Here is a 61,161-nt window from a genome sequence, read left to right as displayed (position 1 = left end):
CAATACATGAATAAATATATGGTGTGTGTGCATATATATATATATGCACACACATGCACACTATTAAGATATATATAACAAATACACAAGGGGTCAGATGCTGCTTAAAAATTACTATAAATAAATAAATAATAAATGGCATATACACAGACACACACATACATACATACATACATACATACACACACACTATTAAGATACATATAACAAATACACAAAGGGTCCGATGTTGCTTAAAAATTGCAATAAATAAATATATGGCACACACACACTATTAAGATACATACAGGGTTAGTCAAAATGAATAGGCCAGGTTAAGATAAAGATCAATGGGTTATTGGCCTATTCTTTGTATAACAAATACACAAGGGGTCAAACGCTGCTTAAGAAATCACTATATATATATATATATATATGTATATGTATATGTATATGTATGGGTATATGTATATATGTAAAACATGTTATATATTTTTTTGCACAGAGGGGGTCTTTCTCTGCCCACAAAGGGGCCCCGTGGCCCCAAGCGGGAAGGTCCCACCATGATGAACAACCTCCCTTTCGAGGAAGCCTCTCTGGACGGGCTGGACCCCTCCTTGACGCTCCACGGATCCAGTGACATCGACACCGCGCTCCTCAGCGACATTGACGGTGGGTCTCCCTTTTTGTACCCTTGGGCTTCCTTTCCATGTGCATTGTGTCATGTGCTGAATCTGAGCTTTAAGTGCTTGCCCAATGTGGTGATTTATTATGGGGATGGATTATAAATAAGAGGAGTGGATGATGGTTTTTGGGTCAGGGCAGAAGCGCCCCAACAATTCCCAAAGTTGGAGAGGAAAAGGCGTGTTGGGGCAACCTTTGGTGTGTTTTTTGCTCTTGCAAAGGAGCCCTTCTTGCATGGAAAACATACTTTGAGCCTCCTTTAAAGAAAGAGAAGAAAGTGAGGATGGTGATGACTTAATCCACTCTCTTCGTGCTATTTAAGAAAGTAGTCCTATGATTAATATTAATATTATAATTACCATTGTCATTAGAAACCTCCCTGCTGGGAAGAAAGGGAGATATATATCATTGTTATTATTAAGAGTGTATATCATTATTATCATCATTATTAGTCCACCACTTCCATGCTGTTTATGAGAAGTAAGTGAGCTATTCTATAATAATAATAATAATAATAATAGAAGATGTGGGCAAAACGTCAGGAGAGAATGCTTCTGGAACATGGCCACACAGCCTGAAAACTTACAGCAACCCAATAATAATAATAATAACAATAATAATAATAATGGGATGCTGTGAGTTTTCTGGGCTGTATGGCCATGTTCCGGAAGCATTCTCTCCTGACATTTTGCCCACATCTCTGAGGATGCCTGCCATAGATGTGGGCAAAACATCAGGAGGGAATGCTTCCGGAACAAGGCCATACAGCCCAGAAAACTCATAGCATCCCATTATTATTATTATTATTATTATTATTATTATTATTACATTTGGGTTGCTGTGAGTTTTCCAGGCTGTCTGGGCCATGTTCCAGAAGCATTCTCTCCTAACGTTTTGCCCACATCTATTATTATTATTGTTGTTATTATTATTATTATTGGGTTGCTGTAAGTTTTTCAGGCTGTGCGGCCATGTTCCAGAAGCATTCTCCCCTGACATTTCTCCTACATCTATTATTATTATTATTATTATTATTATTATTATTATTATTATTGGGTTGCTGTGAGTTTTCCAGACTGTATGGGCCATGTTCCAGAAGCAATCTCTCCTGATGTTTTGCCCACATCTATTATAAGTATTGTTATTATTATTGTTATTATTATTGAGTTGCTGTAAGTTTTTCAGGCTGTGTGGCCATGTTCCAGAAGCACTCTCTCCTGACATTTCTCCTACATTTATTATTATTATTATTATTATTTGGTTGCTGTAATTTTTTTGGGCTGTTATGGCCATGTTCCAGAAGCATTCTCTCCTGATGTTTCAACTGCATCAATGGCAGAGATTGTGAGGTCTGATGTAATATAACAGCTCACTTACTTCTCACAACCTCTGAGGATGCCTGCCATAGATGTGGGCGAAATGTCAGGAGAGAATGCTTCTGGAACATGGCCATACAGCCTGAAAAATTTGCAGCAACCCAGTGATTCCAGCTATGAAATCCTTCGACAACACATTATTTTATTGTGGAGAAGCAGCAGCTTGAAAACTTGCTGGTGGCAAGGAGTGTTTCTCTGCCCCCACTCCACACACACACACACATGCACAGACACACACACACACATATTGTGATTGGTTGCCAGCCTCTTGCACCCGCCTCTTCTTCCTGGTGTGTTTGTGGGAAGGGGCTGACGTCACACGGTCGGGTTACTATCGGTCATTCCTTTCTCCGGTGACAAATGTTCCAGTGCTTTTTGCTGAAGCAGACGGCAGGGGCAATGTTTCATCATGGGGTTACGCCATGCGCTGCAATGGGACTGCTAATGGCTAATAATAATAGCTTGGGTATGCCTCGTCTTGAATCCCCAAATCCTCCAAAACCATCCTCAAGAGGAGCACCTTTGCCTTCCAATGGTTCAGTGTGCACAAAATTATGCTACTACTACTACTAGTGCAGCTTGCCGTACGCCTCACCCTGAATTCCGAAATGATGTGTGGCTGAGACAGTGATGCTTTTGCTTTCCAATGGCTCCACATGCACAAAATTATACTAGTACTACTACTACTACTAGTAGTAGTAGTACTACTACTAATAATAGTGCAGCTTGCCGTATGCCTCATCCTGAAATCCGAAATAATGGGTGGCCGAGACAGTGATGCTTTTGCTTTCCAATGGTTCCATATGCGCCAAATTATACTACTACTACTACTACTACTAGTAGTAGTAATAATAATAATAGTGCAGCTAGCTGTATGCGTCACCCTGAAATCCGAAATAATGGGTGGCTGAGACAGTGGTGCTTTTGCTTTCCAATGGTTCCATGTGCACAAAATTGTACTGCTATTACTAGTATTACTACTACTAATAACAATAGTGCAGCTTGCCATATTCCTCATCCTGAAATCCGAAATAATGGGTGGCTAAGATAATGATGCTTTTGCTTTCCAATGGTTCCATGTGCACAAAATTATACTACTACTACTACTACTACTAATAATAATAATAATAATAATAATAATGCTGCTTGCCATATGCCTCATCCTGAAATCCAAAATAATGGGGGGCTGAGGCAGTGATGCTTTTGCTTTCCAGTGGTTCCAAGTGCACAAAATTATACTAGTACTACTACTACTAATAATAATAATAGGGCAGCATGCCGTATGCCTCATCCTGAAATCCGAAATTATGGGTGGCTGAGACAGTGATGCTTTTACTTTCTGATGGTTCCATGTGCACAAAATACTACTACTACTAGTAGTACTACTACTAATAATAATAATAGTGCAGCTAGCTGTATGTATAATCCTGAAATCCAAAATAATGGGTGGCTGAGACAGTGATGCTTTTGCTTTCCAATGGTTCCACATGCACAAAATTATACTATTACTACTAGTAGTACTGCTATTAATAATAGTGCAGCTTGCCATATGCCTCATCCTGAAATCCAAAATAATGGGTGGCTGAGACAGTGGTGCTTTTGCTTTCCAATGGTTCCATGTGCACAAAATTATATTATTACTACTGCTACTAATACTACTACTAATACTACCACTACTAATAATACTACTAATAATAATAATAGTGCAGCTTGCCTAATGCCTCATCCTGAAATCCAAAATAATGGGTGGCTGAGACAGTGACGCTTTTGCTTTCTAATTGTTCGACGTGCACAAAATTATACTATTACTACTAGTAGTACTGCTATTGATAATAGTGCAGCTTGCCATATGCCTCATCCTGACATATGGAAGGGACATTGATAAATGGAACAGAAGGTAGATGGATAGAACATGATAGGTAGGTAGGTAGGTAGATGCATGGATGGCCAGACAGACACACACCTTTAAGGGGCCAAAGGGGGTTGGACTGGATGGCCTTTGGGGCTCCCTTCCAACTGGTTGGCCATCTGTCAGGTAGGCTTTGATGGTATCTTCCTTTACTGCCCAATGAGGTTGGACTGGATGGCATTTGGGGCTCCTTTCCAACTGGATGGCCATCTTTCGGGAGGGCTTTGATGGTGTATTCCTTTACTGCAAATAGTGGTAGGGCTGGATGGCCTATGGAGCCCTTTTAACTACCATGTGGAATAATTTCACGGTGTAGACCAGGTAGGGGCAGACTCCTGGGGTTTTGGACTCCAACTCCCACAATTCCTAACAGTCTTTTGGAATTGGAGTTGTTTTTGTCACTGTGTTTTTCAGTGTTTTCATGAGTGATGGTCACTTGTTGGCCTGATAGATATATTGTGTCCAAATTTGGCATCAATTCGTCCAGTGGTTTTTGAGTTCCGTTAATCCCACAAACGAACATTACATTTTTATTGATATAGACTAGCTATACTCGCCACACGTTGCTGTGGCAAACGTTCCCTCCCTTTTCCCCCTCCTTCTTTCTTTCACTCCTTCCTTCCCTCCTTCTTTTCTTCCTCTTTTTTCCCTTCTTCTTTCTTCATTCTCTACCTGTTTCTTTTCTCGCTTCCTATGCTCTTTGGTTCCATCCTTCCTTGTCCCCTTCCTTCCTTCCTTCCTTCCTTCCTTCCTTCCTTCCTTCCTTCCTTCTCCCTTTTGTTCCTTCCCTCCTTCCTTCCCTCTTTCACTTTTTTATTTCCTTCTCTCCTTCCTTCCTTCTCTACCTTTCTTTCTTTCCTTCTCTCCTTCCCTCCTTCTTTCCCTATTTCTCTCCCTCCTTCTCTCTTTCCTTCCTTCTCCATCTTTTTTCTCTCCTTTTCCCCCTCTTTCTCTCCCTCCTTCTCTCTTTGACTCCCTTTCCCTTTCTCTCCTACCTTCTCTCCTTCCTTCTCTATCCTTTCTTTCCTTCTTTCTCTTCTTCCCTCCTTCTTTCCCTCTTTCTCTCCCACCTTCTCTCTTTCCTTCCTTCTCCATCTTTTTTCTCTCCTTTTTCCCCTCTTTCTCTCCCTCCTTCTCTCTTTGACTCCCTTTCCCTTTCTCTCCTACCTTCTCTCCTTCCTTCTCTATCCTTTCTTTCCTTCTTTCTCTTCTTCCCTCCTTCTTTCCCTCTTTCTCTCCCTCCTTCTCTCTTTCCTTCCTTCTCCATCTTTTTTCTCTCCTTTTTCCCCTCTTTCTCTCCCTCCTTCTCTCTTTGACTCCCTTTCCCTTTCTCTCCTACCTTCTCTCCTTCCTTTTCTATCCTTTCTTTCCTTCTTTCTCTTCTTCCCTCCTTCTTTCCCTCTTTCTCTCCCTCCTTCTCTCCTTATTTCCCTTTCTCTCCCACCTTCTCTCCTTCCTTCCTTCTCTATCTTTCTTACTTTCCTTCTTTCTCTCCTTCCCTCCTTCTTTCCTCTTTCTCTCCCTCGTCTCCCACCTTCTCTCCTTCCTTCCTTCTCGTATCTTTCTTTCTTTCCTTCTTTCTCTCCTTCCCTCCTTCTTTCCCTCTTTCTCTCCTTCCTTCTCTCCTTCTTTCCTTCTTTCCCTTTCTCTCCCACCTTCTCTCCTTCCTTCCTTCTCTAGCTTTCTTTCCTTCTTTCTCTCCTTACCTTCTTCTTTCCCTCTTTCTCGCCCTCCTCTCCCACGTTCTCTCCTTCCTTCTCTACCCTTCTTTCTTTCCTTCTCTCCTTCCCTCCTTCCTTCCTTCCCTATCTTTCTTTCTTTCCTCCTTTCTCTCCTTCCCTCTTTCTTTCCCTCTTTCTCTCCCTCCTTCTCTCCTTCTTTCCCTTTCTTTCCCACCTTCCTTCCTTCTCTATTTTTCTTTCTTTCCTTCTTCCTTTCCTTCTTTCTCTCCCGCCCTCCTTCTCTCCTTCCTTCCTTCCTTCCTTCCTTCCCTCCTTCCCTATCTTTCTTTCTTTCCTCCTTTCTCTCATTCCCTCTTTCTTTCCCTCTTTCTCTCCCTCCTTCTTTCCTTCTCTCCTTCTTTCCCTTCCTCTCCCACCTTCCTTCCTTCTCTATTTTCTTTTCTTTCTTTCCTTCTTTCTTTCCTTCTTTCTCTCCTTACATCCTTCTTTCCCTCTTTCTCTCCCTCCTCTCCCATGTTCTCTCCTTCCTTCCTTCTCTACCCTTCTTTCTCTCCCACCTTCTCTCCTTCCTTCCTTCTCTATCTTTCTTTCTTTCCTTTTTTCTCCCCTCCTTTCCCTCTTTCTCTCCCTCCTTCTCTCCTTCTTTCCCTTTCTCTCCCACCTTCTCTCTTTCCTTCTTTCTCTCTTTACCTCCTTCGTTCCCTCTTTCTCTCCCTCCTCTCCCACGTTGTCTCCTTCCTTCCTTCTCTACCCTTCTTTCTTTCCTTCCTTCTCTCCTTCTTTCCTTCCCCCTTTCTGTGTATGTGTTTTGTGTGTGTGTGTATGCATATATGTGTATATATGTGTGCGTTTGTGTATATATATGTGATTTTGTACATGCGTTGTAATTTTTTGGGGTTTTGGGGGGTTTTAAGTCCCTTCTGTTGTGTTTTTCTGTGTTTGTATGAGTGATGGTCACTCGCTGGCCTGAGAGGTGCATTGTATCCAAATTTGGTGTCAATTCATTCAGTGGTTTTTAAGTTATGTTAATCCCACAAACGAACATTACATTTTTATTTACATAGATAATGATAGTTAATAATAATTGCCTGGCTATGCTTACGACTGGAGGCAGAGCGCAGCAGGATTACAACAGAGACCAAATGCAAAACACTGTTAAAATGCATAGAACAAATGCACACGGGCGAAAATGCAGATTTAAATTATGCAAATACTAATATTAATAATGCTAATTATATACTGCTGGACCTGTATCTGAGACACGCCAAAATGGGTTCCATCTCTGCTTTCCATTGATGTAACGCACACACAAAAAGTGTGCAAAATCATTCCAAATAGGGAGTGTGCTCCACGCATCCCTTTGCTTTCTGGGTGGACTCCCACCCAATTCCCAACCAAGGCCGACCCTGCTTAGCACCGGAGATCAAGAGTCAGCCGTATGGCCTTGATTTGTCACCCAAGGGAAGGCTGCCCAAAGTTGTCATCTGAAAGACAAACACACCTTTGAATATATTTACCTTCTGGGGTAACTTGGAGTCATACTCCTGGCGGAGACGTTGACCCAGGGCAAAGAGCCAATCCTGATTTGGAAAATGGGGCAGAGGAGAAAGGGACATAGGGCAGACACTCTGCGACTGGCAGATGCCATGTTTGGGTGCCGTTGCGTCTCTTTTGTGTCTGAGTTAGTCCAGGGTTGTATTTTTATCCCCTTTCATTTGGGTCATTATTTTCCAGTTCCTTCAAATTATTATTATTATTATTATTATTATTATTATTATTATTATATACAACAAGATCACTATGCTGGTTTTTGTATTCGATCTCACCTCAGACCCTTCCTGAGTGTCTACGACTGTATGATACATGTGTGAACAAGTAGGGTGGCCTTTTGCAGCTGTCAGATGGCAATTTGTCAGTGCCGATTGTTTTTAAGTCCAGGCCAAGGTCTTTAGGCACTGCACCCAGTGTGCCAATCACCATTGGGACCCCCTTGACTGGCTTGTGCGAGAGTCTTTGCAGTTCAATCTTTAAAACCTCATATCATGCTTCTTGTCAATTTTGCTGTCGCCTGGAATTGCAACATCAACAATCCATACTTTGTGTTGTTGTTGTTGTTGTTGTTCTGTTTCTACCCTGCGTCCATCTCTTAATCAATATCTGAGAATTAGCGTTCATTGACACTGTAGCTTCGATGCAGTTTGGCACCGCTTGAACGGCACTGACTCCCTATTATGGGATCCTGGGTGTTGTAGTTTGCCCTACAGAGAAGGCTGCAGACCTTGCAAAACTACAACTCCCAGGATATGATCGCATTAAGCTATGGCAATTTGAAGTGGTGTCAAATTGCATTCTTTCTACAATATAAATGAACCAAAGATGTCATAAAAGGTTAATAAGGAATCCAAGTAGGGTGGCCTTTTGCAGCTGACAGATGGCAATTTGTCAGCGCCGATTGTTTTTAAGTCCAGGCCAAGGTCTTTCGGCACTGCGCCCAGTGTGCCAATCACCATTGGCTTGTCACAGAGTCTTTGCAGTTCGATCTTTAAATCCTCGTATCATGTAAGCTTTTTGAGTTGCTTCTCGTCAATTCTGCTGTCGCCTGGGAATGCAACATCAACAATCCATACTTTGTGTTGTTGTTGTTGTTATTCTGTTTCTACCCTGCATCCATCTCTTAATCAATATCTGAGAATTAGAGTCCATTGACACTTTAGCATTGATGCAGTTTCATTTGGGTCATTTTATTCCAGTTCCTTCAAATTATTATTATTATTATTATTATTATTATTATATACAACAAGATCACTATGTTGGTTTTTGTATTGGATCACACTTCAGAGCCTTCCCAAGTGTCTACGACTGTATGATATATGTGCGAACAATGCGTGCAGATACAATTAGGGTAGACTTTTGCAGATGACAGATGGCAATTTGTCAGTGCCGATTGTTTTTAAGTCCAGGCCAAGGTCTTTAGGCACTGCGCCCAGTGTGCCAATCACCATTGGCTTGTCACAGAGTCTTTGCAGTTCGATCTTTAAATCCTCGTATCATGTAAGCTTTTCGAGTTGCTTCTTGTCAATTCTGCTGGGATTGCAACATCAACAATCCATACTTTGTGTTATTGTTGTTGTTGTTATTCTGTTTCTACCCTGCGTCCATCTCTTAATCAATATCTGAGAATTAGAGTCCATTGACACTTTAGCATTGATGCAGTTTCATTTGGGTCATTTTATTCCAGTTCCTTCAAATTATTATTATTATTATTATTATTATTATAATTATTATTATTATTATATACAACAAGATCACTATGCTGGTTTTTGTATTCGATCTCACCTCAGACCCTTCCTGAGTGTCTACGACTGTATGATATATGTGTGAACAAGTAGGGTGGCCTTTTGCAGCGGTCAGATGGCAATTTGTCAGTCCCAATTGTTTTTAAGTCCAGGCCAAGGTCTTTAGGCACTGCGCCCAGTGTGCCAATAACCATTGGGACCCCCTTGACTGGCTTGTGTCAGTGTCTTTGCAGTTCAATCTTTAAACCCTCATATCATGTTTCTTGTCAATTTTGCTGTCACCTGGGATTGCAACATCAATGATCCATACTTTGTGTTGTTATTATTCTGTTTCTACCCTGCGTCCATCTCTTAATCAATATCTGAGAATTAGAGTGCATCGACACTGTAGCATCAATGCAGTTTGGCACCAATTGAACGGCCCTGGCTCCCTATTATGGGATCCTGGGTGTTGTAGTTTGCCCTACAGAGAAGGCTGCAGACCTTGCAAAACTACAACTCCCAGGATGCGATCGCGTTAAGCCATGGCAGTTCGAAGTGGTGTCAAATTGCATGCTTTCTACAATGTAAATGAACCAAAGATGTCATAAAAGGTTAATAAGGAATCCAAGTAGGGTGGCCTTTTGCAGCTGACAGATGGCAATTTGTCAGTGCCGATTGTTTTTAAGTCCAGGCCAAGGTCTTTAGGCACTGCGCCCAGTGTGCCAATCACCATTGGCTTGTCACAGAGTCTTTGCAGTTCGATCTTTAAATCCTCATATCATGTAAGCTTTTTGAGTTGCTTCTCGTCAATTCTGCTGTCGCCTGGGAATGCAACATCAACAATCCATACTTTGTGTTGTTGTTGTTGTTATTCTGTTTCTACCCTGCATCCATCTCTTAATCAATATCTGAGAATTAGAGTCCATTGACACTTTAGCATTGATGCAGTTTCATTTGGGTCATTTTATTCCAGTTCCTTCAAACTATTATTATTATTATTATTATTATTATTATTATTATTATTATATACAACAAGATCACTATGCTGGCTTTTTTATTCGATCACACCTCGGACCCTTCCCAAGTGTCTACGACTGTATGATATATGTGTGAACAAGTAGGGTGGCCTTTTGCAGCTGTCAGATGGCAATTTGTCAGTGCCGATTGTTTTTAAGTCCAGGCCAAGGTCTTTAGGCACTGCGCTCAGTGTGCCAATCACCATTGGGACCCCCTTGACTGGCTTGTGCCAGTGTCTTTGCAGTTCAATCTTTAAACCCTCATATCATGTTTCTTGACAATTTTGCTGTCGCCTATGATTGCAACATCGACAATCCATACTTTGTGTTGTTGTTGTTATTCTGTTTCTACCCTGTGTCCATCTCTTAATCAATATCTGAGAATTAGAGTGCATCGACACTGTAGCTTCGATGCAGTTTGGCACCGCTTGAACGGCCCTGGCTCCCTATTATGGGATCCTGGGTGTTGTAGTTTGCCCTACAGAGAAGGCTGCAGACCTTGCAAAACTACAACTCTCAGGATGCGATTGGTTTAAGCCATGGCAATTCGAAGTGGTGTCAAACTGCATGCTTTCTACAATGTAAATGAACCAAAGATGTCATAAAAGGTTAATAAGGAATCCAAGTAGGGTGGCCTTTTGCAGCTGACAGATGGCAATTTGTCAGTGCTGATTGTTTTTAAGTCCAGGCCAAGGTCTTTAGGCACTTCGCCCAGTGTGCCAATCACCATTGACTTGTCACAGAGTCTTTGCAGTTCGATCTTTAAATCCTCGTATCATGTCAGCTTTTCGAGTTGCTTCTTGTCAATTCTGCTGGGATTGCAACATCAACAATCCATACTTTGTGTTGTTGTTGTTGTTGTTATTCTGTTTCTACCCTGCGTCCATCTCTTAATCAATATCTGAGAATTAGAGTGCATCGACACTGTAGCATCAATGCAGTTTGGCACCGCTTGAACGGCCCTGGTTCCCTATTATGGGATCCTGGGTGTTGTAGTTTGCCCTACAGAGAAGGCTGCAGACCTTATTATTATTATTATTATTATTATTATTATTATTATTATATACAACAAGATCACTATGCTGGTTTCTGTATTCGATCACACCTCGGATCCTTCCCAAGTGTCTACGACTGTATGATATATGTGTGAACAATGTGTACAGATCCAAGTAGGGTGGCCTTTTGCAGCTGACAATTTGTCAATGCCTATTGTTTTTAAGTCCAGGCCAAGGTCTTTAGGCACTGCGCCCAGTGTGCCAATCACCATTGACTTGTCACAGAGTCTTTGCAGTTCGATCTTTAAATCCTCGTATCATGTCAGCTTTTCGAGTTGCTTCTTGTCAATTCTGCTGGGATTGCAACATCAACAATCCATACTTTGTGTTGTTGTTGTTGTTGTTATTCTGTTTCTACCCTGCGTCCATCTCTTAATCAATATCTGAGAATTAGAGTGCATCGACACTGTAGCATCAATGCAGTTTGGCACCGCTTGAACGGCCCTGGTTCCCTATTATGGGATCCTGGGTGTTGTAGTTTGCCCTACAGAGAAGGCTGCAGACCTTATTATTATTATTATTATTATTATTATTATTATTATTATATACAACAAGATCACTATGCTGGTTTCTGTATTCGATCACACCTCGGATCCTTCCCAAGTGTCTACGACTGTATGATATATGTGTGAACAATGTGTACAGATCCAAGTAGGGTGGCCTTTTGCAGCTGACAATTTGTCAATGCCTATTGTTTTTAAGTCCAGGCCAAGGTCTTTAGGCACTGCGCCCAGTGTGCCAATCACCATTGGGACCCCCTTGACTGGCTTGTGCCAGTGTCTTTGCAGTTCAATCTTTAAACCCTCATATCATGCTTCTTGTCAATTTTGCTGTCGCCTGGGATTGCAGCATCGACAATCCATACTTTGTGTTGTTGTTGTTGTTCTGTTTCTACCCTGCGTCCATCTCTTAATCAATATCTGAGAATTAGAGTCCATTGACACTTTAGCATTGATGCAGTTTGGCACCGCTTGAACGGCCCTGGCTCCCTATTATGGGATCCTGGGTATTGTAGTTTGTCCTACAGAGAAGGCTGCAGACCTTGCAAAACTACAACTCCCAGGATATGATCGCATTAAGCTATGGCAGTTTGAAGTGGTGTCAAATTGCATTCTTTCTACAATGTAAATGAACCAAAGATGTCATAAAAGGTTAAGAAGGAAGAGGTTAGAGGAGGCTGTTTGATTTTGCCTAATCCAACTGGGAAGTGAAATAGTAATAATAATAATAATAATAACAACAACAACAACAACAATATCCTTCCCCATCTGCAGCCTGCAAGACCAGGATAGATTTAGTGTAATGTGTGTGACATTTTGTGTATTTCCAATTGCTTTTAATGTTTTTAATTGTCAGTTTTCAAACAGTGCTAGCTTTAGTACTATTTTAATATTCACAGTCAAAAACTTTTAAGTTGTATATTCTGTTGCTTTTTCACCTGTTCACTGTTTTGAGTCTGCTTTGGAGGAAAAAGCAATATATTATATACTATATATTATATAATATTATTATCAATATTATATTGTAATACATATAATATTGATAATAACATTATAGTGCAATGCAATATAATACTAATAATACAATATAATAATATATAATAATATTTTAATATGGTAATACTAATATATTAAATATGTTTACCGATAATATGTAATACTATATAAATATTATATTGTAATACATATAATATTGATAATAACATTATAGTGTAATACAATATAATACTAATAATACAATACAGGGTTAGTCAAAATGAATAGGCCAATAAGAAAATTAATTTTACCCGAATTGGCCTATTCATTTTGACTAACCCTGTATAATAATATACAATAATATTGTAATATGGTAATACTAATATATTGCATATGTTTACCGATAATATATAATAATATATAATAATAATATAATTGTATTTTATATATTACATGTAATATTACCAATAATAGTGCAGTATAGTGGCACAATACAATATAGTAATATATTATACTAATCTTGTGCTAGGCTAATAATATAATATATTGTATATACATAGATTAGGAGCCCCCAGTGGTGCAGTGGGTTAAACCACTGAGCTGGTGAGGTTGCTGATCGAAAGGTCACAGGTTCGAATCCAGGGAGCGGGGTGAGCTCCTGCTGCTAGCCCCAGCTTCTGCCAATGTAGCAGTTCGAAAACATGCAAATGTGAGTAGATGAATAGGTACTGCTCCAATGGGAAGGTAAGGCGCTCCATGCAATCATGCTGGCCACATGACCTTGGAGGCGTCTATGGACAACGCCGGCTCTTTGGCTTAGAAATGGAGATGAGCACCAACCCCCAGAGTTGGACACGATTAGATTTAATGTCAAGGGGAAACCTTTACCTTAGAATATAATAATATAATAATTGTATATTGTATATTACATGCAATATTGCTAATAATATTGCAGTATAGTGGCATAGTACAATATAGTAATATATAATCCTAATATACTAATCCTAATATTGTAATACATATAATGTTGATAATAATATTATAGTCTAATACAATATAATACTAATAATACAATATAATAATATATAATAATATTGCAATATGGTAATACTAATATATTAAATATGTTTACTGATGGTATATAATACTATATAACGATGTACTGTTTTGTTATTGTATATTTACATATCATATATCATAATATTTAACAATATACTGTTTTATTATTGTATATTTGCATAACATAGATAATAATATTTAACGATATACTGTCGAAGGCTTTCATGGCTGGAATCACTAGGTTCTTGTGGGTTTTTTCGGGCTATATGGCCATGTTCTAGAGGCATTTTCTCCTGATGTTTCGCCTGCATCTATGGCAAGCATGCTCAGAGGAAGTAAGGTCTGTTGGAAATAGGACAATGGGTTTATATATCTGTGGAATGACTGGGGTGGGGCAAAGAGCTCTTCTCTGCAGGAGCTAGGTGTGAATGTTTTAACTGACCACATTCATTAGCATTGAAAGGCCTGGCTGAGCCTGGGGGAATCTTTTGTTGAGAGGTGTTAAGATGTGCCTGGTTGTTTCCTCTCTGCTGTTTTGCTGTTGTAATTTTAATGATATACTGTTTAACGATATACTGTAATTTTAACGATATACTGTTTATTATTGTATTTGTCATATCATATATAATAATATTTAGCATTATACTGTTTTATTATTGTATATTTTCATATTATATATAATAATAAACGATATAATGTTTTATTTTTTTATATTTGCATATTTTAAGTTGTAATGTTTTTGATGCTGTTTTATTATTGTATATTTGAAGTTGTAATATTTTTGGTGGTAAGCTGCTTTGAGTCTCCATATGGTGTGATAAAGTGGGATATAAATACATAAATAAATAATAATAATTATTATTATTAATAATAATAATGATAATAATAATAAGATCATGATGATGGTGATAATGATGATGATGAAAATGTCCTTCCCCATCTACAGTCTGCCAGGCCTGAATAGATTAGAACAGTGAAACTGTCTATATGGAGAGATAAAGTGGGATATAAATCAATAAATCAATAAATAATGATAATAATAAGCCAATGGGATTTTGGCCTGCATCAATAGGATTATAGTGTCTAGATCCAGGGAAGTCATGCTACCCCTCTATTCTGCTCTGGTTAGACCACACCTGGAATATTGTGTCCAATTCTGGGCACCACAATTCAAGAGAGATATTGACAAGCTGGAATGTGTCCAGAGGAGGGCGACTAAAATGATCAAGGGTCTGGAGAACAAGCCCTATGAGGAGCGGCTTAAGGAGCTGGGCATGTTTAGCCTGAAGAAGAGACGAGAGGAGATATGATAGCCATGTATAAATATGTGAGAGGAAGCCACAGGGAGGAGGGAGCAAGCTTGTTTTCTGCTTCCCTGGAGACTAGGACGCAATGGAACAATGGCTTCAAATTACAAGAGAGGAGATTCCATCTGAACATGAGGAAGAACTTCCTGACTGTGAGAGCTGTTCAGCAGTGGAACTCTCTGCCCTGGAGTGTGGTGGAGGCTCCTTCTTTTAAACTTTTAAGCTTTTAAACAGAGGCTGGATGGCCATCTGTCAGGGGTGATTTGAATGCAACATTCCTGCTTCTTGGCAGAATGGGGTTGGACTGGATGGCCCATGAGGTCTCTTCCAACTCTTTGATTCTATGATTTGAAGTTGTAATGTTTTCGATGGGGAGCCGCTTTGAGTCTCCGTATGGTGAGATAAAGCGGGATATAAATAAGTAAGTAAGTAAATAATAATAATAATGGTGATGATAATAATAATATGAATGTGACGATTACAGGAATGGAAATATGGACGACGAATTTGGATCACGACTCTAGTTATGAGATGCATTGTGTTGTTACTGTTGTGTAATATTGTATATTGTGCTCTTGTGGTTTTAAATTGTATATCGTTGATTGATTTTATCCTTGTTGTAAACCGCGTTGAGTCGCCGGTAGGCTGAGAAACTGCGGTATACAAGTAAAGTAAATAAATAAAATAATAAGTAAATAATAATAATAATAATGGTGATAATGATGATGATGAAAATGCCCTTCCCCATCTGCAGTCTGCCAGGCCTGAATAGATTGGAGTAATGTCCCCACTATGTTCAGCTGCAGCAACAAAGGCCAATGCCATTCTGGGCAAAATAAATTCAAAATTGAAAATGAACCTTCCAATTCTGTTCTGATACAAGTTGAGTAGCCCTGATCATTAAATAATAATAATAATAATATTTATTTATTTATTTATTTATTTACCTTACTTATATACCGCTGTTCTCAGCCCAAAGGCGACTCACAGCGGTTCACAACAAATACGAACAGCAAAAATTCAGTGCTACAGTATAGAAACAGTTAACAACCTAACACATTACACATTACACGACCCATTCACTGTCGTCTCGTCATCAAAAACATGTACCAGATTTGTCATCCATTGATCCATTCCAGTGTTCATTAACCAATCATTGCACTAATTATTCGAACGCCTGTTCAAACAGCCAGGTCTTCACCTTTTTGCGGAATACCATTAGAGATGGTGCTAGTCTAATGTCCGTAGGAAGGGCGTTCCACAGCCGAGGAGCCACCACCGAGAAGGCCCTATCTCTCGTCCCCACCAGCCGAGCCTGAGAAGCAGGCGGGATCAAGAGCAGGGTCTCCCCGGAAGATCTCAAAGTCAATAATAATAATAATAAACTTTATTTATACCCCGCCACCATCTCCCCCCAACGGGGACTTGGAGCAGCTTATATGGGGCCAAAACAGTCATGGGATTGTATTGTCGAAGGCTTTCATGGCCGGAATCACTGGGTTGTTGTAGGGTTTTTTTGGGCTATATGGCCATGGTCTAGAGGCATTCTCTCCTGACATTTCGCCTGCATCTATGGCAAGCGTCCTCACTACCTCTGAGGATGCTTGCCATAGATGCAGGTGAAACGTCAGGAGAGAATGCCTCTAGATCATGGCCATATAGCCTGAAAAAACCTACAACAACCCAGTCATGGGGTTGGAAAGGTAACCTTTTTTTCCAGGCCTGAAGGAGCAAAGCCCTTGCATTTGACCTGGAGTAACCCCGCCTGGCTTCTGGAGGTGAGGAAAGGGTTAACCTGGGATGCCCTATAGTAACCCCAGCGCCATTCATTCACCTTGGAGGCCGAGCGGCGGCTCCTGATTGGCCGGCGGGGATCACCTCATGCTAAATCCAGTGATTCACAATTCCACCCTCATTCCGGAGGGAGGGGAGAGTCCTCCAAGTAAGCATAGGCACATATTTATTGCACAATGGAGCCCCAGCTTGTCCAAAGACACACACTCAGGATATCAGAGCCAGGTTCTGCATGCTCTTAAGGCATCTCCAGAAGGCCTTGGCTGCTTTTCTATGTCGAAACACACTGCTTTGCTTTTGTGAAATGGGAAATGCACGATTGCAAAGCCGGGATTGCAAATCCCAGCATCCCCTAGCCAGTGCTGACAGATGCTGGGAGTTGTAGTCCACCCACATTTGGAGGATGCACACAATTCCTGCTGTCAACAAATCATAATCATCATCATAATTTAGCAGTTTGATAGCAGTTTAATTGCTATAACTCCTTTTTGGGATTTGTAGTTTGGGGAAAAGTACTGTATATACTCGAGTATAAGCCTAGTTTTTCAGCCCCTTTTTTAGGCTGAAAAAGCTCCCCTCGACTTATTATTATATTTACATTATTTTGCTCTATTATTCTATTTATTATTTTGCTCTATTATTATTATTATTATTATTATTATTACATTTACAGTATTTTACCCTATTATTATTATTATTATTATTACATTTATTATTTTAATATATTTCTTATTACTATTATTATTACTACATTTACAGTATTTTAACCTATTATTATTATTACATTTATTATTTTAATCTATTTATTATTATTATTATTATTATTCTGATTATTACATTTACAGTATTTTACCCTATTATTACTACATTTATTATTTTACAAAAGTACAGTATGTCACAGCAAACGAGATCTATATGCTGGATTTTGTATCACAAAATCACAAGTTGAACACTTCCCAAGCGTCTAGGACTGTGTGATTTATTATTATTATTATTATTATTATTATTATTATTATTAAAATTATTATTTTAATTATTATTTTAATTATTTTTAATTATTTTTATTAATAACAATTAAAAATAATTAAAAATAATCACTGGAACTCAGAGTTCTGGCAGAAATAAAAGTAGGATGATGATGATGATGATAGAATCGTAGAATCATAGGGTTGGAAGAGACCACGTGGGCAATCCATAATGATTTAATACAGTAGACTCTGTTACTGGAATTGGCAGAGACGAAAGCAGTATTATTATTATTATTATTATTATTATTATTATTTATTTGAAACACAACAAGATTGGTACACAACAAAGATCGTCATTGAAAAACTAGAGCAAAATGTGCTGCTGCAGGATGTCCATCCCACAAAAACAAAGTTTTCACATATTAATCAACCTTTTCCATGATAAGAACCAATTAGGACCTAACATTTATAACCCAGGAACAGGCGCGTCTGGTGGGGACGAGGGACAGGGCCTTCTCGGTGGTGGCCCCTCGACTCTGGAACTCTCTCCCACTGGAGATCAGAGCTGCCCCCTCCATTCTGTCGTTTAGAAAACGGGTGAAAACCTGGCTATGGGGTTTGGCTTTCGACGAGCGAATCAATATTTCTGTGATCGGATAGATGACGATGAATGATGGACAACGAATTCACTATGACGACTGACCATTGTTATTATGTGATTGCAATTTGCTGTTATAACATTTTAATTGAATATGTTACATGATGTTTTTAATGATTATTTTGTGATTTTGGAAACCGGCCCGAGTCCACCGATAGAGGGGAGAAGACCAGTATACAAAATTGCTAAATAATAAATAAATAAACAAACATCAAGTTACATAGTGTAATTATTCAACCAGTCAATTAATCCTTCCATAATAGGCTCAACTCGAAGCCTCATAGGAACAAGATATAATGGGATTCTTCTTTGCCCTTTCCCCCAGATATGCTGCAATTGATCACGACGGAAGATGGGGATTTTCCTGGTTTGTTCGATGGTCCGTTCTGCAGAAACGCCCCTCCGGAACCGAACCCCCACGGGCCCAGCCTCTTCAGCACTTATCCAGGGTCAAGCAACCCACCTTCCGCCAGCTTGTTCCCGCTTCCATCGCAGGCCCCAGGGAGCTTCCCTCTGACCCCAAACGCTGGGCCGAACGCTGACCAGGCTCCGATGGACATCAAGGAGGAACCCGCGGCTCCGGCGCCCGCTCCGGCCCTGGCCCAGCTCCCTACAGTCAGGAGTGCAGCCCCACATTTGGTTCCGGCCCCCCAGGACCACTTCGCCGGGCAACCCTTGACGGGCTTCCCGAGGCAGAAAGGTATCTCGGAAGATCGTTTATATGGACACATGGTCAAACTTTGGCCCTCCAGGTGTTTTGGACTTCAACAATTCCCAATAGCATAGGTATTGTGGGAGTTGAAGTCCAAAACACTTGGAGGGCCAAAGTGGGCCATATCTGGTGTAGACGCATTGCAGTACCTCTCTTATGCTCTTCTTGGTCTCTTTCAGCCCCGCAGTCAGGAGGGCCTCCTCCGCCCCCTCCGGCCTCTGTCCCGGCTCCTGCTCGCCCGCCCCCCACCGTGGCCATGCAAACGCCGCTCCAGAACATCGCCCCCCAACAACTCCTGGCCCCTACCGCCTCCCAAGTTATCCAGCCTCAGATCCAGCAAGTCCCGGTGAGTGAGGCCAGCTGGGAGAGGACAACATGGTTTGACCAGTGTTGCACTCCAAGAAGCCCTCTGACTTAAAAACACCACACAGCTGAGTCAAAATGCAAGCAGTTTAGTGTAGGTAATTTATAAAGCATTAGCAGTAAAACCACTCCAGAGAAATAGGTAAATCCAAGTTATCCACCCTCAGATCCAGCAAGTCCCGGTGAGTGAGGCCAGCTGGGAGAGGACAACATGGTTTGCTGTTACACTCCAGGCCAGGAAGGAGCCCTCTGACTTAAAAACACCACACAGCTGAGTCAAAATGCAAGCAGTTTAGTGTAGGTAATTTATAAAGTATTAGCAGTAAAACCACTCCAAAGAAATAGGTAAATCCAAGTTACCCAGCCTCAGATCCAGCAAGTCCTGGTGAGTGAGGCCAGCTGGGAGAGGACAACATGGTTTGCTGGTCAACATAGTGTTACACTCCAGGCCAGAAAGAAGCCCTCTTGATTTAAAAACACCCCACAGCAGAGTAAAATGCAAGCAGTTTAGTGTAGGTAATTTAAAAAGCATTAGCAGTAAAAACACTCCAAAGAAATAGGTAAATCCAAGTTATCCAGCCTCAGATCCAGCAAGTCCCGGTGAATGAGGCCAGCTGGGAGAGGACAACATAGTTTGCTGGTCAGCATGGTCAGTGTTGCACTCTAGGCCAGGAAGAAGCCCTCTGACTTAGAAACACCACACAGCGGAATCGAAATGCAAGCAGTTTAGTGTAGGTAATTTATAAAGCATTGGCAGTAAAAACACTCCAAAGAAATAGGTAAATCCAAGTTATCCAGCCTCAGATCCAGCAAGTCCTGGTGAGTGAGGCCAGCTGGGAGAGGACAACATGGTTTGCTGGTCAACATAGTCAGTGTTACACTCCAGGCCAGAAAGAAGCCCTCTGATTTAAAAACACCCCACAGCGGAGTAAAATGCAAGCAGTTTAGTGTAGGTAATTTAAAAAGCATTAGCAGTAAAAACACTCCAAAGAAATAGGTAAATCCAAGTTATCCAGCCTCAGATCCAGCAAGTGAGGCCAGCTGGGAGAGGACAACATGGTTTGCTGGTCAACATAGTCAGTGTTACACTCCAGGCCAGAAAGAAGCCCTCTGATTTAAAAACACCCCACAGCGGAGTAAAATGCAAGCAGTTTAGTGTAGGTAATTTAAAAAGCATTAGCAGTAAAAACACTCCAAAGAAATAGGTAAATCCAAGTTATCCAGCCTCAGATCCAGCAAGTCCCGGTGAGTGAGGCCAGCTAGGAGAGGACAACATGGTTTGCTGGTCAACATATGTCAAGACCCAGAAGCCTTAAGTAGAGCCAAACACAAGGTAGAAGGTTCAAACACAGCTTTATTACACAAAAAGAGTCTTTTAAAGCACTTAACTTCAGTGCAGTGAACTAAGGCAGTAATTTGGCATCAAAAACGAAGCGATACCAGCAACAAAAATATAACTCGGATTATATCGCTGTTTAATCCGGTTTAACAGAAAAGTTCAGCAATCTGCTTGAAAGTTCACACAATTCAAAAACACAGTCACAGGAGAAAAGAACACGTAGTCCCAGAACGATGCAAGGTTCAAACATGAAGTTAGCAATAGAGAAGTCCAAGAGATAAAAGCATTGATCAAACCTGTCCGTAGTCAAGCCGTTGAGTGAAGGTAAACACGGGAACACAGGAGGACAGGAACACAGCAACACAGGAATCTGTAGTCCAAGGACCCAAGCTCGAGAGTTGGCACTAACAAAGATTCACATCCCAAAAGAGACACTTTGCCTTCTGCAAAGAGCCATACAACCAAAACCCACTTTTATCCTAAAGCTCCTCATTAGAGGATGATGAGCTCCCCACCCTTTCCTCATCACTCATCACAGCTGCCTCCATCCCCGCAGCTGAACCCGAGCGCCCATCTCTCCACCTCTGCCAGCGTCTGTCAAGACTTAGGTCTTGCCAAGTGCTCCCCGGTTGCCAATCGCCTGTGAACCCCTCAAATTCATCACTGGAGGTGGGTTGGTTACAGATGTCCCTAATCTCTTGAACACGGGTCCAATCCAGCTCATCCTCCTCTCCCATATCACTCCCAGACCCATCACTCCTTTCAAACCCCATGAAATGCTAGTCCTCTGTAGGAGCACTAAGTATTTCCCGGATGCACTTCCTCTGAAGCGCCTCGTCAGACTCTTGATTGCGAGTAGCCCGCTTTACTCCCCTACTCTCCTCACCATCCCCCATTTCACAATCGGAGAAGCCCTCAAACGTCTCAGAATCACTTGGGGCCATGATTATCTCCCTAATCCGCTTTCACTGCTGTTCCTCCTCTAACACCTGCACAGACCTCTTCTCCCTTCTACCAGTAGTAGTAACGTTACCATCACGCTGAACTACAACAACATAGTCAGCGTTACACTCCAGGCCAGGAAGAAGCCCTCTGACTTAAAAACACCACAGAGCTGAGTCAAAATGCAAGCTATTTAGTGTAGGTATTTAAAAAGCATTCGCAGTAAAAACACTCCAAAGAAATAGGTAAATCCAAGTTATCCAGCCTCAGATCCAGCAAGTCCCGGTGAGTGAGGCCAGCTGGGAGAGGACAACATGGTTTGCTGGTCAACTTGGTCAGTGTTACACTCCAGGCCAGGAAGACGCCCTCTGACTTAAAAACACCACACAGCTGAATCAAAATGTAAACAGTTTATTGTAGGTAATTTAAAAAGCATTAGCAGTAAAAACACTCCAAAGAAATAGGTAAATCCAAGCTATGCAGCCTCAGATCCAGCAAGTCCCGGTGAGTGAGGCCAGCTGGGAGAGGACAACATGGTTTGCTGGTCAACTTGGTCAGTGTTACACTCCAGGCCAGGAAGAAGCCCTCTGACTTAAAAACACCACACAGCAGAGTCAAAATTCAAGCAGTTTAGTGTAGGTAATTTTAAAAGCATTAGCAGTAAAAACACTCCAAAGAAATAGGTAAATCCAAGTAGGTAGAAAGATAAGCAGAAACAAATAATCCAGGAAATAAATCCATCAAAGTACATGAAAACCCCACACAGAAACTTCCAAGGTAAAACTCCAGTTCATAAAATCAAACAAGGTGTAGCTTGAATCTTTCTAAGGCAAGACTGCAAGGTTCGTCACTATGTCTTGATCCAGTTCCAACATTGCTTCGTCTGACCACAGATTCTGTACTTGGCACTTTTATCCCCTAATCTACTCTAAATTCCTTCCAGAAACGTGTTTCTTGTCAGCCTAGACTCTGTTACCAATTTCTCTCTCAACCTGGCTGAGCACCAGAGAGAGATTGTTGAACTGTTCTTTTCTGTCTGAAAACATGCCTTCTATCTTCTGGCTCTTTAATTTCTGCAGCTGGTCCAGATGCCGAGCTTTTCTCAGACTCAAAGGCCTGGGAATTCTCTGGTAGTAATTCAGGCCCTCCTCCAGAGATCATCCCATCATCCCCCAACTCTTCAGGAACATTCTCATCGGCAAAGACACTTTCAACAGGAATACCATTGTCATTCTCTGCATCTGAAGCACCCTCATCATTAGAAACAGAGTTGTCATTGTCATTCCCAACATCATTAGAACCAGCATTGTCATTCCTAACATCAGGAGTGCCCTGATCACAGGCTGAACTCCAACAGTCAGTCAATGAGTGATGTTGACCCCCCATCTTCTCTTTGCACAGGTCCTCCTGCAGCCACACTTCATCAAGGCCGACTCCCTGCTGCTGACCACCGTCTCTGGAGCCAAGGCTGGACCCGGAATCACCTCTTTGGCCACCACCACTGCCGTCCAGCCCACCTCTCTCCAGGTGAGCCCTGTTGGCATCTTCCAGTGAACAACCATTGGAGGACCTAGAGTTTGCTGGAGAGAAAATAGTGGTTATATGCCGGATTTAAATCCATACTTTAAAGCATTGGTTCCCAACCTTTTTGTGACCTGGGACCCCTTTGACCAGGGGCCACATTGACCGGGGACCCCTTTGACCGGGGACCCCATAGACCAGGAGCACCATTGACCAGGAGCACCATTGATCAGGGACCCCTTTGACCAGGGACACCATTGATCAGGGACCCCTTTGACCAGGGACCCCTTTGACCAGGAGCACCATTGATCAGGGACCCCTTTGACCAGGGACTCCTTTGACCAGGGACCCCTTTGACCAGGGACCCCATTGACCAGGGACGTCTCTCCAACATTAGTACCAAGATGGTTACGAATCCTTTTTTTGGTTAGCTTAGATTCGGTTGCTCATATACATCCACTGATCCGGTTATTGAGTGACGACTCCAAAATAATTAAGTGGGATTTTGGGATCCTTAGTTTTAAAAAGTAACTTTTCTGAGTTTGGATGTTGTTGTCCACCCTCCACATTTCTGGTTTTGACTTTGAGGGATGCAATGAATATGTTCCTTGTCGGAATCTCGAGGTATTCCAGGGCAACTGTGGTCAGCATTTGCCAGTGTTGACCCTGTAGTTTTTCTGGAGGACCTAGAGCAGTGGTTCTCAACCTGTGGGTTCCCAGATGTTTTGGCCTTCAACTCTCAGAAAACAGCTGGTAAACTGGCTGGGATGTCTGGGAGTTGTAGGCCAAAACACCTGGGGACCCACAGGTTGAGAACTACTGTCTCCGGCATGACTCTATGGTCCACATCCTTCCTTTGTTTACGTTTTCCGGCTCCAAAGGGTCAGAGGGCAGGCTAACCCTTCTCCGTTTGCCCTCTTCTTCCAGACCCTGGTGAGCGGTGGCACCATCCTGGCTACGGTGCCCCTCGTGATGGATACGGACAAGCTGCCCATCAACCGCTTGACCGCGGGGAAGCCCTTGTCTGGCCATAACAAAGGCGAGAAGCGCACGGCACACAACGCCATCGAGAAGCGCTACCGCTGCTCCATCAATGACAAGATCTGCGAGCTCAAGGACTTGGTGGTCGGCACAGAAGCCAAGGTAAGGAGGCTGGCACGTGCTATTTCCAATTTCAATGAGTTTGTATTTGGATCGCATCGATGTCCCCCAGATATTTGACAAGATTGAAAGAGCGGACTTGAAAGAGTGGGTCGTCGACAAGCAGGGTCTCCTGTGCCATTTGATCTCTTTGCTCCTCCTTTTGCTTCATTTCCACCATTCACCTCTCTTCTCTGTTCTTCCTATAAATGGACTTTCTTGCTTTTTGTCTTGCTGGACAGCTGAACAAGTCGGCCATTTTGCGCAAGGCGATTGACCACATCCGGTTCTTGAAGCAGGCCAACCAGAAGTTGAAGGCAGAGAACATGGCCCTCAAGATGGCTTCCCAGAAGAACCGTAAGTTTTTGAACTCCTTGGCCAAACATGCCAGATTCGGTTCGAGGGGAAAAAATAGTTTCCAAGCTCAAAAGCAAAATTTGGGCCATTGGGGAAGAAAATAATAATAATAATAATAATAATAATCACAACAACAACAAAAAACAACAAAACAACAACAACAACAACAACATATTATTATTATTATTATTATTATTATTATTATTATTATTTTCTTCCCCAATGGCCCAAATTTTGCTTTTGAGCTTGGAAATTATAATAATAATAATAACAACAACAAAACAACAACATCATATTATTATTAATATTACAATATTATATTATTATATTATATTATTCTATTCTATTCTATATTATATTAGACTGTCACAAGCCAGTCAAGGTGGTCCCGGTGGTGATCAACACACTGGGTGCAGTGCCTAAAGACCTTGGCCTGCACTTAAACACAATCAGTGCTGACAAGATTACCATCTGCCAGCTGCAAATGGCTACCTTACTGGGATCTGCACACATTGTTTGCTGATACATCACACAGTCCTAGACACTTGGGAAGTGTCTGATGTGTGATTCAATACGACAGCCAGCAGAGTGATCTTCTCTGCTGAGGACTCATCTTGTTGTGTTTCAAATAATAATAATAATAAGTAGAGAAACAACTGGAAAAGCTGACACGATATGAAGATTTAAAGATCAAACTGCAAAGACTCTGGCACAAGCCAGTAAAGGTGGTCCCAGTAGTGATTGGCACACTGGGTGTAGTGCCTAAAGACCTTGGCCTGCACTTAAACACAATCGGCGCTGACAAAATTACCATCTGCCAACTGCAAATGGCCACCTTACTGGGATCTGCACACATTATTCGCTGATACATCACACAGTTTTAGACACTTGGGAAGTGTCCAATGTGTGATCCAATACGACAGCCAGCAGAGTGATCTTGTCTGCTGTGGATTCATCTTGTTGCCTTTCTAATAATAATAATAATAATAATAATAATAATAATAATAATAAGCAGAGAAACAACTGGAAACTTAACATGATATGAGGATGTAAAGATCAAACTGCAAAGACTCTGGCACAAGCCAGTAAAGGTGGTCCCAGTAGTGATTGGCACACTGGGTGCAGTGCCTAAAGACCTTGGCCTGCACTTAAACACAATCGGTGCTGACAATATTACCATCTGCCAGCTGCAGAAGGCCACCTTACTGCAATCTGATACACATTATTCACCGATACATCACACAGTCCTAGACACTTGGGAAGTGTCTGATGTGTGATCCAATACAACAGCCAGCAGAGTGTCTGCTATGGACTCATCTTGTTGTGTTTCAAATAATAACAACAATAATACAAGGATTTAAAGATCGAACTGCAAAGACTCTGGCACAAGCCAGTAAAGTTGGTCCCAGTGGTGATCGGCACACTGGGTGCAGTGCCTAAAGACCTTGGCCTGCACCTAAACACAATCAGCGCTGACAAAATTTCCATCTGACAGCTGCAGAAGGCCACCCCACTGGCATCTGCACGCATTATACGCCAATACATCGCAGTCCTAGACACTTGGGAAGTGTCCAACGTGTGATCCAATACAACAGCCAGCAGATTGATCTTGTCTGCTGTGGACTCATCTTGTTGTGTTTCTAATAGTAATAATAGTAGTAGTAATAATAATAATAATAAGCAGAGAAACAACTGGAAACTTGACATGATATGTGATCTTGTTTGCTGTGTACTAATTTTGTTGTATATGTAATAATAATAATAATAATAATAATAATAATAATAACAACAACAACAACAACAATAATAATAATACCCTTCTGGAAGCGGTGTGTGTGATAGTTTTGAGATATTGCCAGGGACTTATGCCTTTGGGCACCGTTCTCTCTTGCCGCCACAGAGTCACTAAAAGACCTGGTAGCCCCAGGGAAGATGGAGGACTCGTCCGAGGGGGTGAAGCTGATGGACGCCCTGACACCACCACCCTCCGATGCGGGCTCCCCGTCCCACAGCAGCCCGCTCTCCTTTGGAGGCACCAGCGGAAGCGATTCGGAGCCTGAAAGTCCCTTCTGCGTGGAGGCCAAGGTGGGAACAGAGTCTCCTCTCAGTCTTCTCTTCTTCAGGCTAAACATGCCCAGGTCTTTAAGCCGCTCCTCATAGGGCTTATTCTCCAGACCCTTGATTATTTTAGTTGCCCTCTTCTGGACGCATTCCAGCTTGTCAACATCTCCCTTCAATTGTGGTGCCCAGAATTGGACAAAGTATTCAAGATGTAGTCTAACCAAGGCAGAATAGAGCATGGGGAGCATGACTCCCTGGATCTAGACCAGTGGTTCTCAACCTTCCTAGTGCCGTGACCCCTTAATACAGTCCCTCATGTTGTGGTGACCCCCAACCATAACATTGTTTTCGTGGCTACTTCATAACAGCCATTTTACTACTGTTATATATCATAATGTAAATATCAGATATGCAAGATGTATTTTCATTCACTGGACCAAACTGGGCACAAATACCCAATGGATCCACATGTAAATGCTAGTTGGGTTGTGGGAGGATTGATTTTCTAATTTGGGAGTTGTAGTTGCTGGGATTTATAGTTCACCTATAATCAAAGAGCATTCTGAACTCCACCAGCGATGGGTTTGAACCTAATTCGCCACACAGAACTCCCATGGCCAACGGAAAACACTGGAAAGGTTTGGTGGGTATTGACCTTGAGCTTGGGAGTTGTAGTTCACCTATAGAGAGCAGTGTGGACTCACACAATAGTGGATCTGGACCAAACTTGGCACAAATACTCAATATGCGCAAATGTGAACACTGGTGGAGCCTGGGGAAAACAGACCTTGACTTTTGGGAGTTGTAGTTGCTGGGATTTTTAGTTCATTACAATCAAACAACATTCTGAACTCCACCAATGATAGAATTGGCTCAAACTTCCCACATGGAATCCCCATGACCATCAGAAAATACTGTGTTTTCTGATGGTCTTTGGCGACCCCTCTGACACCCCTTCGCGACCCCCTCAGGGGTCCCGACCCCCAGGTTGACAAACACTGATCTAGACACTATATACTCCTATTTATGCAGGCCAAAATCCAAACAACATTGGACGGTGTTGCCCGTGCTAGGACTAAGTGTTTATGGGTCAATCATCGAGCCTTTCTGGTTCAGCTGGGATCCAAACATGGCTGGACCAAAGTTTTAGTCTTCTTCATCTGTTGTTGTTGATATTTTGTAGGTGAAGCAGGAAAGCCAAGCATCGTCTCCAGGCAGCCTGGGGATGCTGGATCGATCGCGGATGGCCCTCTGCGCTTTCGTCTTCCTCTGCCTCTCTTTCAACCCTCTCTCCTCGCTGCTGGGAGGAACCGGCTCCACAACGTCCACCGACGTCTCAGGCGGCAGCGGTCCTGGGCGCAGTATTATGGCTGAGAAAGGGACGCCAGGTGAGTTTTTGGACTTGAAAGACCACTTCCTCCCTTGTGAGCACGACCCAAATCAGGACATACCCTTTTCCTGTCCTGTCACCCCATAAGACTAATTTGACTGTTACATGGGGCAGAGCCTCCTCTGTGTTGACACCCTGACAGAAGTAATTTTAGTAATTTTCTTCTTCCGGCAAATTTGGTTATCTAAACCTATTTGCAATTCAGTACTTATTCTGTGCAAAATTTGCTCAGGGTTTTTTTTTTCCCCATATGTTAGGAGCCTCTGAAATCCACAAGCATTTGCACAATGTCAACAGAAAGGGAGAAATAATGAAAATGAACAAAATCTGGCTACCACTACTAAAATACAGGAAATAAAGAGCAACACTCAAAAAACAGGGGAATTCCAGACAAGAATTAATCAGAGCCAGCTAATCACCCGCCAACAAAGAATTCCCCAGGCAGGAAGTAGCCAAGCCTTGAAGCTGCAAGGCTATTCAATGCTAATCAAGCTGGCCAATTGCAACATTCACACTTGCTCTAAGCAGACAAGAGTTTTTTCTCCCACCCTGGACATTATTCCACAGATATATAAACCTCACTTGCCTAGTTTCCAAGAGACCTCACAACCTCTGAGGATGCCTGCCATAGATGTGGGTGAAACGTCAACAAATGATTCCCACCGCCAATTCATATTTTGCTTGGTTTCTGAAGGACGTTACAGTGTTGGTGCCCAGTGGGCATCACATAGGAGAGCATGGGGCGGACATATTGTATGGACCTCATGGAGGAGACCCAGGTTACTCCTTCGGGAGGTGCACCCCAAAATTTCGGGGTAGAATTGTCATCCAGTTTCACCGTCCGCACATCCATGGCACTCCCTTCTCTCACTGTCTACATCTGTCCCTAGATGTTTCCGTTACTTGGTCCCAATGGCTCCTCCCCACCATGTTCTTCTGGCTCATCAATGTGGTTGTCGTCCTCGGCGCCTTCGTCCGGCTCTTCATTTATGGCGAACCGGTGACGCGGCTCCACTCTGAGCCCTCCGTCCTTTTTTGGAGGCACCGCAAGCAAGCCGACCTGGACCTGGCCCGAGTAAGTGGATTGTGTGCATTCAGCATTCCTACTTCCCATATTTACCGTATATACTCGAGTATAAGCTGGGTTTTTAGCCCTTTTTAAGACTGAAAAAGCCCCTCCCTCTAGCTTATACTTGAGTCATGGTTACCGTATATACTCAAGTATAAGCCAACCTGAATATAAGCCAAGGCACCTAATTTTACCACAAAAACCTGGGAAAACGTATGGACTTGAGTATAAGCCAAGGGTGGGAAATCAGCAGCAACTGGGAAATTTCAAAATAAAAATAGATACCAATAAAATTACATTAATTGGGACATCAGGAGGTTCAATGTTTTTGAATATTTACATACAACTGTAATTTAAGATAAGACTGTCCAACTCTGATGAAACTATTATTCCAACCTTCTTCAATGTAAATGTGCTCACGTATCCTTCCAAAAATAATAGAGTAAAATAATGACTGTAATAATAATAATAGAGAAAAATAATAAATGTAATAATAATAGAGTAAAATAATAATTGTAATAACAATAATAGAGAAAAAAATTACAGCAAAACAGCAGAGAGGAAACAACCAGGCACATCGTAACACCTCTCAACAAAAGATTCCCCCAGGCTCAGCCAGGCCTTCTAATGCTAATGAAGGTGGTCAGTTGAAACATTCACACCTAGCTCGGGCAGAGAAGAGCTCTTTGCCCCACCCCAGTCATTCCACAGATATGTAAACCCATATTCCTAATTCCAACAGACCTCACTACCTCTGAGGATGCTTGCCATAGATGCAGGCAAAACGTCAGGAGAAAATGCCTCCAGAACATGGCCAATAATAGAGTAAAATAATAAATGTAATAATAATAGTATAAAATAATAAGTGAATAATAGAGAAAAATAATGTAAACATAATAATAATAATAATAATAATAATAATAATAATAATAATAATGTATCATGTTCAACTTGTTGTCCATGAAGACTCCAAGATCTTATGCGTATTTGTCGTTTTGCCTCCACAGGGAGACTTCGCCCAGGCGTCACAGAACCTGTGGATGGCGCTCAAGGCCCTCGGCCGCCCGCTGCCCACCTCCAACCTGGACTTGACCTGCAGCCTCTTGTGGAACCTGATTCGACACGTCCTGCAGCGCCTTTGGGTGGGCCGGTGGCTGGCCGGACGTGCCGGGGGCTTCTTCCGCGACCGGGAGCTCAAGGCCGACGTGCGCAAGAGCGCCTGCGATGCCGCCTTGGTCTACCACAAGCTGCACCAGCTGCACATGACAGGTGATCAAAACAGGAGCACCCTCTGAGCATGAACAGAGTGTTTGCCCCAAATGCAGGGGCCTTGTGCTCTCAGCATTGAATCCTGAAAATAAAAGTGGGGTCAAGGTATTGTAATTGTGTGGTTCGAAACTGTTATGTGCTCCGAACATCTCGATGTGAAATTTTCTGAGATTCTGGATGCAACTGCAATTTTGTACCCCCATCTCAGACTTGTTGGATTTTTTCTCTTTGTCCTGCAGGGAAACACGTGGCCGGTCACTTGTCCGCCATCAACATGGCACTGAGCGCTGTGAATTTGGCCGAATGTGCCGGGAACACCATCTCGGTGGCCACCTTGGCGGAGGTCTACGTGGCGGCCGCCTTGCGTGTCAAAGCCAGCCTCCATCGCTGCTGCCATTTCCTGGCGGTGAGTTCTTACACAATTTATTTGTTTACAGTATTTATACTCCGCCATTCTCACGTCGCAGAGGATTCAGGACAGATTACAATCCACATATACATGCCAAACATTCATATATAGACAGACACAGAGGGAGACAGGAAAGCCTGGGGAAGACAATTATGCTGGGGAAGGTGGAAGGTAAAAGAAAGAGGGGCCGACCAAGGGCAAGATGGATGGATGGCATCCTTGAAGGGACTGGACTGACCTTGAAGGAGCTGGGGGTGGTGACGGCCGACAGGGAGCTCTGGCGTGGGCTGGTCCATGAATTCACGAAGAGTCGGAGACGACTGAACGAATGAACAACAACAACAGAGGCCATTTAACATTCCAGCTTTCCGGCTTCATGAGGGTATGCTCGATTCTGGCCACAGGGGGAGCTCCCGCTTCACCGTCCACTTGTGACTCCGAATCCTTGATGGAGTACTTCCTCATTCTTATGCACGCTGCTGGAAGGTTTTATGACGTCGCAAATTAGTTAAATTAGCCTCCCCACATAAAGCAGTACCTAAAATCCACAAGAAGCATGTGGACAATTTCAACGGAAAGGAAGAAACCATGAAAATGAACAAAATCTGGCTACCAGTATTAAAAAACTCAAAAATTATAGCAGAAAAACAACAGAGGGGAAACAAACAGGCACATGAAATCACCCTCAACAAAAGATTCCCCCCAGGCACTACCAAGCCATTGAATGCTAATCAAGGTGATCAGCTGAAACATTCACACCTAGCCCCAGCAAACAAAAGTCCTTTGTCCCTCCCTGGTCATTCCACAGATATATAAACCTATTTTTCCTACTTCCAACAGACCTCATTACCTCTGAGGATGCTTGCCATAGATGCAGGCGAAACGTCAGGAGAAAAATTGCCTCCAGAACATGGCCATATAGCCCGGAAAAACCTACAACAACCCATGAAAGCCTTCGACAATACAGTACCTAAATTTCCTACTTAACAGATGCAACTGTCTTTCAGGCTGCATAGGTCAACAGCAAGCTAGACTATTAATGGTTGGGAGCTCACTCCTACCTGGGCTGGCTTCGAACTCATGACTTCTTGGTTAGTAGTGATTTAAAGCAGCTGGCTACTAACTAGCTGCACCACACCTTGGTCCAATGAGCCCTCCTCTTTTATCTCGCCCGACTTTTTAATTAGTTTTTATCAGTTTGTCTTCTTGATTACTACATGTTGCCCGCCCATTATGATAGTGCCTGTGCATATTTTTTTATTCTTCATATTGTTATGTATTCATAGAATCATAGAATCAAAGAGTTGGAAGAGACCTCATGGGCCATCCAGTCCAACCCCATTCTGCCAAGAAGCAGGACTATTGCATTCAAATCACCCCTGACAGATGGCCATCCAGCCTCTGTTTAAAAGCTTCCAAAGAAGGAGCCTCCACCACACTCTGGGGCAGAGAGTTCCACTGCTGAACGGCTCTCACAGTCAGGAAGTTCTTCCTCATGTTCTGATGGAATCTCCTTTTATTTAACTATGATGTTGTCGTTTATTGTTCGCGTTTTCGGTTTGTGTTTTTGGTTTTCTTTTATTGTAATTGTCGTTTGGGCTTGGCCTTATGTAAGCCGCTCCGAGTCCCCATCGGGGAGATGGTGGCGGGGTAACAAATAAAGTTTATTATTATTTATTAATGACAAGACAAACAACAGATAGAGGCGTGTTTTGGCTTTTTCTCATCATTCGGCATCATTTGGAGGTTGTGCTCGGTTCCAACCACAAGGGGTGCTGTTGTTCCATATTGCAGAAGAGTTTTCTTTGTTTGTAAACTTTCCTCCCAAACACCGTGCCTAAAATACCTCCCCGCTTAATGCGGTTCCTATTTATCTACTCACATTCCTGTTTTCAATACACTAAGTGAGCGAGGGAGCTGGGATGCAGGTCAGGAGCTCACCCTGACCTAGCTTCGAACTGTGTCAACCTTTTGGTTGGCAAGATTTACTGCATCTGCAGCTGATTAACCTGCTGTGCTAAAGCCGGGATCCTGGAAGTTGTTGACGGACTCATCCCCTTCCTTCCTTCTCCGCAGCGCTTCTTCCTGAGTAGCGCCCGCCAGGTCCTGCTTTCCCACAGTGGGACCGTCCCTCCGGCGCTGCAGTGGCTCTGCCATCCGGTCGGCCACCGTTTCTTCGTGGACGGGGACTGGGCCGTGAAGAGCTCCCCCCGGGAGAGCATCTACAGCTCCACCAGCAACCCAGGTACTCAGATGCAGGCCAGAAGAAAGCCAACATCAGCCATGGCTTCTTATAGAATGCTAGAGTTGGAAGGGACCCCCAAGGGCCATCCAGTCCAATCCCCTTCTGTCAGGAAGAAAGACACAATCAAAGCCCTCCCGACAGATGGCTATCCAGTTTGTATAATAGTAATAATAATAATAATAATAATAATAGTAATAATAATAATAGAATCCTAGAGTTGGAAGAGACTCTAAGGGCCATCCAGTCCAATCCCCTTCTGTCAGGAAGAAAGACACAATCAAAGCCCTCCCGACAGATGGCTATCCAGTTTGTATAATAAATAATAATAATAATAATAATAATAATAGTAATAATAATAATAATAGAATCCTAGAGTTGAGATTGTAAGGGCCATCCAGTCCAATTCCCTTCTGCCAGGAAGAAAGACACAATCAAAGCCCTCCTGACAGATGGCTATCCAGTTTGTATAATAATAATAATAGAATTCTAGAGTTGGAAGAGACTCTAAGGCCCATCCAGTCCAATTCCCTTCTGCCCAGAAGAAAGACACAATCAAAGCCCTCCCAACAAATGGCTATCCAGTTTGTATAATAATAATAATAATAATAATAATAATAATAATAATAATAATAATAATAATAGAATTCTAGAGTTGGAAGAGACTCTAAGGCCCATCCAGTCCAATCCCCTTCTGCCCAGAAGAAAGACACAATCAAAGCCCTCCCAACAAATGGCTATCCAGTTTGTATAATAATAATAATAATAATAATAATAATAATAATAGAATTCTAGAGTTGGAAGAGATTCTAAGGGCCATCCAGTCCAATCCCCTTCTGCCCGGAAGAAAGACACAATCAAAGCCCTCCCGACAGATAGCCATCCAGTTTGAATAATAATAATAATAATAATAATAATAATAGAATTCTAGAGTCGGAAGAGACTCTAAGGGCCATCCAGTCCAATCCCCTTCTGCCAGGAAGAAAGACACAATCAAAGCCCTCCCAACAGATGGCTATCCAGTTTGAATAATTATTAATAATAATAATAATAGAATTCTAGAGTTGGAAGAGATTCTAAGGGCCATCCAGTCCAATCCTCTTCTGCCAGGAAGAAAGACACAATCAAAGCCCTCCAGACAGATGGCTATCCAGTTTGAATAATAATAATAATAATAGTAATAATAATAATAATAGAATCCTAGAGTTGAGATTGTAAGGGCCATCCAGTCCAATCCCCTTCTGCCAGGAAGAAAGACACAATCAAAGCCCTCCTGACAGATGGCTATCCAGTTTGTATAATAATAATAATAATAATAATAATAATAGAATTCTAGAGTTGGAAGAGACTCTAAGGGCCATCCAGTCCAATCCCTTTCTGCCAGGAAGAAAGACACAATCAAAGCCCTCCCGACAGATGGCTATCCAGTTTGAATAATAATAATAATAATAATAGAATCCTAGAGTTGGAAGAGACTCTAAGGGCCATGCAGTCCAATCCGGTTCTGCCAGGAAGAAAGACACAATCAAAGCCCTCCTGACAGATAGCTATCCAGTTTGTATAATAATAATGATGATGATAATAGAATCCTAGAGTTGGAAGAGATTGCAAGGGCCATGCAGTCCAATTCCCTTCTGCCAGGAAGAAAGACACAATCAAATCCCTCCCGACAGATCGCTATCCAGTTTGAATAATAATAATAATAATAATAGAATCCTAGAGTTGAGATTGTAAGGGTCATCCAGTCCAATTCCCTTCTGCCAGGAAGAAAGACACAATCAAAGCCCTCCTGACAGATGGCTATCCAGTTTGTATAATAATAATAAATAAATAAATAAACCTAAAGCTCCAGAGAGCTTCTGTGCAACCATTTCAAAGCTCCCTGCTTGAGCGGTGATGACACGATCGTCAGCATAGATGAAACTCTTTGTCACTTCTGGCAGTGGCTGGCCATTTGCGCAGATGATTAGTATTGGATACGAATATGTCGCTTGAGCGGCTGAGGAAGGAAAGGAAAGTTCCTGAGGCTGTTAGTAATTGTGAGAGTTGAAGTCCAATTAGTCTAGTCAGGACTGTAGCCAGGATTTTGATTTTGGGGAGGGGGGGGCTGAGTTTGATTCGGGGGGGGGGGCTGAGTGAAAGAGGGTCTAGCCTAGCAAACCTTTTGTATCATTACCCCAATACCCCCATGCATATGGGATATATTGAGCATGGTGATCAGATCATGATATGAATAAACATAACAGTTTAAATAATGTACCAGTAAGGCCTTCTCATTCACAAAAATGAGAATTTCGGGGGGGGGGGGGGCTGAAGCCCTCAAGCCCCCCACCCCCGGTACATGCCTGAGTCCAGTGGTGTCATGTGTAAAAGCACCTAAAGCTCCAGAGAGCTTCTGTGCAACCATTTCAAAGCTCCCTGCTTGAGCGGTGATGACACGATCGTCAGCATAGATGAAAGTCTTTGTCACTTCTAGCAATGGCTAGTCATTTGCGTAAATGATCAGCTCTGGGTAGGAATATGTAGCTTAAGAGAGAGAATATTTTGAGTTGAGTTTGCAAACATCAAATCCCCCAATCAGATTTCCGTTCCTTCCCCAGCCGACCCTTTGGCTCAAGTGACCCAACTTTTCCGGGAACATTTGCTGGAGAAGGCGCTTTCATGCGTCTCAAGGCTGGAGAGCCAGGCGCCCGTCAGCCACAGCGAAGGGTAAGCAACGCTTTCTGTCCTTTCCTCCTCCATTGACAACCTGGGATCCAGCTTGGAGTTGTTGGAAAGTGGAGCATTTTTGCACATCTCTCTCTCCATCTTGCAGGGAATTTTCCGACGCTCTGGAATACCTGCACTTCCTTAACAGCTGTGCGGATGCGGTCCCCAGTCCGTCCCCTTCCATTGGCACAAACATGGATGCTGCAATAGGTGAGATTTGCTGAATGGTGACAAGATTGGAAGGAGAAAATTACAGATAGGGAAAGGTGGAAACAAAGGGAATAAAAACAATCTAGGAAAACAGCCTCAAAGCCGTCCTACCATCCAGTTTTGATCCGAAATTGTCATTGCACGAATTTATTGTTCATTTATTGCACTGCTGTTATATTCACAAAAAATACCCAGAAAATGTTAATAAAAATATTCACAGGAAAAATTCCGCCAAAAAATTACATAAAAATATTCTGAAATATATTAGCATAAATATTTGCAGAAAAATATTCATAAAAATATTTACAAAATATGTGTAAATGTATTCACAAAATATATTCATACAAATATTAGCAGAAAATATTCAGTAAAATATTAGTTAAAATATTCACAAAAATATGTGTAAACGTATTCACAAAATATATTCCTACAAATATTAGCAGAAAATATTCAGTAAAATATTCGTAAAAATATTCACAAAAATATGTGTAAATGTATTCACAAAATATATTCATACAAATATTAGTAGAAAATACTCAGTAAAATATTCGTAAAAATATTCACAAAATATGTGTAAACGTATTCACAAAATATATTCCTACAAATATTAGTAGAAAATATTCAGTAAAATATTCGTACAAATATTCACAAAATATGTGTAAATGTACTCATAAAATATATTCATACAAATATTAGCAGAAAATATTCAGGAAAATATTCGTAAAAATATTCACAAAAATATGTGTAAACGTATTCGCAAAATATATTCCTACAAATATTAGCAGAAAATATTCAGTAAAATATTTGTAAAAATATTCACAAAAATATTCGTAAAAATATTCACAAAAATATGTGTAAACGTATTCACAAAATATATTCATACAAATATTACCCGAAAATATTCAGTAAAATATTTGTGAAAATATTCACAAAAATATGTGTAAATGTATTCACAAAATATATTCCTACAAATATTAGCAGAAAATATTCAGGAAAATATTCGTAAAAATATTCACAAAAATATGTGTAAACGTATTCACAAAATATATTCATACAAATATTAGCAGAAAATATTCAGTAAAATATTCATAAAAATATTCACAAAAATATGTGTAAACGTATTCGCAAAATATATTCATACAAATATTAGCAGAAAATAATTCAGTAAAATATTTGTAAAAATATTCACAAAAATATGTGTAAATGTACTCATAAAATATATTCATACAAATATTAGCAGAAAATATTCAGTAAAATATTCGTAAAAATATTCACAAAATATGTGTAAATGTATTCACAAAATATATTCATACAAATATTAGCAGAAAATATTCAGTAAAATATTCGTAAAAATATTCACAAAATGTGTAAATATATTCACAAAATATATTCATACAGATATTAGCAGAAAATATTCAGTAAAATACTCGTTAAAATATTTGCAAAATATGTGTAAATATATTTGCAAAATATATTCATACAAATATTAGCAGAAAATAATCAGTAAAATATTCACAAAAATATGTGTAAATGTATTCGCAAAATATATTCATACAAATATTATTAGAAAATATTCAGTAAAATATTCGTAAAAATATTCACAAAAATATGTGAAAATGTATTCGCAAAATATATTCATACAAATATTAGCAGAAAATATGCAGTAAAATATTCGTAAAAATATTCACAAAAATATGTGTAAATGTATTCACAAAATATATTCCTACAAATATTAGCAGAAAATATTCAGTAAAATATTCATTAAAATATTCACAAAATATGTGTAAATGTATTCACAAAATATATTCCTACAAATATTAGCAGAAAATATTCAGTAAAATATTCGTAAAAATATTCACAAAATATGTGTAAATGTATTCACAAAATATATTCCTACAAATATTAGCAGAAAATATTCAGTAAAATATTCATTAAAATATTCACAAAATATGTGTAAATGTATTCACAAAATATATTCAGTAAAATATTAGCAGAAAATATTCAGTAAAATATTCGTAAAAATATTCACAAAATATGTGTAAATGTATTCACAAAATATATTCATACAAATATTAGTAGAAAATATTCAGTAAAATATTCGTAAAAATATTCACAAAAATATGTGTAAACATATTCGCAAAATATATTCATACAAATATTAGCAGAAAATATTCAGTAAAATATTCATAAAAATATTTGCAGAAACATATTCCCTTCCCTTTGTCCCTAGGCACTGACCCCATTGCACACTGGTGGGCCTCAGTGGTGGCCATGGCCATCCATGGGCTTCAAGGGGATGACGAAGCGGTGGAGAACCTGTATCCGCTGGTGGAGTCCATGCCCAAAGCCCTCCAGGCCTCTGAGTAAGTACAAGAGACACAGCTGGGTCATGGCATCCTATAATAAACTAATAATAAACTTTATTTTTAACTCAAGGTGGCTATAGGGAGCAAGTCCAACGACTGAACCTTCCTAAAACGACTGGAAACTAGTGAATATGTAGGCAGCCATTCATAGAATCACAATATTGGAAGTACTACTACTACTAGTAGTAGTAGTGTAGTAGTAGTAGTAGTAGTAGAAACCCCAGGGGCCATCCAGTCTAACCACCTTCTGCCTTTATGCAGGAAAAGTACAATCAAAGCAGTCCCAATAGATGGCAATTCAACCACTAGAGTAGTAGTAGTAGTAGTAGTAGTAGAAACCCCAGGGGCCATCCAGTCCAACCACCTTCTGCCTTTATGCAGGAAAAGTACAATCAAAGCAGTCCCAATAGATGGCAATTCAACCACTAGAGTAGTAGTAGTAGTAGTAGTAGTAGAAATCCCAGGTGCCATCCAGTCCAACCCCCCCTTTGCCTTCATGCAGGAAAAGCACAATCAAAGCAGCCCCAATATATGGTAATTCAACCTCTGGATTAGCAGTAGTAGTACTAGTAGTAGTAGTAGAAGAAGAAACCCCAGGGGCCTTCTAGTCTAATCCCCTTCTGCCTTCATGCAGGAAAAGCACAATCAGAGCATCCCCAACAGAGGGCCATCCAGCCTCTAGTGTAGTAGTAGTAGTAGTAGAAACCCCAGGGGCCTTCCATTCCAATCCCCTTCTGCCTTCATGCAGGAAAAACACAATCAAAGGACCCCCAACAGATAGCCATCCAGCCTCTGGAATAGTAGTAGTAGTAGTAGAAGTAGTAGTAGCAGAAACCCCAGGAGCTATCCAGTCCAATCCCTTTCTGCCTTCATGTAGGAAAGGCATAATCAAAGTACCCCTGACAATGGCCTAATGTTGTTATTGTTGATGGTGATGATGAATCTAATTATGGATGTAGGAAGAGAGGAGTCTGGGCCCTAATTCTGTGGGCTATTTAATGCCTTTTCCTCCCTTTCTCCCTGATTATCACGACCAGAAGTGTGAAATGAATGGTTGCACCTTGGGGAGCTCCTTTAGCCCTCGAAATGATGGGGTGTCTCTTTGCGCAGCTTGCCAGGACCGTCCGATTCTTCTCTCTCCGTTGCAGGAACCCTCTTCCCTGGGCGGCGCTGCACACATTCAAGGCGGCCCGCATGCTGCTGGGCAAACTGGACTGCAGCCTGGGCCAGTGCGACGCCGCGGGCGACTACTTGCGCGAGAGTCTGGGCAGCAACGCTCCCACCAGTACCACTGACAGAGTGAGTCCTAGTAGAGTTGAACGGACGCCATCCGGGGGGGGGGGGGGGGGGAGAGCTAGGAGGAGCCTAACACCCAAATTAGGAGGTTCTGGGTTTGGGTTGAGACCCAGGGCCAAGGCTGTGGGAGGAAAACCACTTTGAGTCTTCTTATGAGGAGGAAAAGCAGGGTATAAATCAGGCCTGGGCAAAGTTCGGCCTCCACTTTCCTCCAGGTGTTTTGGACTCCAACTCCCACAACTCCCACAATTCCCTCCCCCTTTGCTCTGGCCAGAGCGAAGACAGAAGGGAGCAGAAGACACTTCCATCTTGTCTTTACTAATAATATAATATAGTATATTGTATATACATATAATATTTATAATATTCTAATGTAATACAATATAATAGTAGTAATAATAATTCAATATTATAATTATATATTTACATTACATGTAATATTACTAATAATATTACAATATAATGGTATAGTTCAATATAGTAATATATACTGATATTGTACTATGCTAATAATATAATGTATTGTATGAAAATATATACTGTAAGCCGCTCTGAGTCCCCTTCGGGGTGAGAAGAGCGGCATATAAATGCCGTAAATAAATAATAATAATAAATAAATAACAGCCTCAGGCCCCTTCCTTTTCACCTTCAGCCGCTTAAGTGGTTAGGAATTGTGGGAGTTGAAGTCCAAAACACCTGGAGGGAGGGCTGAACTTTGCCCAGACCTGGTATAAATAAACATAAACATGATGATGATGATGATGGCCTGAGGCTGTTAAGAATGATGGGAGTTGAAGTCCAAAACACCTGGAAAGGAGGACTGAACCCAGACCTGGTATAAATAAACATAAACATGATGATGATGGGGGCCTGAGGCTGTTAGGAATGATGGGAGTTGAAGTCCAAAACAGCTGGAGAAAGGGCCGAACTTTGCTCAGGCCTGATATGAATAAACATAAACATGATGAAGATTATGAGGGCCTGAGGCTGTTAGGAATGATGGGAGTTGAAGTCCAAAACACCTGGAGGGAGGGCCGAACTTTGCCCAGGCCTGGTATAAATAAACATATCATGATGATGAGGGCCTGAGGCTGTTAGGAATGATGGGAGTTGAAGTCCAAAACACCTAGGGGGAGGTCAGAACTTTGACCACGCCTGGTATAAATAAACATAATGATGATGAGAGCCTGAGGCTGTTAAGAATGATGGGAGTTGAAGTCCAAAACACCTGGAAGGAGGGCCTAACTTTGCTCAGGCCTGGTATAATTAAACATAAACATGATGATGATGATGAGGGCCTGAAGCTGTTAGGAATGATGGGAGTTGAAGTCCAAAACGGCTGGAGGGAGGGCTGAACTTTGCCCAGACCTGGTATAAATAAACATAAACATGATGATGATGATGATGAGGGCCTGAGGCTGTTAGGAATGATGGGAGTTGAAGTCCAAAACAGCTGGAGGAAGGGCCGAACTTTGCCCAGTCCTGGTATAAATAAACATAAACATGATGATGATGGCCGGAAGCTGTTAGGAATGATGGGAGTTGAAGTCCAAAACAGCTGGAGAAAGGGCCAAACTTTTCTCAGGCCTGATATGAATAAACATAAACATGATGAAGATGATGAGGGCCTGAGGCTGTTAGGAATGATGGGAGTTGAAATCCAAAACACCTGGAGGAAGGCCAAATTTTTACCCAGGCTTGGTATGAATAAACAGAAACAGAAACATGATGATGATGATGATGATGATGATGATGATGATGATGATGATGAGGGCCTGAGGCTGTTAGGAATGATGGGAGGTGAAGTCCAAAACACCTGGAGAAAGGACCGAACTTCACCCAGTCCTGGTATAAATAAACAGAAACATAAACATGATGATGATGATGACATGAGGCTGTTAGGAATGATAGGAGTTGAAGTCCAAAACACCTGGAAGGAGGGCCTAACTTTGCCCAGTCCTGGTATAAATAAAGATAAACATAAACATGATGATTATAGCCTGAGGCTGTTAGGAATGATGGGAGTTGAAGTCCAAAACACCTGGAGGGAGGGCCAAACTTTGCCCAGGCTTGGTATAAATAAACATAAACATGATGATGATGACATGAGGCTGTTAGGAATGATGGGAGTTGAAGTCCAAAACACCTGGAGGGAGGGCCAAACTTTGCCCAGGCTTGGTATAAGTAAACATAAACATGATGATGATGATGATGATGATGATGATGGCCTGAAGCTGCTAGGAATGATGGGAGTTGAAGTCCAAAACACCTGGAGGAAGGGCCAAATTTTTACCCAGGCCAGGTATAAATAATCAGAAACAGAAACATGATGATGATTACGATGATGATGGCCTGAGGCTGTTTGGAATGATGGGAGTTGAAGTCCAAAACACCTGGAGGAAGGGCCTTACTTTGCCCAGTCCTGGTATAAGTAAACATAAACATGATGATGATGATGATGATGATGATGATGATGATGATGATGAGGGCCTGAAGCTGCTAGGAATGATGGGAGTTGAAGTCCAAAACACCTGGAGGAAGGGCCAAACTTTGCCCAAGCCTGGTATGAATAAACAAAAACATAAACATGATGATGATGGCAAAATGAAGTTGGGAACACCCTGAAATAAGAAATCCTCCCCATTTTTTTTTGTTTACGTCTTGAATTTTAGGCCCGTTTTTGGGTTCTTTGGGGCACCGATTCAGAAATTGGCATTGCATAGATGGCATCAGCTCTAGGCGCTTAGATAAGGTTATTGTGGTTTTCTATGGGCAGACGGCGCATGTTTATCTCAAAAGCTAGAGCTGATAGGGAGAAACTGGTGCCGTGTTTGGAATCAGCAGGCCAAAGATACCCAAAAGCAAGCTGGCTCCAAAAGTGCAATTTTTTTAGTCCCAGGAACTTTAGGATGGAGCTAAGCATATGGATATATATACATATAGATTAGGAATCCAAAGGAAAGCAGCAAGTCGTGTGGCCAAGGCGATGGGAACCATTTCCAAGCTTCTCCCTCGTTACAACACGATGCATCGGAGCTCAAGTGGCGGTTTCGGGGGTGCATTGTAGTTGCATTGCATGTGTGGCCAGAGCTGTGCAATGCCCCTCCAGTGCAGCCCTGAGGCCGCCCTCTACCAGCGGATGACCATTGAGATAGTGTTTAGGACGCGGAGTAGACTCATAGAATTGGGAGAGACCCTAAGGATTATCTATTTCAACCCCCTTCTGCCACAAAGGACGGCACAATCAAAGCACTCCCGACAGATGGCCAGAGGAGGAGACGCTACCATGTGTTGAGGCAGCGTATTCCACTGCTGATTGGAGTGAATTGTGCGGTCAAATAAAGGTACCCGCAAAACCTAACTTATTATAAAAGCCGCCCACTTGAGAGATCTCTTTATCTCTGTAACACAGCTGGTTAATCATCAGCTGCAATAGTTCACTGCCGACCAAAAGGTGACAGGTTCGAAGCCCGAGTCGGACTGAGCACCCAACTGTTAAGCCTAGCTTACTGTGCACCTAAGCCAGTGTTTCTCAACCTGGGGTCAGGACCCATGAGGGGGTCGTGAGGGGGTGTCAAAGGGGTCGCCAAAGACCATCAGAAAACATAGTATTTTCTGTCCGTCATTGGGATTCTGTGTGAGAAGTTGGACCCAATTCTATTGTTGGTCAAGTTCAGAATGCTCTTTGATTGTAGGTGAACTATAAACCCCAACAACTACAACTCCCAAATGTCAAGGTCTATTTCCCCCAGATTCCACAAGTATTCACATTTGGGCATATTGAGTATTTGTGCCAAGTTTGGTCCAGATCCATCATTGCATGAATCCACAGCACTCCTCTGGGTATAGGTGAACTATAACTCCCAAACTCAAGGTCAATGCCCACCAAACCCTTCCAGTGTTTTCTGTTGGTCATGGGAGTTCTGTGTGCCAAGTTCGGTTTAAATCCATCGATGGTGGAGTTCAGAATGCTCTTCCATTATAGGTGAACTATCAATCCCAGCAACTACAACTCCCAAATTACAAAATCAATCCTCCCCTCCCCCCCACCAACCCCACTAGCATTCACATTTGGGCATATTGGGAATTTGTGCTCAATTTAGTCCAGTGAATGAAAATCCATCCCGCATATCGGATATTTACATTACGATTTATAACTACTAAAATGACAGCTATCAAATAGCAACGAAAACAATATTATGGTTGGGGGTCACCACAACATATGGAACTGCATCAAGGGGTCACGGCATTAGCAAGGTTGAGAACCACTGACCTAAGCAGTTTGGAAATAGCTGAGCTGTGAGTAGAGAAATTAGGGACCACTTAAAGTGGGGAGGTATTTATTTATTTGTTTGTTTGTTTATTTATTATTTACCGCATTTGTAGACCGCCTTTCTCAGCCAGAGGCGACTCAACGCAATTCACAGTCGGCAGCAATTCGATGCCATAACAAATATCAAAATACAGTTAAAGCAATTATAGAAACAATTCAACATTTAAAATGTAATATGAAAAGCAAATATATCTGTAAAAACAAGATCCTCGGCGTCTCCTTACTAAAATCGTTGTCCAGTTGCATCAGCAGTCATTCCATATATTTGTTTACGTTGAATTATGCTCCAGTAGAAAAAGCTACGTGGTTTTGCGCAAGTACTGTAATGTATTTTTTTGTTTTTTGGCTTTTTAAGTCCCATCTGCTGTGTTTTTCAGTATTTTTTATGAGTGATGGTCACTCGTTAGCCTGATAAGTGTCTTGTGTCCAAATTTGGTGTCAATTTGTCCAGTGGTTTTTGAGGTAATGTTTATCCCACAAACGAACATTAGAATCATAGAATCATAGAATCAAAGAGTTGGAAGAGACCTCATGGGCCATCCAGTCCAACCCCCTGCCAAAAAGCAGGAATATTGCATTCAAATCACCCCTGACAGATGGCCATCCAGCCTCTGTTTAAAAGCCTCCAAAGAAGGAGCCTCCACCACACTCCGGGGCAGAGAGTTCCACTGCTGAACGGCTCTCACAGTCAGGAAGTTCTTCCTCATGTTCAGATGGAATCTCATCTCTTGTAGTTTGAAGCCATTGTTCCGCGTCCTAGTCTCCAAGGAAGCAGAAAACAAGCTTGCTCCCTCCTCCCTGTGGTTTCCTCTCACATATTTATACATGGCTATCATATCTCCCTTCAGCCTTCTCTTCTTCAGGCTAAACATGCCCAGCACCTTAAGCCGCTCCTCATAGGGCTTGTTCTCCAGACCCTTGATCATTTTAGTCGCCCTCCTCTGGACACATTCCAGCTTGTCAATATCTCTCTTGAATTGTGGTGCCCAGAATTGGACACAATATTCCAGGTGTGGTCTAACCAAAGCAGAATAGAGCATGGGGAGCATGACTTCCCTAGATCTAGACACTATGCTCCTCTTGATGCAGGCCAAAATCCCATTGGCTTTTTTTGCCGCCACATCTCATTCCTGGCTCATGTTTAACTTGTTGTCCACAAGGACTCCAAGATGCTCACTTGTTGGCCTGATAGGTGTCTTGTGTCCAAATTTGGTGTCAATTCACCCAGTGGTTTTTGAGCTATGTTAATCTCACAAACAAACATTACATTTTTATTTATATAGACTAGCCCTCCCCTGCCACGTGTTGCTGTGGCCCAGTTTGTGTATATGTGTTCTGTGTGTATATATGTGTGTGTATATGTGTATATGTGGTTTTGCGCTTGTGTTTTAATGTATTTTATTATTATTATTATATTATTATTATTATTATTATTATTATTATTATTATTATTATCTTTATTTGTGCCCCACTAACATCTCCCGAAGGACTCGGTGTGGCTTACAAAGGCCAAGGGCCCTCAATAAAACAACAGCACAACAAATACAACAATAAAACTCATAAAGCAAACCAATAAACAATAAGAGCAATAACAATAAAACATTAAAAACAATACATCATAACACATTTAAAACTAGGGCCGGGCCAAATGTAATGACTAATTTTTTGGGGTTTTTTTGGCTTATTAAGTCTCTTCTGTTGTGTTTTTCAGTGTTTTAAAGAGTGACGGTCACTCGTTGGCCTGATAGGTGTCTTGTGTCCAAATTTGGTGTCAATTCTTCCAGTGGTTTTTGAGTTCTGTTAATCCCACAAACAAACACTACATTTTTTTATTTATATAAATGGGACCATCCAAAACAAACAAAAACAACATTCTGGCTTTTTCCTAATAAACAGTGTTACTAAATGACTAAATGATATTACCTAAAACACTCCAAAACAATGCCTTTTTCAAATAACCACTGGGTACCCAAGTTAGTTACCCTAACGGCGCTCCATGCAGTCATGCCGGCCACATGACCTTGGAGGTGTCTATGGACAACGCTGGCTCTTCGGCTTAGAAATGGAGATGAGCACCACACCCCAGAGTCAGACATGACTGGACTTAATGTCAGGGGACTACCTTTACCTACCTACCCAAGTTAGTAATAAATAAATCTCACAAATAAATTGAGTTAAATTCTCCGACCGATTATTTTACATTTGCTATTCTACAAATTTCATCTTGTAATTTAATCCCATCTTGCAACTTATTATTTAATCAAATTTTAATGTGTTTTAATGTATTTTAGTTAACTATTACAGGAGTTTTAGGATAGCGATTAGCATTGCAATTGAGAGAGTCCTCCTCTGCCCTCTGCATCCTTTTCCTTGGCTGACGGCTGTCCATTTTCCAGCGTTCTTTCTATCTCTCCTTCTTCAGGCCGTCCAGTTCCTCTTGTGCGACCTTCTGCTCATCACTCGCACTCGGCTCTGGCAGCAGCAGATGCAAGCGGCCCAGCCCCGCGGCGGACCCTACCAAGCCTCGGCCCACGAACTGCGCGGGTTTCAGCAGGAGCTCAGCAGTCTCCGGCGCCTGGCGCAAGCGGACAGACCCGCCATGCACAGGGTGAGCACGGATTCCTGGGAGTCATTGTTCCCCTCCTTCCCCGAAGGTCCATTTTGCATTATAGTTCTTGCGGGGTGGAGTTAGGAGTGCACAGATCTCCCAATGGTTTCTGAACATCAAATCCTGCAGCCGACACGTCCAGTGCTTGAGTTGATGGGGGAATCCTGGTAGCTTTGGTGCCAAAAAAGGACTTTTTCTGAGCTCTGATGACATGATATCCTGAGTTTCCTCTAGAGCAGTGGTTCTCAACGTGGGGTCCCCAGATGTTTTTGGCCTACAACTCCCAGAAATCCTAACAGCTGGTAAACTACCTGGGATTTCTGGGAGTTGTAGGCCAAAAACATCTGGGGACCCCAGGTTGAGAACCACTGCTCTAGAGCAAGCACAGGGCAACTTGGGCCCTCTGTTAGGGAAAATTACCCTAAGATAAACAGCAGAGCACCCAAAAACAAACAGAATCCAAAAGTTACACATCAGCTCATTAGCTTGAAGGCCATGTGATGTGACTGTAAAGAATTCAGGAGACAACGATGCAGAGTCCAATCTGGTTACACCCCGCATAGACTACTGCAACGCACTCTACGTGGGGTTGCCATTGAAGACTGTCCGGAAGCTTCAACTAGTCCAACTAACAGCAGCCATGTTGCTAACAGGGAGCATACAATCCCCTTGTTGCGCCCGCTCCACTGGCTGCCGGTTTGCTACCAGGCCCAATTCAAAGTGTTGGCTTTCGCCTATAAAGCCCTAAATGGTTCTGGCCCAGCTTACCTGTCCGAACATGTCTCCCCTTACGAATCATTGAGGACTCTAAGATTGTCTGGGGAGGCCCTGCTCTCGGTCCCGCCTTTGCCTCAAGTACGTTTGGCGGGAACGAGAGACAGGGTCTTCTCAGTGGTGGCCCCTCTGCTATGGAACACCCTCCCTAGGGAGATTAGATCTGCTCCCTCCCTCTTAACGTTTCGGGAGACAAGTTAAAACATGGCTGTTTGAGCAAGCGTTTAAGCGGCTGAGGGGGAAAAGGAAGGGGCCTGAGGCTGTTAGGAATTGTGGGAGTTGAAGTCCAAAACACCTGGAGGGCCAAATTTGCCCAAGCCTGCTCTAGACCTAGGAGTCTCCAGATGCAGCCCTCTACGGACTTGACCTGACCCTCGCCCTAAACTTAGCGAAATGCCTTTGTTGGATTCCCTTTCAGGTTTTCCTCCACGAGGCCACGGCCCGGCTGATGGCCCGTGCCAGCCCCACTCGGACCCACCAACTATTGGACCGGAGCCTGCGCCGAAGGGGGGCCTCGAACCTGAACAAAGGAGGTGAGCGAGCCAGGAAGGGAGAGTTGGTTGGGCAGGTGGTTTTCTATACTCTGATGGTTGTGTGTCTTGCTGTCCTCCACCTTGGACATTGTGGGTTGCTGCGATCACCGAAATTTCGTAGATGCCAACCAGGAGATGTGTAGCTGAGCAACAAAAACACAGTGTGACCGGATGAGGGAGCAAACATTGCTAAGGAGGAAGAAACCCAAGTTACAAGCAAGATATTTATTATTATTATTTATTTACTTCATTTATATACCGCTTTTCTCAGCCCTCAGGCGACTCAAAGCGGTTAACAACAGCAAAATTCAATGCAAAAATATCAGATAGGTTCTGTAGGTTTGTTCTGAAGTTGAATTTGTATGTAAGTTGGAACATACATACATCTATGAACCTATTCCACTTTGAATTTGTATGTAAGTTGGAATAGGTAAAGGTAAAGGTTTTCCCCTAACTCCTGTCATGTCTGACTCTGGGGGGTGGTGCTCATCTCCATTTCCAAGCCAAAGAGCCGGTGTTGCCCGTAGACACCTCCAAGGTGATGTGGCTGGCATGACTGCATGGAGCGCTGTTACCTTCCCACCGGAGCGGTACCTATTGATCTACTCACATTTGCATGTTTTCGAACTGCTAAGTTGGCAGAAGCTGGGGCTGACAGTGGAAGCTCACGTTGCTCCCCGGATTCAAACCTGTGACCTTTCGGTCAACAAGTTTAGCAGCTCAGCAGTTTAACCCACTGCGCCACAGGGAGCTCCAAGTTGGAGTAGGTGTGTGTGTATGTGAATGAATTGTTTATTGTACTAGCCATAGGCCATGAATGTGTGTGTGTGTGTGTGTGTGTGTAAATATAAATATAAATATAAATATAAATATAAATATAAATATATATATATATATATATATATGGAGCCCCCTAGTGTCATAGCGGATTAAACCGCTGAGCTGCAGAACTTGCTAACCAAAAGGTCGGTGGTTCGAATCTGGGGAGTGGGGTGAGCTCCTGCTGTTAGCCCCAGCTTCTGCCAACCTAGCAGTTCAAAAATATGGAAATTTGAGTAGATCAATAGGTACCCCTTCTGTGGGAAAGTAATGGCGCTCCATGCAGTAATGCTGGCTACATGACCTTGGAGGCGTCGATGGACAATGCCGGCTCTTTGGCTTAGAAATTGAGATAAGCACCAACCCCCCCCCCCCCCCCCAGAGTCGGACACGACTAGACTTAATGACAAGGGGAAACCTTTACCATATATATATATATAGAGAGAGAGAGAGAGAGAGAGAGAAATAGCTTTGGATCACATAGGGAGGGGTTAACACCCCTGTAGTGTTTCCTTTGCTGTCTGTGCCCCTGTTCAGAAGATCTCACTTACTTTCCGTCCCTGTGAGAATTGGGCTCGTACATGGTCTGCGTCTTTACCTTCTCCTGCTGTGGACCTGGAGTACTGTGGTCTTACCACCCTCCCTCCCTTTCCCAACCTGACTAATACTGGGTTGTTGTAGGTTTTTCGGAATAGAACATGGCCATACAGCCCGAAAAACCTACCACAACCCAGTGATTCCGGCCATGAAAGCCTTCGACAAGACACTGACCAATCCTGTCTCCCTTCCAGCCAGCGAACAAGACAGCCGCCCGACGGCGAGGGAGCATGCCGAAGCCCTCCTCCTCGCCTGCTCCTACTTGCCCCCCGCCTTCCTCTTGGGGCCCGGTCAGCGGGTGGGCATGTTGGCCGAAGCGGCCCGCTCCCTGGAGAAGCTGGGCGACAAACGGACACTCCACGAATGCCAGCAGATGATCATCCGGCTCAGCAGCGGCTCCACCGTCACCTCCAGCTAGAGACGACATTGGGGTCCAGGACTTCAGAACGGGAGGGATGGAGACCCCTTCCTCTGAGAGCAGAACGGACGCTAAGACCAAGCAGAGAATGAGGGCTTGCTGCCCATCAACTTCCTCCTTTCTCTCCAGGTAACTGTGACTCTGAGGGGTTGCTCTCCTACCTCCCGTAAACGTCTCCGGGAAGCCCCTCTCGAAGCTATTGCTGAGTAAGGACACAGCGAAGAAGCCGTGGTGGTGGGCTTAAGTCAGGAGGGGGATATATTTTCACTTATTGCAAAATCAGCGGAGATTGACTCAGGTTTTAGAGTCTTACGGGGTTAGGCACAACCATACTTCAATCCTCCCGGAAACCAACGCAGACACGGTTTCCGCCGGTTCTCTCACCTCCGTATCTATGTCTTTCCACTAATCTTCTATTGCAATGACATCTTTTCCTATGCGTCCTGCAATGTCCCCTACTTCCTCCGGGAATGTCCTTGCTTCTCCCGGATGCTGGAAATCCATACGACAAGGGAGACCCCTGGTGGCAGCTCCCAGCATTGCAGGATGTCCACAGACCAGGTCTGGATAAGCTTTGGCTGTATGTTCTTTTTCGCAACTGACTCTTATTGGCTGTTGCATCCCTTATGTGAGCCTTATGGCCTCCATATGAGGCATCTCTCTCTTTTTTTTTGCAAGCAGAGGGCAAAATTATCCAGCTTTGAGAAGAAGGTATCACACAGCTTGGAGAAGCCCGGGGTTCAAAATGCAAGAAGCAAAAGGCATCATTTTGCATCATTTATAGACTGCCACTTGATGGGCTTTGGGGCCGAAAACAACCAACGGAGAGTGCCGATTCCCATAATTTCCAACAATTGCATTGCTGGGGAGGGTTTTTCACACGATACCATCGCTCCCTTTTGAGATTTGCAGTTCGGGGAGGGATACAGACAGTACTCAAAGCTTTGTTGTCGAAAGCTTTCATGGGTTGCTGTGATTTTTCTGGACTGTCTGGCCATCTTCCAGAAGCATTCTCTCCTGACGTTTCACCCACCTCTATGCCAAGCATCCTCAGAGGTTGTGAAGTATGTTGGAAACTAGGCAAGTGAGGTTTATATATCTGTGGGATAATGTCCAGGGTTAGAGTCCAGTGGGATAAAGCACTGAGCTGCTGAACTTGTTGACCGAAAGGTCGCAGGTTCAAATCCGGGGAGCGGCATGAGCTCCCACTGTCAGCCCCAGCTTCTGCCAACCTAGCAATTCAAAAACATCCACATGTGAGTAGATCAATAGGTACTGCTCCTGCAGGAAGGTGACAGTGCTCCATGCAGTCATGCTGGCCACATGACCTTGGCGGTGTCTACGGACAACGCCAGCTCTTCGGCTTAGAAATGGAGATGAGCACCAACCCCCAGAGTCGGACACGACTGGACTTAATGTCAGGGGAAAACCTTTACTTAATATCCAAGGTGGGAGAAAGAACTCTTGTCTGCTTGAGGCAGGTGTGAATGTTGCAAATGACCATCATGATTAGCACTAGGTGGCCTTGCAGCTTGGGTTGCTGACTGGTTGCTGCTTGGCAGAATCCTTTGTTGGGAAGTGTTAGCTGGCCCTGATTCAAATGACCACCTTGATTAGTACTAAATGGCCTTGCAGTTTCAATGCCTGACTGGTTGCTGCCTAGCAGAATCCTATGTTGGGTGGTGTTAGCTGGCCCTGATTGATTCTTGTATGGAAGAGCAACACCCAAAAAGAAGGAGAATTCCAGACAAGAATCAATCAGGGCCTGCTATCACCTCCCAACAAAAGATTCCCCCAGGCAGGAAGCAGCCAAGCTTTGAAGCTGCACGGCCATTTAGTGCTACTCAAGGTGGCCATTTGCAATAGACACACCTGCCTCAAGCGGACAAGAGTTCAGGACAGTAAATAAAGAGCAACACTAAAAAAAACCCAGAAGAAATCCAGACATGAAATAATCAGGGCCAGCTAACACCTCCCAACAAAGGATTCCCCCAGGCAGGAAGCAGCTAGGCTTTGAAGCTACAAGGCTATTCAGTGCTAGTCAAGCTGGCCAATTGCAACATTCACACTTGCTCCAAGTAGACAAGAGTTCTTTCTCCCACCTTGGACATAATTCCACAGATATATAAACCTCACTTGCCTAGTTTTCAACAGACCTCACAACCCCTGAGGATTCCTGCCATAGATGTGGGTGAAACATCAGGAGAGAATGCTTCTGGAACATGGCCATACAATTTGGAAAAAGGACAGCCTTTGTTTTGTTTTGGTACGACACTATACAGTATTGGCATACTTCTTTGTTTACATAATGCTGGAAGGAAGCAATTCGGAACCCAAAACAGCAGCTCAGCAGACTCTGAGAAATGAGATAACTACCATCATCTTGTCCTTCCTTTGGGAGCCCAGAGCATCCTTGTGGTTTAATTTCCCTCCTTTCCCACAACAACAACAGTCCAAATCGTAAATTTAGGGACAAAGCACAGGCGCCCCATCCAGAAAGGAATATAGGCACATGTAAGGTGCGTACTGCATACACAAATATATATATCCTATATCCCTCTCTGCTCCAATCTGAACCGCTCAGCCACCGTTCTTCCATGAAAACATATTTTCGTAGCGTTGAGGATTTTTTTGTACATACGATAAAATTTGGAAAGAAACAAAACACGTATGTCTCTGTTTTCAATGCTCGATTAAAGGGATGGGGAGCGTCTGGGTGATTTTGGAGAAAGGGGTCAGCTCTTTATTAGGTCTGCAGCGCGAAAATTATTTCCCCTTCACATTAAGTCTAGTCAAGTCCGTCTCTCGGAGATGGTGCTTATCTCCATTTCTAAGTAGAAGAGCCGGCGTTGTTCGTAGACTCCTCCAAGATCATGTGGCCATCATGTCTGCATGAAATGGTATTACCTTCCCACCGGAGTGGTATCTATTGATCTAGTCACATTTGCATGTTTTCGAACTTCTAGGTTGGCAGAAGCTGGGGCTAACAGCAGGAGCTCACCCCTCTCCCCGGATTAGAACCTCCGACCTTTTGGTCAGCAAGTTCAGCAGCTCAGCAGTTTAACCTCGCTGCAGCTCCGGATGAACAAATATGCACATATATTTTTTTGTGGGAAAAAACCCTTCTGTGAAAGAGTGATACCACATTTTAAATGAAGCACAATTTTAACCAAAAGGAATGGGAATGTGAGCCTGATGAGATAGTTAAGTGAATCAGGATGTTTTGGACTTCCTCCCTCCTTTTCTTTTCCTTTTCTTTCTCTTTCTTTCCCTTTTCCTCCTTTTCTTTCTTTCTTTCTTTCTTTCTTTCTTTCTTTCTTTCCCGTTCCCTCCATTCGTCCTTCCATTCCTCTTTCTCCCTCATTCCCTTTTTCTTCCTCCCTCCCTTTTCCCTTCCTTCCTTCCTTCCTTTACCTTTTCCTCCCTCTCTTTCTTTCCTCCTTCCTTCCTTTCATTCTTTCTTTCATTCTTTCTCTTTCGCCATCCCTCCGTTCCCGTCTTTCTCCCTTATTCCCTTTTTCTTCCTCCCTTTGTTTTCCTTTTTCTTTCTTTCTTTTCTCATTCTCTTTCTTTCTTTCTTTTCTTTCTTTCTCTTTCCTTCTTTCACCATCCCTCTGTTCCCATCTTTCTCCCTCGTTCCCTTTTTCTTCCTCTCTCCCTTTCTTTTCATTTTCTTTCTTTCCTTGTTCTTTTCTTTCTTTCCCTCTTTGCCATCCCTCCGTTCCTATCTTTCTCCCTCATTCCCTTTTTCTTCCTCCCTCCCTTTCTTTTCCTTTTCTTTCTTTCTCTTTCCCTTTTTCGCCGTCCCTCCATTCCCGTCTTTCTCCCCCATTCCCTTTTTCTTCCTCTCTTTCTTTTCCTTTTCTTTCTTTCCTCATTCTCTTCTTTCTTTCTTTCTCTTTCCCTCTTTTTCCATCCCTCCCCGTCTTTCTCCCTCATTCCCTTTTTCTTCCTCCCTCCCTTTCTTTTCTTCTTCTTTCTCTTTCTTTCTTTCCTCATTCTCTTCTTTCTTTTCTTTCTCTCTCTTTCCCTCTTTCGCTGTCCCTCCGTTCCTGTCTTTCTCCCTCATTCCCTTTTTCTTCCTCCCTCCTTCTTTTCCTTTTCTTTCTTCTCAGGGGAGTATCACTCTATTTGATCGATTGAGGACATTATCCAACAAAACACACCAGAGTCCTATAAACATCGAAGACGATGGTGCTCTCAATACCCTATGAGAACATAGCCACGTCATAGTCTGAAGCATCCATAGGACTTTTGACTATGGGATCATAGCCAGACATGTATTAATGACATCAAGTGTGTATTTTTGACATCACCTTGGACATCTGTAGGATTTTGACTATGAGAACATATCCAGACGTGCATTGATGACAACATTGCCCAATGTGTCCACTAGACTCTGGTTATGAGGATGTACCCAGTGTGTACAGATGACATCATTCGTGGCTTCCAGAAGTCACTAGCTATGAGAACATAGCTGTGTTGTGTGTTGATGAACATTAGCATCCATAGAACTCTGGCTATGAGGATGTATCCAAGCATGCATTGGTGACATCAATGGAGGTGTCCATATTATTTTGACCATGAGAACATAGCCAGGCATGAATTGACAACACCAATGGAGGTTTCCAAAGGACTTTGAGGACATATTCAGGTGTGTATTAATGACACCATCCCCTGAGCCTTCCAGAAGTCTCTGGCTATGAGAACATAGTCATGTATTGATGGCATCAATGGAAGTATCTATAGGATTTTGACCATGGGGGCATACCCAAGCATGTATTGATGGCATCAATGGGGGTCTCTATTGGACTTCAAGGGCATTCTCTGGCATGTATAGATGACATCATCAACCAAAGCTTCCATATGACTGGAATCAATGAAAGTGTCTATATTGACCATGAGGACCATACCCAGGCATGTATTGATGACATCAATTGCAGCGTCTATTGGACTTCGTGGGCACACTCTGGTGACATAATCAACCCAACCTTCCATAAGACTCTGTCTATGATAACATAGTCATGTATTGATGGCATCAATGGAAGTGTCTATAGGATTTTGTCCATGGGGACATACCCAGGTATGCATTGATATCAATGGCAGTGTCTATAGGACTTTGAGGGCATACTCTGGAATGTATAGATGACATCATCAACCTAGGCTTCCATAAGACTGGTTATGAGAACATAGCCATGTATTGATGGCATCAATGAAACTATCTGTAGAATTTTGATCATGAGGACATACCCTGGTATTGATGACATCAATGGGGGTGTCTATAGGAATTTGAGGATATATAGCCAGGCATGGATTGATGACACCAATGGAGGTGACCAAAGGGCTTTGAGGACATATTCAGGTGTGTACTGACGACATCATCAACTAAGCCTTCCATAAGACTCTGGCTATGAGAACATACGCATGTATTGATGGCATCAATGGAAGTGTCTAGAGGATTTTGACCACGAGGGCATACCCAGCCATGTATTAATGGAGATGTCTATAGGACTTTGAGGACATATAGCCAGGCATGGATTGATGACACCAATGAAGATGACCAAAGGGCTTTGAGGACATATTCAGGTTTGTATTGATGACACCATCAATTAAGCCTTCCATAAGACTCTGGCTATGAGAACATAGGTATGTATTGATGGCATCAATGGAAGTGTCTAGAGGATTTTGACCACAGGGACATATCCAGCCATGTATTAATGGGGGTGTCTGAGGACATATAGTCAGGCATGGATTGATGACACCAATGGAGGTGTCCAAAGGACTTTGAGGACATGTTCAGCTGTGTACAGATGACATCGTCAACCAAGGCTTCCATAAGACTGGCTATGAGAACATAGGCATGTATTGATGGCATCAATGGAAGCGTCTAGAGAATTTTGACCACAGGGACATACCCAGCCATGTATTAATGGGGGTGTCTATAGGATATTGAAGACATATAGCCAGGCATGGATTGATGACACCAACGGGAGTGTCCAAAGGACTTTGAGGACATGTTCAGGTGTGTACATCAACCAAGGCTTCCATAAGACTCTGGCTATGAGGACGTAGGCATGTATTGATGACATCAACAGAGGTGTCCATAAGACTTTGACTAGGAGAACATATCCAGGCGTGTATTGAAGACATCATCAATGGAGTTGTCCATGGGAGTCTGGCTATGAGAATGTACTCGGGTGTGTACTGATGACATCATCAAAGGAGGTATCCTTAGGAGTCGGGCTATGAGAACATAACCAAGTGTAAATGAAGTGTCCATAGGACATGGCAGAGCAGGGATTCGAATCCTGATCCCCAGAGTTTCCATCCTAGTTTATAGAGGCCACCTTGGAACCCAGTTAGGGCGAATGGTGGCATATAAACAAATATATAGTCCAGTGCTCAAACCACTGCACCGTATTGTCTTACGAGCCCCTATTTTATCACATACTAAATGTAAACATGTCCATCTATCCTGATAGTTACTCCTCATTGGGAATAAAATAGGTTACTAGGGGACTCTATAGACATCCAAAACAATTGTTGAATCTTTATTGATGTTTTGAATTCAAGGTCCTCATTATTTTTTTTTAACTTTCTTTCTTTTTTTTTTTTGTAACTCTTAAGGAAAATAAATTTCTTTTAGAAAGCTCGTTACACACAAGTCTTCAGTGTGAAGCAATATACTAAATAAGAACACTAGGGTTTTTTTTAACATTTACATCTCTCATATATATTATATATATGTATATGTATACATATATATACACTATAGAATGAGGCAAGATATAATACACAACGGTTTCGCCATTTTACAGTCATTATGTACAAGATGCCATTCAAAAGACAGCCGGGGCAGGTGGGTTGGGTCGCCAGCAAACCTTGACGGGAAAGCGGCGAACGCCGGTGCGGGGATGATGGGATACGGGGCACATGGGGAGGGAGAGTACCATGGAAAGATGGGGAGATGGACCCGAGCAATGGGACGCAACCCAATGGAGAAACCGTGAGAGCAAACGCTGGAGCAGAAAAGGGCCAAAGTGTTAGGGCGTTTGGAGAATTGGTTAAGATGTTTGCCAATGAATCACATAATCGGAAGGGACCCCTAAAGGTCATCTAGTCCAACCCCCTGGAAAAGCACAATCAAAGCCCCCCTGACAGATGGTCATCCAGCCTCTGTTTATGCAAAATGCAATTTGTTTCATAAAGATCAAGTAGACAGAACATATTGTAAAGAACAAAAATAACTTTCTGGCCTTGCATTGCACATTTTAGTGCAAATATTAAGACACAAAGTGTTCAAAGGAGCCTCCATCTGATTTCGAGGCAGAGAGTTCCACTATTGAACAGCTCTTACAGTCAGGAATGCCTCATGTTCAGTGGAATCTCCTTGCCTACCATTTGGACCCATGGCTCCATTGAGTCCTAGTCTCCAGAAAACAAGTCTGCTCCCTCTTCCGTATGACATCCTTTCCAATATTTATACATGGCTCTCATGTCTCAATCTTCTCTTCTGGAGGCAAAACAGATTCAGCTTTTTAGGAAAGAATTATCTTCGTTTGTCATGGAGAGAAGTAACTTTTGGAGAGCCAAGGAGGGTTCAATCCTGGGCTTGATGCTCTTCAACATCATAATCAATGACTTGGGTGATGACGGAACAGAAGGCAATGTGACCAAACTTGCAAAAAAACCCACATTGTGTTGCCGAAGGCTTTTGTGGTTGGAACCACTGGGTTGTTGTGCGTTTTCTGGGCTGTATGGCCATGTTCCACGTCGCGGGAGAATGCTTCTGGAAGATGGCCATACAGCCCGGAAAACACACAGCAACACAAATCTCAAATCCTCCAGAGGACAGGATCAGGATCCAAAATGATACTGAGAGATTAAAGAGCCGGGCCAAAACCAACGTAATGAGAAAGAGAGGTCTATGCTTTGGTAGTAAAAATGAAAGGGGGGACACCGACTTGAAACCATGACAGGGATTTAGGAGTATTAGTAGAGTGCAAATGAGTCAACAGTGTGATGCGGCAGCGAAAAAAGCCAATGCGATTCTGTTGTCTAAAAAGAGGGAAGTCATAATCTCACTCTATTCTCCTTTTGGTCAACTGGAACAATCCTGTGTCCATTTCTGGGCAAAGCAATCAGATATGGACAAGATGGAAGGTCACCCAAATGGCCAACTGTTTGGAAACCAAGAAGGGGACAACAGCCATGTTTAAACATTCGAAAGGATATCCCATTGAGGAGGAAGGAAGTAGTGAAAGCTATTCAACCATAGATTCTTCTCTGCAGAGTATGGCCATCTATGGGGAGGGCTTAGATGGTGTCTTCCTGCCTGACAGGAGGCTGGACTGGATGGCTCTTGGGGATCTCTTCCAACTCTAGGATTCCAGATACATCTTGTAATATTATTTGTATGGACCTGGTCAACTTTTTCATGTCTGAACTGATTTTGAACTTCGGAGCAAAGTATGGAACCAATTATAATGCAATTTTATCCTGATAGTGATTGCTGAGATAGGAAGAATCCTATAGGACATTTGCTTCCATTTAGGGGAATTTCCAACATTTTATGAGCTTCCAAGTGCATGGGTTGGGAATTTATTTGCTCCCTGTTTCCTTGCAAATACATTTGGCCACGTCCAATCCTTCCACGTCCCCTAATGGTTTCATGAATGTGTCCTTCGTTGACACAAGCTTGAAGGAGAGGTAGAAAATAGTTGGAGGAGAGAAGAGCAAAGATGCCTTCAAGGGCCTCTTTTCCTCTCAATGGAGTGACAAAGAAGCCCGTGACTGTAGGCTAAAATCTCTCCTTTCCCTCTGCTCATTTCCACTTCTTCCCCAAAGCGGTACTGACAAAGGCACCTTCATGAAAAGTGCACAAAGAAGGATATCACACCACTTTTTCTTTGGGATTTCGGTCAGTAACTTGAGACCAGTGGGGTTTCCCATTCGTCCCACCACGAAGAAGACCTGCAAGGATTGGCGGATGGCAGAGATAAGGAAACTTCTCAGCTATCAAAGGTTTGTTGTCGAAATCTTTCGAGGCCAGAATCACTGGGTTGCTGTGAGTTTTCTGAGGTGTATGGCCATGTTCCAGAAGTATTTTCTCCTGACATTTCACCCACATCTATGGCACGCACCCTCAAAGGTTGTGAGGTCTTCAATGTATTGTCGAAGGCTTTCATGGCCAGAATCACTGGGTTGTTGTAGGTTTTTTCCGGGCTATATGGCCATTTTCTAGAGGCATTTTCTCCTGACGTTTTGCCTGCATCACTACCTCTGAGGATGCTTGCCATAGATGCAGGTGAAACGTCAGGAGAAAATGCCTCTAGAACATGGCCATATAGCCCGGAAAAACCTACAACAACCCAGTTGTGCGGTCTGTTGTAAACCAGGCAAGTGGTGTTTATATATCTGTGGAATAATGTCCAAGGTGGGAAAAAGAACTCTGGTCTGCTTGAGGCAAGTGTGAATGTCGCCATTGGACACCTTGATTAGCACTGAATGGCCTTGCAGCTTCAAAGCTTGGCTGCTCTCTGCCTGGGGGAATCCTTTGTTGGCATTGCAGACTAACTCAACCAGAGGAGTCCGCCATAGGAGAGCACCCGATGCATCAACGTGGACACAGCATATTATTTGAGAACACAGAAATGCTGGACCACTCTAACAACCACCATGTCAGGCTACACAGAGAAGCCACTGAAATCCACAAGAAGCATGTGGAGAATTTCAACAGAAAGGAAGAAACCATGGAAATGAACAATATCTGGCTACCAGTATTAAAAAAAACTCCAAAATCAGGACAGTAAATAAAGAGCAAAACTTATAAAAATAGGAGAAATCAGGACCAGTTAATACCTCCCAACAAAGGATTCCCCCAGGCAGTAAGCAGGCAGGCTTTGAAGCTGCAAGGCCATTCAATGCTAATCAAGGTGGCCAATTGCAACATTCACACCTGCCTCAAGCAGACAGGAGTTCTTTCTCCCACCCTGGACATTCAACAGAGATATAAACCTCATTTGCCTAGTTTCCAATAGACCTCACAATTCCCTGAGGATTTCTGACATAGATGTGGGCGAACCATCAGAAGAGAATGCTTCTGCAACATGGCAAGACAGCCCAGAAAACTCACAGCAACTCATCAAAAGGGTGTTTCCCAGTACATTTCAACTTCAAACACTCAGGGTAGCTTAAAACTCTGTGGTTCATTTGCAGTCACTGAAATGTCTCATTCTGTGTACCATTTTGATGATGATTATTAGTAGTACTAATAGTAATACTAATAATATTCCAGTTTTATCTCAATTGAGATGCAATCAAGATTCCTAGCTGGAAACAGGAATTACTTTCCACCCCTCAAAGAGTAGCTTTGGGTGCATCTATGCCCGGCACGGGCAAACTTGGTCACTCCAGATGTTTTGGACTTCAACTTCCACAATTCCTAACAGCAGGTATGAGTCCAAAACACCTGGTTGGGCTTAAAGGCAACCTTAAAAACTGTGACATAGACACAGAGAATTGGGAAGCCCTAGCCCTTGAGCGCTCTAACTGGAGGCCAGCTGTGACCATCAGTGCTGCAGAACTCGAAGAAGCACAAATGGAAGGCAAAAGGGAGAAATGTGCCAACCCTTCCGCCTGGAAACCGATGTCCTCACTGCGGGAGAACATGTGGATCAAGAATAGGGCTCCACCACCACCGCCAAGACACTGCACTTGGAGGACCATCATCCTCAAGCTACGAGGGACTGCCTAACAGTAACAGCAACTGGGTTGTTGTACGTTTTTTGGGCTGTATGGCCATGTTCTAGAAGCATTCTCTCCTGACGTTTTGCCTGCATCTTTGGCAAGCATCCTCAGAGCTTATGACCTCTGAGGATGCCTGCCACAGATGCAGGCGAAACATCAGGAGAGAATGCTCCTAGAACATGGCCATACAGCCCGAAAAACCCAGTAATTCAAGCCATGAAAGCCTTTGACAGTACATAGTAACAGTAACAAAACATCTGGAGGGCCCAAGTTTGCCCATGCACAATCTACACCATGGCATTAACACAGTTTGATATCACTCTAAGTGCCATGGGCTCAATGGTAGGGAAACCTGGGAGCTGTAGCTTTGCAAGGCCTAGAGCCTTCTCTATCAAAGAGGGCTGGTGCCTCAGCAAACTACAACTCCCAGCATTCCATAGCATTGAGCCACAGGGATTTAAGTGGTATCAAGCTGAATTCATTCAACAGATATTCCCCTTGGAGACATTCTTATGAAGGCTGACGCAAAAATGCGAAGAAAACATTTCACACAAAACGACAACAACAATGGATCGGTCCCTTCCTTGCAGTGAAAAATTCATCCTAAAATTCTAAACTTAACCAGCAATGAATTCAAACAAGTTTGGGCAACCTGGGTGGGCTATTTTGGGGGGGGGGGGGCACTGAGATGCCCA

General features: G+C 42.6%; 1 protein-coding gene across 1 annotated transcript; it reads left to right on the top strand.

Annotated features, from left to right (window-relative positions):
* Positions 1-464: 464 nt before the first annotated feature.
* LOC132781566 (sterol regulatory element-binding protein 1-like) lies at positions 465-50,390 on the top strand. Its single transcript, XM_067461771.1, has 19 exons — positions 465-651; positions 18,566-18,940; positions 19,132-19,298; positions 22,998-23,123; positions 24,045-24,260; positions 24,500-24,614; positions 26,515-26,699; positions 27,859-28,063; positions 28,956-29,140; positions 30,142-30,403; positions 30,643-30,809; positions 32,889-33,057; positions 35,655-35,763; positions 35,870-35,973; positions 38,204-38,336; positions 39,488-39,638; positions 46,391-46,576; positions 47,769-47,883; positions 49,494-50,390. Exons 1-19 carry the CDS (start codon positions 543-545, stop codon positions 49,715-49,717), a joined length of 3,303 nt encoding a protein of 1,100 aa, XP_067317872.1. The 5' UTR covers positions 465-542; the 3' UTR covers positions 49,718-50,390.
* The last annotated feature ends 10,771 nt before the right edge of the window (positions 50,391-61,161 follow it).

The sequence above is a fragment of the Anolis sagrei genome, chromosome Y (genome assembly GCF_037176765.1).
Source record: "Anolis sagrei isolate rAnoSag1 chromosome Y, rAnoSag1.mat, whole genome shotgun sequence".
Lineage (NCBI taxonomy): Eukaryota > Metazoa > Chordata > Lepidosauria > Squamata > Dactyloidae > Anolis > Anolis sagrei.
This window is presented reverse-complemented; position numbering and strand designations above follow the sequence as displayed.

Bases quoted from the DNA above. Each gene is read 5' to 3' on its own strand.
- LOC132781566 (XM_067461771.1), top strand. From the start codon at position 543: ATGATGAACAACCTCCCTTTCGAGGAAGCCTCTCTGGACGGGCTGGAC. The intron at 26,700-27,858 runs GTGGGAACAGAG...GATATTTTGTAG, and splicing joins CCTTCTGCGTGGAGGCCAAG to GTGAAGCAGGAAAGCCAAGC. The intron at 35,974-38,203 runs GTGAGATTTGCT...CTTTGTCCCTAG, and splicing joins AAACATGGATGCTGCAATAG to GCACTGACCCCATTGCACAC.